Below are 63,162 nucleotides of genomic sequence, written 5' to 3'. Positions count from 1 at the left end.
CTCCATTTTCGCCTCTCTTCCGCTTCTTCCAATTTTGATTCAATTCAAAGGATCATGCAAACGCGCGCGCAAAATTACCTTTACTTTATATATATATATATATATCCAAAAAAATCAATATTATTCTTCTATTTAACCATTGCATTAATATGAAGGATAAAAATGAAAATTTTATTCATTAAACACGATTATTTTTTTTAAGAAGAAAGAGGTGGATTTTAGAAATTTAAAATTGAAAAAATAAAATAATTCGTAGAAGTTAAGAATTGAAAAACAATTATTTTTAAAAAAAATGTAAATGACATAATTGTAAAAAACATACGAGATATATATTTATAACTATTGTATAAAAAACAAGAAAAAAAATTATGTTTTAAAGAAATAAATATAAAAATTAAAAGATAAATATTTGTTATTAAAATAAATATTTATTATTATTAATTTGTAGAAGAGTATCAATCTTACGCCGCCACAAGAGGGATTTATTGCTAGTTGTATAGAAGAATAAAGTAAAAAAAATATAGTTTAAAATGTGTAATTATGCAAAGTTTCACACTACAGCTAGACTTTTTTTAGTGAAAAAAACAAGCTAGACTTTTTATAAAAATGTGTTATACTTTTTCATATGAAGGTCAACATTTAATTTCATCACATAATTATGAATATTTTTCTAGTGACATTTATTTGTGAAGGTGCTTTAAAAAATTATCTTCATATTCTTTCTTTTCTACATATCCATATTTATATTCTATATTTATATTCATTTATATCTATCTGTATAATACACAATTTAAGGATATTTTTATTTGGCACGTGCCTTTCTATATAAGCATTATAAGAACAGCGGCTCTGAAAGTATAGAAATCGGCATAATGATGAAAAGGTTTTACATTTGTGTACTTATCAATATCCATTAATCTCTTTATTTAAATAGACAAGAGGTTGCGTTCAAAATGTTTTTTTGCACTCATTCCCCCTCCTCTCTGGGCCGAGATTGAAATCGCCAATCAATACAAAAATGGTGTATAAAGCACCCTTCTAGATACCATAATAAAATTGGCAAAATATACCACCATAGAAACGAAAAATGGATTCCCTATCTTTATCGATGGATATTTTAGTGACTTTAGTGTATTTTAGAGTAAAATTAATAATTAAAATTAATTAATAAAAATTATTTAGAAGAGAGAAAATGATGATTAAAAGAAAGATAGATACAAAATCCCTAAACGTAAAGAGCTCAAAGGGAGAATCTCAACCATTTCCCTCCATTTTCGCCTCTCTTCCGCTTCTTCCAATTTTGATTCAATTCAAAGGATCATGCAAACGCGCGCGCAAAATTACCTTTACTTTATATATATATATATATATCCAAAAAAATCAATATTATTCTTCTATTTAACCATTGCATTAATATGAAGGATAAAAATGAAAATTTTATTCATTAAACACGATTATTTTTTTTAAGAAGAAAGAGGTGGATTTTAGAAATTTAAAATTGAAAAAATAAAATAATTCGTAGAAGTTAAGAATTGAAAAACAATTATTTTTAAAAAAAATGTAAATGACATAATTGTAAAAAACATACGAGATATATATTTATAACTATTGTATAAAAAACAAGAAAAAAAATTATGTTTTAAAGAAATAAATATAAAAATTAAAAGATAAATATTTGTTATTAAAATAAATATTTATTATTAATAAATTGAAGAAGAGTATCAATCTTACGCCGCCACAAGAGGGATTTATTGCTAGTTGTATAGAAGAATAAAGTAAAAAAAATATAGTTTAAAATGTGTAATTATGCAAAGTTTCACACTACAGCTAGACTTTTTTTAGTGAAAAAAACAAGCTAGACTTTTTATAAAAATGTGTTATACTTTTTCATATGAAGGTCAACATTTAATTTCATCACATAATTATGAATATTTTTCTAGTGACATTTATTTGTGAAGGTGCTTTAAAAAATTATCTTCATATTCTTTCTTTTCTACATATCCATATTTATATTCTATATTTATATTCATTTATATCTATCTGTATAATACACAATTTAAGGATATTTTTATTTGGCACGTGCCTTTCTATATAAGCATTATAAGAACAGCGGCTCTGAAAGTATAGAAATCGGCATAATGATGAAAAGGTTTTACATTTGTGTACTTATCAATATCCATTAATCTCTTTATTTAAATAGACAAGAGGTTGCGTTCAAAATGTTTTTTTGCACTCATTCCCCCTCCTCTCTGGGCCGAGATTGAAATCGCCAATCAATACAAAAATGGTGTATAAAGCACCCTTCTAGATACCATAATAAAATTGGCAAAATATACCACCATAGAAACGAAAAATGGATTCCCTATCTTTATCGATGGATATTTTAGTGACTTTAGTGTATTTTAGAGTAAAATTAATAATTAAAATTAATTAATAAAAATTATTTAGAAGAGAGAAAATGATGATTAAAAGAAAGATAGATACAAAATCCCTAAACGTAAAGAGCTCAAAGGGAGAATCTCAACCAGTTCAATATGTGAGTCACAAGTTCTATAGCATTTAATGTGACATAACATTATGAGTATTAACGACTAAACAGACCAATGTGTCACTAGACATCTCTGAGCACAGACAGGAAAATGTTCACTGTTCCTTTGCTCGCTTACGTGCCAGAAAACGTTCTTTGGCTGCAGCCACGGTATCTTGACTTCTTTTGTGATGTTCCGGATTCGGTTGAGAAGCTGATGGCTGCTCAACTGAATTCTTTTCATCAGAAGAAATTGCAAGGTTTGGCTTCATATCCAAGGGACTGGCAATTCTGTTAGACAGATCGGAAGTTTCACCCTGGTCGCCAATCTTTTTCCCTGAAGGCTCTACTGACGAACTTGCGTGAGCCAATGAACGTTGCTCTTCATCTGATGTATTAGCACGCTGGTGCTGATTTGATGCATCAGAACACGTTTCCTCAGGTGTCTCTGGAACTCTATTCTCAGCTTGACGGTCACGTTTTCTCGCTTGCGCATCTTTTGCACCATAAGCAATATTTTTATCAAGGTTTGTATAAAAATCAACCAAAAAGTCCTTCTTCTTTGTAACCTGTGCAAATAATTAAAAACGAATATGTCAGTAATTTTAAAAAAGAGGTTTAGGAAATAAAACATAAACAAGCACACCAAATTAATTCAAAAAAAAGAGGGAGGAGAAAGGAAAACTGTAGACTATTTTAAAATACATCATTGGTCAGGTAGACAACCAGAAGAGATATGAGAACAATGTAAAGTTTATGGATTAAAAAAGCAGGAACATACATCCTCTCTTTCCTCTTGAAGTTCCCGGAGACGTTCAAGTTCCATCTGTTTCTCTCGTTCGGCAAGCTTTCTTCTATATGCTTCAGTGATATATTTGTCTTTGTCAGCATAGAGATGGTCGTCTTGGCTTCTCTCTTTGGCAATCTTTTTCTCATATACAATCTCACGATACTGTTCTCGCTCTTTTGCTTTCTTAATCAGGTTTTGGATATATTTTGGCTGCATAAAAAATTAAAAGTTGATGAGTAACAATGTCATTTCGCAAATAACCCAAAATGAATGAATTTCAGCATTAGCCCTCAAGAAAGTAAGTAAAACAAAAATAAGTTAAACCAAACCATTGGAAAGGAATAGACACTTGACTGTTTTCACCAGTTTAACAATGTGTTGACTATTAAATCTTCCTAGGCTTTAAGAGACAAAGTTCATCCACGTCAAACACCAAGACCTGGATTAACACTAACAACAGTCTACAAAATGTCAAAATATATACTCTTGAAGGGGTGAAAATATAAATCTTAATATTTCACAATTTAAAATATGAAACATTGATGGAGGGGGCTTTGTGCCAGCTCTAACCTAATTATTTAGCATATTTTTATGACAAAACCCTACCCAAAAAAACAATAAAAATTGACTATTTATTTTCTTTTGGTCTTTGCTACTGCTAAGATATCTCCGGTTTGCTCTTTGCATTAGCATTGGTTTCACTTTTGGTAGTTTGAGTCATTGTTCACCTTGTATTGTCCAAGGAGTATTAGCCATTAGGTACCCTTCCTTATTAGCACTATTTGTGGCCATTGCCACACAAGGTATTTTCTAGTATGTTATTTGAAACCCAAAAAGGTTCAATTAATGTACCAACCCAGCTTGCAGGAATGTGTTTTTTCTGTCTCTTTTTTGTTTCTCTCCCTTGTCAATCTCTGAAATGATTTAGCATCTAGCTCTTAGCTTTACTGATTGAGTTATCACATGGATACCAATCTCATACCAGTGTCAGTTGCATTTTGTATATACACAAGTGCTTTTTGTTGTATAGAACATAGATTACCTATGAAATTTTGAGGACAGTTTAACGAAATATAATTTTAAATCAAAATGTATAGAACAGATTTTGAGAACAATGATGCAGTTTTTTAAGAAATTTAAATAAATGAAAACAATTTTTATCAAAAAAGAGAACAAGACAAAACAAAAAGAAAGATGTAATTAATTTTACTGGGATCATTCATGTAAGTATTTGAATGTGAACCTTCACATCACTAATCACATGAGTCATAATTATGATGAAAACTTGACATAGAGTCTCCTTTATGTGTCTCTACTGAGCAATAAACATAATAAAATGGTTGATTGAAATTTTAAAAGAATGCTAGGAACTGCAACCGTACCTTTCTCTCTTCACGATCTTGTATCAATGGACGAGTAATTTTCTCTTTCATTTTGTCATAGACTCCATCATAGTCAAATATGGTTGGATCTTCTTCCAATGCTTTCTTTTGCTGCTCCTCAACCTTAAAAAGGAAAAAAAACCAAACAGAACGCTATATCATAACCTGAACAAACAAATTCAACATTCTTAATAACAAGTAACGACCACCAAACAAGGAGAATAACGTCAACTTACGTCTTTGAGACTCTTACTCTTGCTAGCCTGGATCGCAATTTCTCTCTCGACATTATTATCATCATCTTCATCAAAGCCAAATGGAAGGGCAATGGAAGGCCTTGGTGGCTGCTTCTTCGGCTTTGCAGGCCTAAGGTTCAAGCCATACTTGCTCATTTGAATCGGCTTCTTCTTCACTGCATTTTGAACACAAAGTGAAACGTTAATTGCTTGTATCGTTCCAATTTGTATGAAAGTAGCTAGGATTAACCAATGGAAAAATCTATTTAGAGTAAAATGTCAAAGGAACACAACAATTAAAAATATTCCATCAGTGTGTAATGGTGAACACGTAAATTGCATAAAGTTGATAGTATAGGCAGCAAGGCTTTGAAACCTCAGGGAATTCAAGCAAGTTCAATAAACACAAATGCATAAACCTAGCTTAGAAATTAAACATTCGTAGATACACATACACTTAGAAATCGAGATATACTAAGAAACCCTAATTCAAGGAAAATTGAAATAAACCAAACCTAACAGCCTAAAATCCTAGAAACCACACAAAACGGAAAAGGATGATACAGATTGAAGTGGCAGACTCAAAGAATGAAGCGACATACCCGCGGTTTGGACACGGCAGCGATGGACGTGCAGACGCGGTGAGACTGCGACGGACGGGCTAACGACGATGCAGCGGCGAGAGGCGCTGAAAGAGAGGAGCGATTATCGTATGGGTTTAAAACGCAGACACGGTAATATTTTATTTATTTTTTCTTTTGTTTTTCGTATATTGGAAAAACATATGAATGAATCGCACCAATTGATGAAGTTATGAAAAATAAAATTAAAACAAAAAAATCATTTGACCAAAAAGATTAAAATAGAAAATCATATAATAAACTAATTTTTTTGACGTCTTTGTGTGATAATTTAAATTAAATGTGATAAACTCGTATTATTTGATGCATCGCCTTGGGTTGGGTTTGATTTGTTCATGCAAACCGAGTTGAACCGGTTGAATCTTAAAAAAGTAACTCAAACTCATCTAAATGCTCTCTTTTTGTCCCCACTGGTTTGAAATACGACGTCGTTGAGATACCCTTCCTTTCTTCTGGGCGCCATTTTGATCTTCCTTGTCTCACTCTCATTTCATCACATTCCCAACATTTCTATCTTTACAAAAACCCACTAACTTTCACTAAACCTATTTCTTCCAAAGTTTTCATCTTTCCCACCTTACCATGACCCTCCAACCCAAACCCGAACCCGGTTCACCACCGGGTTTCCATTTAACCAACAATAACACTAACTTCGAAGAAAAAACGATTCCAGAACTCGTTAATGTACTTCGTGCTGCGTTTAAAATGGAAGTTTATGACACAGTTGAAGCTGCTTTGGTGAGTAGGGATAACAAACTCCGAACTGAGATTCTTCAGCTTCTAGAGAAAGTTGAAATGGAGAGACTAACTAGGTTACAATGTGAAGAAGAGTTGAGAAAAAGAGACGAACTTTGTGAAAAAGGGAAAAGAGCTCAAGAAAGTTATGAAGCTTTGTTGAAGGAAGTTAAGGTAACTGGGTTAGTTGATAGAGAAACTATTGGAGAATTGAGAAAGAAGAATACTGAATTGGAATGTGAAGTTCAGAAATTGAAGGAGAAATTGGTTGGTGAAACCGATGCACTTGATGTCATAAGAAAAAAGAATGGTGAATTAGAGTATGAAATTTTGGAGTTGAGGACGTTAAAGGAAAAATGGGTAGATGATAGTAATGCTCTTGTTGAACTTAGAAGCAAGATTCATGTTTTGGAGAGTGATAAAATTGTTTTGGCTGGTCTTGGGATTAAAAATGGTGAATTGGAGGAAAAAGTGAACAAGAATTTGACAACTATAGGCAAGTTGAGGGATGAAAACAGCAAATTGGCAGATGAGAAGCGGAAGGTTGAGACATTACTTGAGTCTTTGAACACCAAGTTTAGAGGATTGCATGTTAGAGTTTCAAAATTGGAGGATGATTCAAAACTTTTGACGAGTGGAGATGTCTCTGTTGGTGTAAATAATGAGGGAGAGCCTTCTGCTGATCGCGTGGTGCGAAGAAATGAAGATTCTCACCACTCTCTTGGAGTTATTGCTTGTACTCAGCTGCATAGCAAAGGGAGCAAGGATGCTCAAGGTGCATTATCTGGTATGGAAATTATGCTTATGCATGCATCTTTTATTCATATAAAGATATGCATTTATGAATATTGAATTAGATACAATTGATTGGGTAAATGATTTGGTCAGGTTTCTAGGTAGCTTGGCCTAGGACCATGTTTTCCTGCATTATTAAAGCAAGATGTAGATGAGGACTGTGGTTGAGAACGATGTTTTATAACATCTTTGAACCGGCGAGGCTACTAGTGCTTGGTCCAACTTGTTCAACTGGTGATTGAACCAGATCATATTAAAATGCCATTAACGCGGCATCATAATTCGTAATGATAGTATTACATAATTAAGAACATAATTCACATAGCACAAGGATATTGTGGTCCTCTCTAGATGGAAGCTGAATTTTGACTTTTGAAGCTTCTTCCTTCCTCTTGGGTTCATCTTTATTCCGTGTTGGCCAGCTCAAGCAGGCTATTGGCTATCTGTTAGCCGAATCTTATTTTCCTACGGGAATGGGAGTAGAATTGACAGGAATTATGGAACAAATAAATCTTGGTTCTATGGAGGTTTTTACGTCGCCATAATGAATTAGTATGAGGGATATTGGCTTAGTTGCAGAACAGACATGCTGAGGAAGCTACTTGGGAAGATAAAATCATGAGGCAAAGCCCTTTTTACATTCTTGAGGACAGGGTTGTACTTCAGGAACCCTAATGTGTTAGTAAGCACAGACTAGGAGAGATTATCCTAGAGGACAGATTGTGACTAATTGTGGAACAAGCCAACAAGGGTTCAATTGTATACACGAGATCATGAAAGTGGTTGAGATGGCAGGGTCTAGCGGGAGTTAGTTATTCAGTAGCATCCAGAAGTAGTAGTGGAATGAGAATGGTTATGTAGGGGAGGTTAATTAGATTTTAGAGGGTGTGAATAGATGTAAGCCACATATAGAAATATGTCCTCTTTAGGAGTTTATCTCTAGGAAAGTAATAGCATATAGTAGCTATTTTCTATTTCCGCTTCTGAAACCATTTAGGCCCGTTTGATGAGCATGATAGGATACATACATGATATGATATAAAACTGGACAAGGATAGAATAAGATAGTGATAGGATAAACGTTATCATATCTTGTGTTTGATACACACATGATATCTAACATGATAACAATTTATCATATCTTGTGTTTGATACACACATGATATCTAACATGATAACAATTTATTTTATCATGTATTTAATACACATCTCATCGTGAAATGATATAATATATATGGTATTTAAATAAAAAAATTACCGTTGTAAACAATTACATATTAATTTAAAAAAAAAAATAATTTATTATATTTTAAATTAACAAAAAAATTAAATAAGTAATGAAATAGTTTTATATTTAAAACTTCCATTGACACTTCTAAATAAACAATTTAGATTTTAAAAAAAAAATCATGAGTAACCAAAAAATTCTATTTTATTTGTTAGAATGTAAATAAAGATATGATATATATTTTATGTAAATAATAAAAATATCCTTGTAAACAAATTATATTTATTTTAAAATTTCAATTAATTTTCTAGCATATAGTAGCTATTTTCTATTTCCGCTTCTGAAACCATTTAGGCCCGTTTGATGAGCATGATAGGATACATACATGATATGATATAAAACTGGACAAGGATAGAATAAGATAGTGATAGGATAAACGTTATCATATCTTGTGTTTGATACACACATGATATCTAACATGATAACAATTTATCATATCTTGTGTTTGATACACACATGATATCTAACATGATAACAATTTATCATATCTTGTGTTTGATACACACATGATATCTAACATGATAACAATTTATCATATCTTGTGTTTGATACACACATGATATCTAACATGATAACAATTTATCATATCTTGTGTTTGATACACACATGATATCTAACATGATAACAATTTATTTTATCATGTATTTAATACACATCTCATCGTGAAATGATATAATATATATGGTATTTAAATAAAAAAATTACCGTTGTAAACAATTACATATTAATTTAAAAAAAAAAATAATTTATTATATTTTAAATTAACAAAAAAATTAAATAAGTAATGAAATAGTTTTATATTTAAAACTTCCATTGACACTTCTAAATAAACAATTTAGATTTTAAAAAAAAAATCATGAGTAACCAAAAAATTCTATTTTATTTGTTAGAATGTAAATAAAGATATGATATATATTTTATGTAAATAATAAAAATATCCTTGTAAACAAATTATATTTATTTTAAAATTTCAATTAATTTTCATATTTTTATAATTTTGAATACTAATTTATTAAATTATATAAAAAGACAAAATTACCCTTGTGATAAAATCATAAAAAAAATTTAAATTAATTATTAATATTTTATTTTTAAATTTAATATCAAATTCTATTAATTATTTTTATATTTATATTTGATTAGATTTATATTTTTATATTTTATTATATTTCAATTTTATATTTTAAAATATATTTTATAAGGGTAATTGAATAAATTACTAATCTTATCTTATCCTTTTGGTTTCTAGCCTAACTCATATTCAGGATAAAAAATACAACTAGAGAGATAGGATAGAATAGAGTTCTAGATTAACTTATCATATCTTGCTGGTTCATCAGACACATTATATGATAACTTATTCCTATCTTGTACATCAAACGGGCCTTATATAGTTTAAACATTGATGCTTACTTAGAATAAGTATAATGTCCTATTTTATATTACTCATTGTTGGCTTCCTATTGTAGTAATATAATCAAACACTTGATATGGGATAGTTGAGTGACTGTAAACCTACATTTTTGCTTCTCATCACATCTTCCTTCAGAGAGTTTTTTGGAACATTTTCTGCAGGTGAGAAGTGTTGGAAGGTATACACAAGAAGGCCGAAGAAAGCTGTTAAGATGGCAGGGTCTAGTGCTAGTTGGTTATTCAATAGCATCCAGAAGGCATAGTGGAATTAGAAGGGTTATTTAGGGGAGGTTAATCAATAGAAATGTGTGTGATAATGATAATTCTCTTGTTCAGAAATAAGCTTAGGGAAGACATATGTACTCTTTTGGAGTTTCTTTCTTGGAAAATATATTAGTATATAACAGCCTTTTATGTTTATGTTCTTTTTTGTTCTTCTGAAACGAGTTATAGCTCTGTACCTGTGAATCTTACCTAGAATATAATAGAATATTATTGCTTTATATTCCTCATTGTTGGGTTCCTATTTTGAGAGATATGATCCAACACTGTTTGGCTTCTGAATCACATGTTCCTTCTGATAGCTTTTTTGAAACATTTTCTGCAGCCACGTCTTTTGCAGAGCTATCTGTGTTTTGCTTGTTCACATTTTCTTAAATGATTTTCGTTGTGGATCCTCTCACTTGGTGAAGAAGCAAAACAAACAAGGCCATCAGCAAAAACGGGACAGTTTTTGCTCTAATGTGAAAAGAAGTGGCTGTCATAGGTGTTGTTGAAAGAGGAAACGGGGCAAGTGATTCGGATGCAAAAAAGCACTCTGCTAAGATAACAGACGAAACAAACAAGGGTGGTGGTGGTGGCCATCTTGAGACTGTGTAAGGACAAGAAAAGTAGCTGGCAGGCGGGAGAAAGGCAACCCTAAAAGGGTCTAGCAAAATGGTGTCTTCGCCAAATTAAGGGATGAAATCCGGTGGATAAATCATAAAATATTTTAGGAATTTGTTATTGAACCTTTTATCCTAAAGTGTTTACTCTTGCTAAGAAGCCTCGGGTTGATTTATCTTTGTTAATTGCATCTAACAGGACACTTATTGTCTTCTTTATATGTTCAGCTCAAATCATAATTTGATTTGGAGAGTCTTTGCTGTGGCTATTCTATTCAGACTTGTGGAGCCTAATTTTTACCTTAAACTTTTAAGGTTTTCTTTTGATTTCTTCTCTTTTATATTTTTGTTCTCTTCGAAAACTTCAAATAATCCTTTATGTGGTTTCTTCTTCTTCCCTTGACGAAGTTTTCTTTCCAGAAAACAGAAATGAAAAACGAACAAAAGCAGGTAAGAAAACTCGTTTTGTTTCAGGTAGGTAAACATGATTGCAGGAGGCCTGCTATATATATTATCTGAAATTCTGAATTCAATGAAATCGTGTATAGTCAATCACTCAAAGAGCCAGAAGCTGGATTTTCCTTGAAAGATGAGGCTACTGTCAATATTTTCATTGGATTAAAGAATCTACCATTCCTTATTTTCCAAGCTTTTGATTTAGTATTATGACTATTATCGCGTTGGCAAATGTTATGTTATGTAAGCTTAAACATATCTCTTTTGTGCCAGTGCCAGCTAGTGGAAAGTCGAAATTGGAAAAGGATATTGAGATCATAAACCTTGATGATGACGATGATGATGATCGGTGTATATCTCAAGGAATGAATGGAAAGAAGTCTGTTTCTGGAATTTCCGTGAAGACCGAGTATTTGACTCCAAGTTCGTCAACAGCATTCCAGCCAAAAGACCGTTTGGCCAATGTAGTTGACATGGTTAAAAGAAGATTTCGTTTCATTGTCAGTGAATCCTCTAGCTCTACTTCTATTTCCTCCGATGATTCATCGTATCTCGAGAATCTTACATTAAGGTCCACGGGATCACGTGCAAAAAAGAAAAAAACATAGGCAGACAGTAAAGGATTGAGATATTAGCCACGGTAAACGGGCAATGGCATTATATATACAAATGTTATCCATGTCATTTTGTTAGGTTCTATTGAACAATTAACTGAGTCTTATGTTAGCTCTTTGTTTTTGAAATATACAAATGTAAGATTGTATAATACAGATATGGGAGCCATGGTACATTTGTATCTAGGTGAACTTTATTTTAGTAATAAAATTCAATGTTATCTACATTATGTTTGTTTCATTATGCCTATAGTGTATATATCATGAATGCATGAGTTATATATGAATATATTAAAACAATTGTATCTTTGTTTACTTGATATTCATCACAGTGATGAAGGTAAAGCATTGAAAGTTGATAACTCCAGTACCAAATGTCTGGAAAAATGGTTGAGCACTTTAAAAGTGGATGCGAACTAGGTCAAATTGATTTGAAATAAAATGAAAATGCTTAGTTTATATAAATCAAAATTGAGTTTATTCTCAAAAGCAAGTTTGATTGGAAATGATAATTGGTTCACTCAAAAGCAATTGATGGTTGTTTTGGATGAGTGTTTGTAAAGATGATTTTGATTTGACAATAGTTTTTATTAAAATTGAGTTTGAAGTGTGAAGTATTATGTTTGTTTTTATTTTTCTATTTTAGAAACAATTTTATAGTAAAATTATTGGTAATTTTTTTTTAACTCACTACAAAATCTCTAGTTTATAGTATCGAATGAGTTCAGTTTTGTCTCACTTTTTGGCTAGTAGATCTTTTGCTACCAAAAACTTGTCATGCTCTTATTCTAATAATTATTACTTAGTTTTTTTTTTTTAGCATTTCAATAGATGGCTTAATTTACAACTGCAGCTGATGCATCAGTTTCAACAACAAACTTTGATTAGCTCTAATAGATCTCATTCCATTTGTGTTGGAAATTTATTCCATTCCATCTAAAGGGACAGAAGAATTCACAGGCCTGCAAAGAGCACAATCAATCAGCACTAATTATTTATCTAGAAGTGAATTTAGTTTCTTAACTTATTTAGCTTACCCACCCACACGTTCTTATAAATTTATCCATTCTGCAGAAACCAATTTATCATTTAACACTTGAAAGCTTTAAGAATGAAGTAGAACTTAGAAGTGAGTTTCTCATTTTATAATAACAATGCACACATAATATATTTTATATATAATAAAATGTACATTATGAATATATATGTAAAATAGTACAACTAACTAAATAGCTGGTGTAAATTCACCTTCACACACTAGTTGTCCTCTATACAAACACACTTATTTAGTCATAGTGACTCCAATTTACAATCTTCACACAATAGCTTTCTCTTCACTTACATTTTCTCTATCTTTTTAAATAAAGTAAATCAATAACCATGATAACAAATCCAACTGCAGTCAATCCAGATCCCTTACAACATAAGTGTATCGAGAAATAGGAACTAAGATCAAATCAGTTTTCCTTCTTGATGAAGAGCTCAAAGCTTCAGTCATTTCTAGATTTTCTTCAGTTAATCCACTAGGAAGTTCCCAATTATAATGATAAAGAAGCTTTGCAAGACACAGTTCAATACTAGATACACCAAACAAAATACCAGGACAAATTCTCCTTCCAGCACCAAAAGGTATATATTCAATATTAGAACCTTTATAATCAATTTTACAATCCAAAAATCTCTCTGGAAGAAACCTCTCTGCTTCATTCCAATACTCAGGGTCTCTTCCAATTGCCCATGCATTTACTATCACTTTGTTTCCAGCTTGTATTGTGTAACCTTTAACCTCACAAGTTTCTCTGCATTCTCTTGGGAGAAGAAGAGGAAAAGGAGGGTGTAATCTTAGTGTTTCTTTGATGATTGCTTTTAGATATTTTAGTTCTTGAAGAGATGTTTCATCAATGTAACCTTTGTTACCAAAATGTTCTCTTACTTCTTTTTGAGCTTTGATCATTGTTGTTGGATTTTTCAGCATTTCTGAAATGGACCATTCTATGATTGCAGATGTTGTATCACTTCCAGCAACAAACATATCCTACAAAATTAAATTACCTTCTTAGTATGTGTTATATGTATCCATGCATGCATATCTAAGGCTTAAGAGGCAAATAAAACAAAAATAAATTTATTGTAAGCAATTATCTAGGAAAAGGCCTCTAAGCAATGAAAATCAATAACCATATATGAATTTAAATTAACCACTTGTTTTCTATTATTTTCTCATATAATATTAACATTTATACAGTGTGAAATAGTGAAATCACTACACTAAAAAAAAAAATTTGATGAAACCACAGCCGAATTAATGAGGCCTATTGAAAATTAACCAGGCTCAAAACCGAATATTCCTATTTACCAAGGATTGAAAGCAACAATTTTTTTTAGGAACTAAAAGAAAAATAAATGTAAATTACAGAAACTAAAAATTTATTTAAAAAAGTTAAGTTTTATATGATAAGTTTATAATTTTTTTACAAGTTTAATAAGTCTTATCCTAATGTTTTTTCATTAATTTATAGCATTTTTTATATGTTATTAATCATAAATATCATTTGAAGGGATCGGATAAATGTAAATTTAAGTGTTCAATGAGTTGAGTTCTAAAGTATTTTCTATTTTAGAGTACACCATCACTTCACCCTAAATTTTTTCATTAAAAGAAAGTAAAAATATTTTTGATTTATTACTTATTTTTATTTTCTCTCCCTTGTATCCTTACATGCTAATTAAGTTCTTCCTCCTATTGAATAAAACAAAAAATAAAAACATCTAAAAAAAAAAGTAATAGACAATATTTTTTCCAATAAAATAAATTAATTTTCAACATAATTAATTAAAAATATATAAAGTATAGTAATAATTATATATATATATATATATATATATATATATAAACACATAGAATTTATACAAAGAAGTCATACATTATTTTGTATTTTTCAGCTATATTAACTATTAATTTTATCAATTAGATTATCAGCCATACAATATTATCAAACTTGATTGTGTATAAATATATATTTTATACAGATATCCATGGAAATATGATAAAATCTTAAAATTGTATCGTAATAATACGTTTGAAAGGAAAACAAAAAATATATAATCCACTAACTTACCAAAATTACAGCTTTGATGTTGTCAATAGTCAAGGGATACTCAAGTGCCTCATCATGATCTTTAATCCTAAGAAGAACAGAGAGAAAACTCTCTATTGTTTCTCCATCATTACCTTTCTTTGTCACAGCCTCTTTGATGATATTTTCAATAATATTATCAAATTTTCTATGCAACTCCTCCAATTTAGGCTTCATTCCACTAATCAAATGTAACCATTTTTGTGAAGGAAACAAATCAATAACAACAAAACCTTCAGCAAGTGTGACAAGTTTCTTAATCAATGAAATAAATTCTTGTTGATCCTTGCATATTTTGCCAAAAGCTGACCTTGATGTAATTGTACTTGTCATGCAAGCAACTTTTTCACTAAGATTAATACATGATCCAATGTTATTAGAAATGTATGTTATTAAATTATGTACCTCTTGTTCTCTAATTGATTGGAATGATCTCACACGTTTTGTACAAAGAAGTTCTTGTGAGCATAATTTTCTTAATTGTTTCCAATAACTTCCATAAGGGGCAGTAGCTATGTCACTTGAACCATAACACATAATATCCGCACCAATTTGGTGTGGTCTTTGAGCAAAATTGGAATCATAAGTTTTCAAAATTTCTTTGGCAAATTCAGGGGAAGAAACCACTATGGTTGATACTTCACCTAATTTTAGGTGCATTAAAGGGCCATAAATTTTGGATAGTTGTCTTAAACTATGATGGGGTAGAGACCCTATAAGATGGTGTATGCTTCCTATGATTGGAAGTTTCCATGGTCCGGGTGGAAATTTTTTATGTGTTGTTTTTGTGACCCTTAATAATATTATTTTTCCAACTTTAATAATTTGTGTGAGGAACAAAATGAAACTTGTTGAAAATAAAATGAAGTGTAAGAATGATATGTTAGGATGCTCCATGGAGAAAATTAATGTATAGCTTATGTTATGTGATTCATTGCAGGCTATCTATCTATATATATGTATATTCGGAGAGAGAATAAAAAAGAATAAATGCATGGTACCTATAACTCTATAAGATGAATTATATATATAGATATAGATTATATACATTTGGCAAGAAATTATCGTCGACTTGTTATTTTTATACCAAAGATAGTTTCATACTTTAATTAAAGGTATATGCTGTATTCACGTATGTCCAAGTATTACTACAATACAAAACAAATACGTTACAAGTAATTATGTTAGATTGAAATTAATTATTGTTCTAATTTAAGTATGTAAGTTTCATAATATTTACTATTATAATCATTTTTTTAGTTTGATTAATATACAAGTTATCTTCTTTTTTTTTCCTTCATTTCATGACTTGATAGGAAGATTTTATATATTGTGTTAAATATTGTGTCAAGACTATATTTATTTTTTATTTAAAAGAGAAACTAATCGATTAAGTGAAAAATTTTAAACATGTAAATTCTAGAGATATCATAAAAAAAGATCTTATGAAATTCAATAGAAGAAAACTCTAAAATAATACAATTAAAAATATTTTAAAAAAAAACTATAATCAACGTGTCAATCACGCCATTATATTTATATTGATATTCAATTTATCAAAATCACATATTAAACCTTTAAAGTGTGTAGTTTTTTCAGATAATTTACTATAACTTTATCAATTTTATCACAAATATGTAAAGATGAATTTAATTAGCTCAAAAAGAATAAGACAAAATCTACTCATCACATCAAATTTTTCTTAAAACAAATCTGAATAAAACAATGTTGCATAGAGGAGCTCCCCAAAAGGGTGCAAATCCGAGTAGAAGCTGCATAATAAACACCTTTAGTTGTTAGTATATTCAATATTGCATAAAAACTTTCATTTGACGTAAGAGAAAAATGTGATGACATATAGAGTATTCTTGTTCTGTTTTTTCTTAATTAATTTGTATTTTAAATATAAAATAAAGTTCATATGTTCTATTCTATCTTGTTCAAATATGTTTCTGGTAAATCATTCTTGTGCAATTGAATATTTTTTCTTGGAAAAAAGTGAATATATGTATTTGCATCGTATCGGATCGCATGCAACTCATATTTTAAATTTTAATAAAATTAAAATCTCCTTGGGTTTTTTCTGAATAATATATGACTCTTAGCTTCTTACTATGGTAGTAATATACAAGTAGAGATCATCCTTATTCCTAAAAAAAATTAAAAAAATTCTATTACTAATATTTTGAGTATATAAAAGTCTAATTATACAATATAAATGACACAATTTTCAAAATTATGTATTTATACACTAAAAACTTTAATAATAAAAGAAATGTAAACGGTGAAAAATGAAGAAGAATTTAATTGGTATGTAGTGTTATTGGCGTGATGCCATTGTCGTGATATTGAGAGAAAATAGTTTAAAACGGCAAAAACTGAACTTGTATAATTGTAATGAAGTGAAAGTTTCAATATTTCATTTTCATCTCATCTGCATTACACTTGATGAGGCCGGCGACTCTAACAAACAAATATTGCAAATTCCATTTCAGATTAGCTACCATAAGTAGCACCTATATTAATATTATTTGTTCAATAATATTTGTACAAACTTAAGAAATCCTTATTTTAATATTTTTGGTAAAATTATTTGATGTGAATCAATGGCGTATATTTGATTTATTTTTACAAATTTGACTTGTAAAGTAAAATGTGTCGTTTTTTATAAAAATTTGTAGAATTTTATATTTGATCTACGTGACATTTAGATTTTTTTCAATACATTTCTTTAATATTATTGGACTTGATGCGTGTATATAAATAGTGAGTGGTTTGATTGAGTAAATATAATCTTAGGTTTTATATTAAACATAACTGGAGCTTACAACAATAACTTGTATAAAGTCTTATCTAATCAAAGAAGAATATATTGATTTAATTTGGTTCAATTAAGTTGACATTTTAAAAAATTAAGACACTTATTTTAATAATCTAATTTTTTTTAAACACTGGATTTTTTGTATTATAAAAACAATTATGTAATTTTTTTTTATGACATAGGAACATAAACTACAATGAAAAAACAATATATAAATAATTAAAAAAAAAAAATACAACTTAAATACAACACATTTTTATAACACTAGTGATATATTATGAAATAACTTATAAATCAATAACTTGAAATCATAGTCAACTAAATAGAGATTGATTTTATTTTGTTTGATTTAGTTTGGACTCACAAACACATAAAAAAAAAATATATCTAATCAAATTAATTAATTTCAATTTAATTTTTAAGTCTAACGAATTATTGATTTGATTTGTATATATATAAACGAATCTCACAATAAACACAATTATAATTTAGTTTATAAAAAAATTGTTAGGCACTTGCTAGTCCCCAAGCAACTCCACTACTGTTTAACATATCCTTATATCCTTTAACATAGTATTCTTCAAGTCTATAAGATTAGAAGTATATATTCAGAGTATATTGTTAAATTTTTATGTATCTGGAAGAATACATACAGATAATATAAATAAAAAGGAAAATAACTAAAATTCTAAAACAACTATGAGAATGAACTTGGAGTAGTATTATCTAGTCGGTCAATGATAAAGTACTCTTACAAAATAGTATAGAAGTGATTGATTAATGTATTAAGTAGAAAATTTAGTGATAGAGAGTAGAATAAAGAGACGAAATAGTTAACTATTTTCAAAAAATTTAATTTTGACTTGTCCAAAAGTATATATTCAAACAAATTTCGTCTAGAAGTATAAATCTTGATAGGGGTAATTTTTTATAAATAAAAAATACAAATGAGTTTTCAAAAAGAAATGGAGAAAAATAAGTTCTCATATATTTTTTGTTAGAAAATGACTTGGGCCAGCTATACAGAATTGAAGCCCACTCCTAATCGAAGAATTGTAAGTGGACTAAGTTGTTGAGCTGAATTGTCTTTAATTTTAAAAAAATAAAAAGCTTGAGTTTGGAATGTATCATAAAATTAAATTTAAGTCTTAAATATTTATCTAACTTTTTTTTTTATTGTTTAGTCATTGTTGGCTTTCATTTATCTAACTAATATGCATTGTTTAAGACGTGAGATGATTTTATTTAAAAATAATATATATATATATATATATATATATATATATATATATTCTCATTTTTGTACATATATTTGTTTTGATTTAAATATAATATTATTAATAAAGGTTGAATTTTTCAAGATTTCTATTACATAGTAAATTATAGTTCAATAGGGTCTCTTTAATTGAAGATAATTGGAGGAGAGAAGAAGGGAGAAGATTGAATATTTTAAATAATATTTATTTAATTCAATTTTTAAGATAATAAAATAGTAATATTTACTTTTTTAATTTTTTTTTTTACTTTCCTTTCATTTAGGGTGAAAAAATAGGCTAGGCTAAATTAGGCTATACTAGGAATGAGTTTGGTCTTTCAAAAAATTCAAAGCTTAAGTTTGGCCTGTCATAGACTTGTTTTTTATGCTTGAATCTAACCTTGATAGAAGTCTGTTAATCTACATTATTTCATTTTAACATTTTTAAATAAGTAATCAAACATATCTTTAAATAGATTAACGAGTTAATATGTCAATGAAATTAAGTTTTATTTTGATATTTAACATGACATTTTAAATAATATGGCTTTATATACATTATACTGAAATTATATTTTATAATAATATATTTAAATATGTCAAAAACTAAATGAGGTTAATATGCGTAAATTACTAAAAGTTGAATATATAATAAAAATATCAAAATTTAATATAATAATTGATATAGTAAAAAAATGTTATTTATATTTATCTAAATAAGTCGGTCTAATAGGTCTAAAAAACTTATTATGTGGCATGTAGACTTATCTTTTTGACTAAATATATTTTTGAGAAGTCTTGGTCTTATATGTTTAAGAAAAAAGTATGGTGTTGTCTGAGTCTAATGTAGTCTATGCCGTAGATCCCTGTCGGTCGATCGGTCTGAATTATTCTCATCCCTACTTTCATTGAGAAATTTGAAGAGAAGGTGTTCAACATAATTTATACCCAATTTAAAATATTTTATCATCCTCTTGAACCGGATTTATATTTAATGTGAATAATACTAAAGAAACTAAGGCACTCAATTATTTGCCTAGACTAAAAGATATATATTTGAATTTTATTTTTTTATAATATGAATTTCTTTTATTGATTTTATGGTTAACCGTTTATGACATAGGCTCATCTTTGAATAACAAGTTAATGGTTAAGAGATGTGAGATATAGAAATTGGGAGTGTGATAAGTCATGTTTAGAGACTTTTTTTTTTTTTTTTAATTTTCTAATTGAAACAAAACAAACAATTTTTTTAATTAAACCAGTGAAAAATGAAAATCATGATAAATCCAAATACAGCATCCCTCCAACAGTTTTTTTTTTCCTTGAATTGTTATTGGGATAGTAATTAGCTGTCTCACGTAATTCCCCCTAAATTGTTTTGTTAGTTTCCTTAAAGTACCATGTTTTCATTAAAAACAATAAAGAAGAGATTGAGATTATTTCCTCGTACTAATTTCCATGTACTAACTAGAAGACAATTAATAATCTTTTGTAATACTTCAACAAACATAACTTTGAATTTCTTATATATATTAAAAAGACAAATCAGGTTCTATTTGTGCTACCTCAATTTTTATGATCTTTTACAATTATGAACAACAATTCAATCTTCCATTTGAATTACTCTCTCCATTTCACAATAAGTTTTATTTTAGTAAAAAATAAAAATATCTCAAAATAATTGTTATTAACAATTTTTAATACAACTTTAATTATTTTTTCCTATCAATGATTACTATATCCACAACTTCCAAATCATTATTATATTTTTATATTGATTATGGTAAAAAATTCATTAATAGTTAAAATAGATAGTTTGTTAAAATAATTTATCTTTTTCTTCTAGACATTGCTAAAATGTTTCTATATATAAATATATTCATTTTGTCTTTTGATCTTTTAAGTGAAAGTAGTATAATTAATAAAAAGTATGTTTAGTAAAATAATAATAAATATATTTAGTAAATTGAAAAAAAAACTTATGATTAAGGACAATTATTTTTTCTAATAGGTATTTATAATTTAGGACGAGGGAATAAAATATGTTTCAAATTGCATGATTTTGGAGTTTGCTTTGGACCACAAAAGCACATAGCTAAATAAGTGGCAAGTCCAATGAGAAAGTGGTATTAAAATAGATCCAATAGCAAAGTTCCTCCATGAATTATTGACTGAGATATTTGATCATGATTTTGGAATTTTGATTTGAGAGGCTCCTACTAGGAGAAATTTTTTTTGGATAAAGACATATACTTAAAGTTTTTTTTGTGGTATTCATCAATAGTACACAAGGACTGAGTATTAGAGCATCTCCAAATAGATTGCATAGAAAATGGTGTAATAAAAGCAAAGTTGTTAATTAAAATTGCAAGTTATTTTATAGAATCGTATAATTTCACGAATTTATGTATTAATTTTTAGTTAACTCAAATTTTAGTAAATTCAAAAATGAAATATAATTTTTATGATTGGATTAGCAGTAAACTTAGGTATAAGTAATGAATTTTTAATATATTTTATGATATTTTTTCATCTTAGTTTCATATTCGGTTCTTTTTCTTTTTTATTAGTTTAATTTTGTTCATGTCAATTTTTTTTATAATTGAGTTGAAATTTTAAATTATTGACACAATTATTGTATTATATAATTAGGTGTATATGTTGTAATTGTATATATTATTTTTAATATTATTTTAATGTGAGGTAATTTTGTGTGAGTTTTCAATTCGATTTAACATACACAAAATGAATTAACTTAAACTCTTAATTTTAGTAATTTTGATATAAAATGTATTGTTAACATTCAACTTAATCTCTTAGTCGATGTTAAAAGCATATTTAATTTATTTTAATGAAGAAATTATAAAAAGTCATTATGCATCGTAAAAAATATTACCACATACATTTCCTCTAATTTGAGTTAAGCTCTCTATCCATTTTTATTAATTTAAAATTATCAAATTCTCATAATCTATTAAAAAAAATATTAATTTGAAATGATTGATTGTTTTAAATGTTTTTTATTTCAGTAAAATTTATCTATTAAAATATTTAAATTTGTTTAAAATATAAATTTTTCTTCTCTTGAAACCCTAATCTCACAATCTACAAATTCTTAAAATTTAATCAAAATTTTGAATTTTAAACTTTTGGTTTTATACAAATCCATAGAGACTAAAATCTCTTGAAAAAAATAGGACTAAAATCTCACATATCTCAAACTATAAAGGCAAAAATTGTAATTTTAAATGATACACAGTGACTTTTTGTATTGTTTGGGCTGTAAATATAGAGACATTGTGTTAAGCTTGACTTAGGCCAAAACAATTGTTGGTTAATTATTCTTATAAAAAAAATTAAAAAATGTTGGGTCATTGATAGGAATAGATCCAATGGTTTAGGAGTGGGTTGCTGCCCTCCCTCTATACAAATTTACTAATATATTAATTGGACTATATTATTTTTTAAATACCATATATATTAATAATTTTCTATAATATTTATTAATAAAAAAATTCGACCCCATTTGATTGACTTATAAATTTGTCTCATTGACATGAAACTCTCGTAATTCTATCTCTAGAAGATGGTAACAGGGACATACAAGGAAGGTTGTTGTGTTTGAATCCAATTTCTAAGTAAAGTTGCTCTAAGTGTATTTGTTGGTAAATTGGGTCATTGTTTAATTAAGTTTCAATAAAAAATTAAATGTTTAAACAGATACTCCTCTTTTATTTAATTACTCAATCTGTCCCATTCATATTTATAGGAAAAACTGTCAAAAAATGTTATTTTTGAATTTTAATGTAAATTTCTAATTATACAATATAATTAGTATTATTATGTACATAACTTTCAAATTATTGTTTTTTATTTTATGCTTATAGTAATGGTAATATATCATTGTTAATAAAACTAATTTAGTAAAATTATCAGTTACTTTTTTTTCATTTATCATTTTTTAGTTTGTATAAAATTATTAAATAAAATAATTATCGGGGAGTATTATTTGATGATGATGATAATAATAATAATAATAATAATAATAATAATAATAATAATAATAATAATAATAATAATAATAATAATAATAATAATAATAATAATAATAACAAAAATAATGTGTATAGATTCGAAGTCGCAAACACACGTGACTCTGCTGAATTAAAGGCATATATTAATAAATGTTCCAAGCAAATTTGTTAAAGAATTAATTATAGAAATTAATATTGGATTAAAAATATATTGAAAGTTGTATTTTTAAATTTTTTAAAGTCAATATTTATGGTTTTTAGTGCAAAATTTAATTTTAAATTTCTTCACAATTGTTTTTAAAACACTTGTTAACTCCTCAATATTAATTTTCATGCATAATTTTCTGCGCAAGCCCCTCTAATTACACTTCTAACTTACACACTAATACTACAATATAGAGAAAAAAAACAACAATAAAATATAATTTTTATAGTTTAGATTTCAAGTTATCAAACTTCAGTGTCGGCTATTGGATTATAATCCAATCTAATAGTACATAATCCTTAATTGGTGAGGGGTTAATTTTTTTATTTTATAATATAACAAAGTGATGGTGTTTTTTTTTTTAAATACATATATTTTTCGTTTATATAAAATTATGACAATTTAGATTTAGTTTTTAAATTTTATTTATTTATTTTTAGTCTCTATTTTAATTTTATAAAGATTAAAATATCAGTTTTTCTTAAAATAAAAAAATCAAAATCGAGACTAAAAATAAATAAAAAAAGATTATGAACTAAAAATTTAAAATTAAAACTCTAATTTTAAGATTAAAACATAATCAATCTGACATTTAAATTAATATAAGTTGAATTTGATAATTTGTTTTGTGTGAGAATTTGATTAGTTTGATTGGATCAATTTAGATTTAAATGAAAAATTAATTAATTTGAACTGAATTATTAAAATTTATTGAATCATTGATTTGTTATTGTGTAGGTGACTACTAGCATAGTAGGTCTGATCTCATGTTAACATTAATTAGTAATTGAACAGACACTGAAATTATGAATGTCATGTAAGTCAAGTGTGTGATAGTGTTGTTGCATATTTAATTGTTGGAGGAGACAACGGGTTTACGTTGTATAGGATGTTCAAAATTCTAAAACGATTTCACTTTCACGTCACATTCAACAGAACATGACACGTACTCATACTAGATTACTAATCCATGATAATGCATTTCGTTACTGTTTTTACGTTGGGTGATTAGGAACATTTTTTTTCGATAGACAAATAATGTTACCAGTAGATTATAGATTTTATGTTAGACGGATGTTAATATAATAAGTGAAATATTATCATACTCAACTAAGATTAATCACTTCAATACATTTTTAAAATATCGATGAAAGCTATGTTGTTAATCAAGACGTATATGTGCACCCTACTAACGATTAACAAATACCTAGTGTACTAATATTTTGATAAATATTGAAATTGTATATGCTTTTAGAGAAATAGGATATCAATACTATAAGCTTTTGAGAGAATAACCAATACTAAACAACCGAGAATTATACTATAACTTATTAGTTATAAGTTATAGATATGCTATAATATAGAGTTTTATCCTTGTTAAACACACTTTTACAACAACAAAAAATATTGAATAAAAGAATAATAAAAAATTGTATCTTTTAGACTCCTCTTAAAGTAAACCATTAATCTTACTCCATTTTAAGAATACAATCATATATTAACTAAATTGTCATTATTGTTACTAGTGGAAGGATAGAATATTGATGTGTTTATGTATCTGTCTTTTTTTTATTTTCTTTTCTTTTCTATTTTCTTTCATATATAGGTTTTATTAAATTTTAAACTATAATATATGTTTTTATTTTAATTCATGTGTTTTAGTTTTATTATTTATATATGTTATGTAAATTTTTATGCCAATATTCATGTTATATATTTCCAAGTTTCAATTTTGAATTATTTGTCGTTAAAAAGTTTCTTATAATTATAGTGTGAATTTAAGTTTAAATTGATAAAAAAAAAAGTAATTATTTCATAATGAAATATAAGTAAAAATAGTAGTTAAAAAATTAATATATTTAATTATTCCTTTTGTGTGTATTTCTTTTAAGAGTAGTAATTATTAAAGGTAAATTCAATTAGAAAAAATATATGACCAAAATTAGGAGTTTTCTTTTTATAAGAGTATACTTTTTTTGAAGAATTTTTATAAGTAGTATATGACTGATGAATTATTAATATCATACCTTAGTCCATAGATTGTTATTTTTTGATTAAATAGGTTGTTCTTAGGTTGAAATATAAACATCATCAATAAATAGTGATAGTAATTGAAAATGAAATGGAGTAATTAAACATTTTAATAATTATTACGGCAAGTATTTCAAAAGTCAGTCAAAATAAAAAATTATTACGGCAAGTCTTTCAAAAATTAATTATAAATGCAAATTAATTTTTTTTAAATGTCCCGTAAATAGCGCTTATACAATAGTTGTATCAACATTTAATATACTTAGCCGCGAATTCTCTATAATTAATTAATGTACATTGGGCCGGTATCACTTTATAAGAAAAAAAAAAGCATTTGATGGAAAAAATTGAACGTCAATGCTAATAAGTATTTTCTTAGACATTTGTTAGTGGTCAAAATTTAGAATCAAAGTAACAAAATTGCATTAAAAATTGAATTTTTGATTTTTTTTTAATATAAAATTTAATAAATTTTTCGGTGGATTATTTTCATAAATCATCGATCAGTATTTAAAAATTTAAACGACGATTCACAACACGATTCAGAAATTATAACTTACAACTCTGGTTATCTTTGTGAATAAAAAATTAATTGATATCAATTAAATAGAAAATATATAATTATTTTTCCATATTTTTATGGAATTAAAATTATTTAAATTGATATTAAAATTATTTCAAAGTGTGTAGATGATAAATAGTATAGTAATTAATGGAGACATTAATTGCCTTGTTAGCAACACCGAAAATTAAAATATACATCTGTCTTAAATAACAGAATCTCTAGATTGAAGCAAACTCATGTTTCTCACTTTCTTGTTATTCATTCAAAATCAAATTACAACTATTTTTTTACACACAAATTTGATCAAATCCATATGATATTTCACATTTATTAAAATCACTAATCCCCATCAATCATTTTGAGTTTTCGTCTCTTCATTTCAGTGAAAAAACCACAAACTCTCTGTCACAGTCTCTGTCTCTTTCTAACTTCCTCTTGGTTGTTTTGTCTCTTCTTTTTTTTTTTTTTTTTTTTTTTTTTTTTTTTTTTTTTTTTTTTTTTCCTATTTTTTTTTTTTTTTTTTTTTTTTTTTTTTTTTTTCTCTTTATTATTTTCGTAGTTTCTTCCTTAGTATATTCCGTCGTCCACTATACTCAATTCTTGGCCACCACGTTAACCCTATTCCCAAGGAACCTCAATTTTTCCTTTGACCCTCTTTACAATTTTGACTTCAATACTTCATTACTCACACAACTTTTCCACCCTTTATTTATAAACCTCAAAAATTTCATCTTTCAAACTATCTCGTTAAACCCTTTTCTTCACTGAACCTCACCAATAAGCTTTTGCCAAAAAAAATACATTTTTGTTTTACTATGTTGTTTGTTTTGTCTTCTATTTCACTCACGAACTTTTCTACTGATTTTCTTCTAAAACCCATTTTCCTTCATGGGTTATCTAGTATTCTCCATCTAGTGTTGCTTGTTGGGGTTTTGGTTTCATGTGTTTGGAAAAAAATCACAACTTGTGTTGTGAATGAGTCTGAGAAAAAATATAGTAATACTTTGTTTAAAGTGACAAAGTTTTGTTCTTTTGGTTTTTCTTCTTTCAATTTTGTTCTGTTTCTGTTTAATTGCTTCTACTGGTATACTAGTGGTTGGCCAGAAGAAAAAGTTGTTACCCTTTTTGATTTAGCTGTCAAAACAGTTGCTTGGTGTGTTGTTTGTGTTTGTTTCCACAAAGGGTTCTTCTTTTTCTTGAGTTCATGTCAAAGAAGAAGGTTTCCATTTTTCTTCAGAGCTTGGTGTGTTTTCTATCTCTTTGTTTCATGTTATTGCTTTGTGGTGGACATTGTTGTTCTTTATGAATTTCATGTTGCTTTAACTGCTCAATGCATGGTTTCTGATGTGGTATCTGTTTGTGTGAGTTTGTTCTTCTGTTATGTGGGATATTTTGTGAAAAGTAGGAGTGAAGAAGGTGATAGAACTCTTCAAGAGCCTCTTTTGAATGGTGGTTCACATGTTGGTAATGGTGATGATAAAGTTAATGCTTTGGATTTAAAAGAGACCAAAGGAAGTGACACTGTTACCCCTTTCTCAAATGCTGGAATTTTGAGCCTTCTTACCTTCGCTTGGGTGGGGCCCCTTATAGCAGTTGGCAATAAGAAAACCTTGGACCTTGAGGATGTTCCTCAGTTGGATAGTGGAGATAGTGTGTTTGGAGCTTTTCCAACTTTTAGAGACAAACTTGATGCTGATTGTGGTGCAATCAATAGAGTAACCACACTTAAGTTGGTGAAGTCATTAATAATCTCAGGGTGGAAAGAAATTCTTTTCACTGCTTTTCTTGCATTGATAAACACTTTTGCTTCTTATGTTGGTCCTTATCTTATTGATTCTTTCGTTCAATACCTTGATGGACAAAGGCTATATGAGAATCAAGGCTATGCCTTGGTTTCTGCATTCTTCTTTGCAAAGCTTGTAGAGTGTTTTACACAAAGACATTGGTTCTTTAGGTTGCAGCAACTCGGACTTCGAATTCGAGCACTGCTCGTGACTATGATATATAATAAAGCCTTAACACTTTCATGTCAATCAAGGCAGGGCCACACTTCTGGTGAAATAATCAATTTCATGACTGTTGATGCTGAAAGAGTTGGTGTTTTCAGTTGGTACATGCATGATTTATGGTTAGTAGTTTTGCAAGTTACATTGGCCTTGTTGATTTTGTATAAAAACCTTGGTGTTGCTTCAGTTGCTGCTTTTGCTGCAACTATCATTGTTATGTTGGCAAATGTTCCATTAGGATCATTGCAAGAGAAGTTTCAAAGTAAGTTGATGGAGTCAAAGGATACCAGAATGAAAACAACATCTGAAATTTTAAGGAACATGAGGATCCTCAAACTACAAGGATGGGAAATGAAGTTTCTATCTAAAATAACTGAGCTCAGGAACAATGAGCAAAACTGGTTGAAGAAATTTCTTTATACTTCAGCCATGACTACATTTGTCTTTTGGGGTGCACCTACATTTGTTTCTGTGGCTACTTTTGGCACTTGCATGCTTATAGGGATTCCTCTTGAATCAGGGAAGATTCTGTCAGCACTTGCAACATTCAGGATTCTTCAAGAGCCTATTTATAATCTTCCTGATGTTATTTCAATGATAGCACAAACTAAAGTTTCTCTTGATAGGATCGCATCGTACCTTCGTCTCAATGACTTGCAGTCCGATGTTGTAGAGAATCTTCCTCCCGGTAGTTCCGATACAGCAATCGAAGTGGTCGATGGAAACTTTTCTTGGGATTTATCTTCTACTAATCCAACTTTGCAGAACATAAATGTAAGAGTTTCTCATGGCATGAAGGTTGCTGTTTGTGGTACTGTTGGATCAGGGAAATCTACTCTACTTTCTTGTGTATTAGGAGAAGTACCAAAGATATCAGGTATCCTTAAGGTTTGTGGAACAAAGGCTTATGTTGCTCAATCACCATGGATTCAAAGTGGAAAGATAGAGGATAATATATTGTTTGGTAAGGACATGGATAGGGAAAGGTATGAGAAGGTTCTTGAAGCATGTTCCTTAAAGAAGGATCTAGAGATTTTGTCATTTGGTGATCAAACAGTTATAGGAGAGCGTGGAATAAATTTGAGTGGTGGACAGAAACAAAGAATACAAATTGCACGCGCTCTTTACCAAGATGCTGATATGTATCTATTTGATGATCCTTTTAGTGCTGTTGATGCTCATACAGGCTCTCACCTTTTCAAGGTAAATAACACATTTTCATTCTTTTGTTTATTATGTACAATATAAACTAGGCTATTTATTTATTTTTGCATGCTGCAAAATCAATGTTGTCCAATCGTGGCTATAGCAACACTATAGCACTACAACATAAAAGAATTTGAATACATCTTTATTGTTTTGCTATAGTGGCGCTATAGCATTGCAGCGTAGTGGAATTTGAACAAACTGCTATCTACTTCAATCTATGATTGACAACATTGTACAAAATACAAATAATTTTCAAACTCTTTTGAAATGTAGCTATTCCAACTGCATTACACTTGTATAATTATTATTTTAGTATAAGTGAAATGGTCTGTTTTAATTATGTGACAGGAATGCTTGCTGGGTTATTTAAGTTCAAAAACAGTTGTTTATATTACTCATCAAGTGGAGTTCTTACCTACTGCTGACCTTATATTGGTGAGTATTTATTTATCATAATTCTATTGTCATATCATTTATTTAAAAGGAGGAATTTTATTATAACCTTTTTATTTGACAATTGTTGTGTAGGTCATGAAAGATGGAAAAATTACTCAAAGTGGAAAGTATGCCGATCTGCTTAACATTGGGACTGATTTTATGGAACTTGTTGGTGCACATAGAGAAGCTTTGTCTACACTTGAAACATTGGATGGAGGAAAAGAATCTAATGAAATAAATACATTGGAACAAGATGTAAGCATCTCTGTCAGTGTCGCTCATGATGTCAAAGAAAAGGAGACAATCAAAGATGAGCAAAATGATAAAGGTGAACCGAAAGGCCAACTTGTTCAAGAAGAAGAAAGGGAGAAAGGTAAAGTTGGTTTTTCAGTGTATTGGAAGTATATCACAACTGCATATGGAGGAGCTCTTGTACCGTTCATATTACTGGCTCAGATTCTTTTTCAATTTCTTCAAATTGGAAGCAACTATTGGATGGCTTGGGCTACTCCCATTTCAGCAGATGTGGAAGCACCTGTTGAAGGCACAACTCTTATAGAAGTCTATGTTGCTTTGGCCATTGGAAGTGCTTTATGCATTCTTGTTAGAGCATTGTTACTTGTTACAGCTGGTTATAAGACAGCTACTATACTCTTCAATAAAATGCACTTGTCTATTTTTCGTGCTCCGATGTCATTTTTTGATTCTACTCCAAGCGGTCGAATCCTTAACCGAGTATGTCATATCGATACCCTTGATTATTTCCATTTGTTTCCCATTTGATTTCCAGAGATATGATTTTTGCATCTTAAATTGCTCTAGACGTCCCTTACATTTTGTTAGTTGTTTTAAAAAACTATGCAATACTTTGTCATCGCTTGTTTTTTTATCTCTTTCTTCTGCTTCGCTATCTTGCAGGCTTCTACAGACCAAAGTGCAGTGGATACAGACATTCCTTATCAAATTGGTTCATTTGCCTTCTCCTTGATCCAACTTTTCGGAATCATAGTAGTGATGTCCCAGGTTGCATGGCAAGTGTTCATTGTTTTTATACCCGTGATAGCCATCAGCATTTGGTATCAGGTATTATTTTGAACCATCAATCATGTCTAGGCTTTTGATAACAAGTTGGCCCATTTTTTGTGCAAATTTGATTCCAGTGTATAATATTATATGGCGATGCTTGACAACTTTGGAACTTGTAATCTGCAGCGATTTTACTTACCATCAGCACGTGAACTATCACGTTTGGTTGGAGTGTGCAAAGCTCCAATCATTCAACACTTTGCAGAAACAATTTCTGGTACTACAACCATTAGAAGCTTTGGTCAACAGTCGAGATTTCATGAAACGAATATGAAACTGACCGATGGGTATTCTCGTCCAAAGTTCAATATTGCTGCTGCTATGGAATGGTTATGCATCCGCTTAGATATGCTGTCTTCCATCACATTTGCCTTTTCCTTGATATTCTTGATATCTATTCCACAGGGAATCATAAATCCAGGTGCATAATTTGAATCTGTGGTATCATATATGAATCAAAATTTACTCTTCTTATTATGAAATAAGGAGTTGAGCATAATTGTTTCCATTTTGTGTCATTTTTTCTGATTTTTGAAGGCATTGCTGGTCTAGCTGTTACCTATGGTCTAAATTTAAACATGATACAAGCTTGGGTGATATGGAATCTTTGCAACTTGGAGAACAAAATTATATCGGTAGAAAGGATGCTTCAGTATACAAACATTCCTAGTGAGCCTCCTCTAGTTTTAGAAGAAGAAAATAGACCAGATCCTTCTTGGCCATCATACGGCGAGGTTGATGTACGGAACTTGCAGGTATAGGACTTTTTTCTTCCTGTCGTTGCCTTTTGTTTATGTCTTTGGTTTTGTTTTCTTTCATTTTGTGGTCAATTGATTTATGAAACTCATGTTAATGTTTTCTTTTCGTAAATGGTTAGAAAAGTTGTGATTTGGATATAACATACTTGTTAGCATAGTTTTCTTTACTAGATGTTTGTGTTCTGTTTCACCATTTGTAATGACTTGTTTTCTGTGATGAAGGTTCGATATGCTCCTCATCTTCCGCTCGTGTTGCGTGGCCTGACATGCACATTTCGTGGAGGATTGAGAACTGGCATTGTTGGTAGAACAGGTAGCGGCAAATCAACTCTTATACAAACACTATTTCGACTTGTTGAACCTACTGCCGGGGAAGTTATCATAGACGGCATCAACATATCTACAATTGGGTTGCATGATTTGAGGTCTAGACTAAGCATTATTCCCCAGGATCCGACAATGTTTGAGGGGACTGTGAGAAGTAATCTCGATCCTCTGGAAGAGTACACCGATGAACAAATATGGGAGGTGGGTTGGTGTTTTATATTTGTTGGGAAAAAATGAAATGACAATGACACTTAGTGTTCTGTTCAAAATGTTCGACATGTAATTGTTCTTCAAATACTGATTTACATTCTCTAAATTTAAAATAGGCCTTGGATAAGTGTCAACTGGGAGATGAAGTTAGAAAGAAAGAAGGAAAGCTCGATTCTGCAGGTTTGTCTTCTAATCAATGTTTTCAATCATGGATCATGAAAAATAGCAGTTTGTTTAAATTTTGTTACACTACAGTGCCACTATAGTTGCGCTAAATAGTGTATTGCAGAATCATAGTTATTTGTATAAATTTGGCTACACTATAGTGGCTATAGCTATAGCCACTATTTGACAACAATGCTTCTAATTTTGTTGAACACAAATTAATAGTGCTTGTACTCTTGAACTTATTTCTAATGTGGAAGTTGATGCTTTTATAGTTAGTGAGAATGGTGATAATTGGAGCATGGGTCAGAGGCAGTTGGTTTGTCTTGGTAGGGTTCTTCTTAAGAAGAGCAAGATTTTGGTGCTTGATGAAGCCACTGCATCAGTTGACACAGCTACAGATAATTTAATTCAGCAAACTCTTAAGCAGCATTTCTCCGACTCTACCGTCATTACCATCGCACATCGAATAACTTCTGTTCTTGACAGTGATATGGTTCTACTTCTTAGTCAAGGTCAGTAACAAAAACTATTATTCGTAGTTTAAAATTTGATATCTTTTGTTCTTTTGGTGTTTCGTTTTTGAATTTAGATTGCCTGCAATCAGCAATACCATAACCAGTACATTGGTGACTGTTGAATCGAAATTAAACAGCCCAAATTTTGAACTCAGTATTTTTAGTATATTATTTTATAAAAATTAAAATATGCATTGAAATCTGGACCGTCCGATCTCAATTTCGTTTTCTAATCTTGTTGTGTATTGGTGTAGGGCGTATTGAGGAGTATGACTCTCCAACCACATTGCTAGAGGATAAGTCATCATCTTTTGCTAAGCTTGTTGCAGAGTATACCATGAGGTCCAACTCCAGTTTTGAGAAATCTGTTCATCAATGATTGAAGTCCACTGAAATATATTTTTTTTGATGATGATGAAAATCTGGGGGTGGGGTGGGGATACCAGTATCTTATTAATGGTTTTTTGATAGATAAATGTAATATATAATAATAAGGTTTTGGATTTCCAGTTTCACCTTTTCTTCCCAAGGCTGAAGTAAATTATTAGAGGGAAGAATTATAAAATGAAAGAAAATCTAGTTACTTTCAATGCATTAATTTAATGTGAATAGTAACTACATTATTATTTTTACAATGCATCTATGCAAGTGCAATTATATTCATATTAAAAGCAAAATTGACAGACATACTAGGACGTTTTTTTTATTTTTTTATCTTAATCTTTTTGACCAAAGATTGAACACTAACTTGCATATAAAAGTAGTATATCAATCTCATGACAACTTAAGCCTTTCTAGTTGTATGAATTTTAGAAGTTGAAATCATTTTTGAATATTCTTTACAAGTTGACAATCAAATAAACAAATATAACTAATCATTGTATAAATACAACAAAATCAAGCACAAAATTATACACCACCAATCTACATTGCTTGTCAAATTTAATTATCCCAAATCTTTAAGATTTAATTAAATTGACAAATACTGATATTATTAAGTTGAATATATCAACTTAAGCCTTTTTAGTTGTATGAATTTTAGAGCTACTTGTTCCTCCATTTACTATTAAACAAATTAATTCAATTTCACCGGAACCCGCAAAACCAAAATCCACTCCAATCAATGCACAAGAACTGACTCACCAAAAACCTCTTGACCGATATGTTAACACCAGAGTGCTATTCCACCATGACTCTTGCATTATGCTACATGAAACAAAGAATCTACACACAAATTGTGATTCCCATAAAAAATATCATTCAAAGGAAACTCTGATAGTCAGGGGTTCTAAGAGGAATAAAACCAAACCTAATTTGTACCAAAACCAATCCTACCATATACATGGTTTGCTGAACAATCTGAATTATTCCTATCATATTTCGTATCACTCTATTATTCATGTAGAGACGGCCATACAAATGCAGTCACAGTAATGAGTATATAGGCAACAAATAATTTGAAGGACAAAATAGTATCTTATTACAAGTAAGCAAGAAAAGTTGAAAAATGTTGCCAAAGATTAAGAAGCTCAAACTCTAATATTGTTAGAAACCATTACCTCATGGTTACTAAGGAATAACTTTCTTGCTCTTTGAAAATTACATGCTAAATATGAAGGCAATATGTTGAAGGAAGAGTGAATGTATGGCAAAGATAAGGATAAACGCGGATAATTGAGAGAGAAAAAAAGTGTGACTACTAAACTAAAAAGGGTGTTTTGAAGATTCTTTTAAAGAAACAACAAACTTTTAAAAAGGGTCATGTCTACCAGTTCCAGTAATCAGAATTTAAACAACATCGATAAAATGCTATGAAGAAACTGATAAACAATAAGATGTGGAAAAAAATTAACTTGTAAACCAATTTCAATAGCCTCCACACCTTCGTATTCTGTTCCAAAAAAGGAATTAATGATATACCAACTGTAGTTTTAAATCAAATTTATATCTAGAAAGGCAGACATGTTACAATTTCAAGATGTACAATGGGAAACATCAATATAACTACACAACAGCTTCAAGTTTTTCCAAATATTCGTCATTTTATTGGTATATGGAAGATACAAACAGCACAATCAGTTATGTCATTTTCTTTATACGAGCTCCTCCAAACACAAATTCGGAAGATGTAAATTCTCTTTGCTAAATTTACACACCAAAGAATGGATTATGCTTTCTTTGAGTCTATATCCTTCTCTAAACATTAAATCTAAAACAACCAAAATATCATCTAACCTATCTTCTTGTAATAGACTGTCAATCAGGTGCTCAAAGGTCTGCTCTTTGGGTTTCAGCTTCCAACTCAACATGTTCAGCAACCACTCCATACCTTGTACAAAATTTCCTTCTTTACACAACCCAATTATAATATAATCATGTGTACCAGCAATTGGTTCCAAATGCCTATCATGCATATCTTTCAACAACCTCATCGCACCCTCAGTGTCTCCGACTTCACAAAGTCTTTTAATGAGAGGAGTAAATGAAGAAACTGATGGTTCTAAACCCTTTACAAGAAGTTCATTTAACAGATCAGTAGCCTTAACTAGCTTGCCTTTCTGGCAAAGACCTTTGATTAGAGAGTTGTAAATGATCAAATCACAAGCAACACCCTTTTCAGACATTTCACGAAACAAACTCAGAGCTTCATCGGTCCTTCCATGCAAGCACAGACCCGAAATCATTGTGGTATAGCTAACCGCATTTTCTGAATAACCTCTACCACACATATCCTCATAGAGCTTCCTTGCCTCAACAAGATCACCAATCTTAAAATAACCATATACCATTACATTATAAGTATATTCATTTGGCACAAGTCCTTTTTGAATCATCTCAAACCACAACTTCCTGGCCTCACCAAGCAACCCAATATCACAAAGACCTTTGATCACTGTTGTGTACATAACTCTGTCTGGAAAATACCCTCTATCCTTGAGATCATTAAAAACCCTAAACCCCTCAGCATTTTTCCTCTTGAAGAGTCCATTAATAACTTCTTGATAAGTATAGATGTCCGGATTACATTTCATGGCAATCATAATATGAAGGATTTCAGAAACTCTAGTATATTGTCTCTCCTTACAAAAACCAGCTATAAGTGAATTAAAAACAGTATTATCAGGACACAAGCCCTTGTCAAGAACCTGTCTAAGAAGTTCATACCCATTAAAAACTTTGTTCTCAGCACAAAATGCCTTTATAAGATACCCAACAGTTTCAACATCAATGCTAGCTACAATACCAGATTCAAGCATACGTTCATACAATGTCCAAACCAAATCAGTCCTACCAACTTTTAAACAAGCCAATAGAGACGCATTAAAAGTTGAAACGGATGGTAAAAATCCAACCTTTTTCAAAGTAACAAACACATCAAGTGCATCCTCCACCATTCCACCATTGATGAGACATCGAATGTAAGACTCCAAAGAAGCAGGCTTTGGAGTGAAACCAGGGTAATCAAGCAATGATTTTGCGGCTTTGCAGGCTTCAGCATCCACAAGAGCATCAAAGAGAACATTGCAGGAAGATTGATCCGGTGAGAAACTACAATGAGAAGAGAGCCAGTGAAGGAAACGAAGGGAGAGGAAAGAGTTATTTTGGTGATTGAGATAAAGGAGGAAGAAATTGGGATCGGAGAAATTGAAAGATGGGTATTGTGAAAGAAGGGTGTTCTCCCAACGCGGTTTAGTTCGAGTGATCTTGCAGATTTCATCAACAATATCAGTAAGTTTTTGGTCTTTAGGAAGTTGGGTTTGAGTGGGAGAAGGATAATCTCCTTGTTTGGTTTCTGTGGTGAGGCTTCGAAAACGAGAACTTGCAACGAGATGAGAATGAGGAGAAGTTTGGAGGAGAAATGTACCACTTCTCCTCACTGACATTTTCATAGGATTTCTGAGTGAAACTAGAAAATATCAATGCCACCTCTATGTGTTTGCTTTTGCAGCTTCAGATCCCATTGTTTCTCTACAAAAATGAAAATGAATTAGTTTTAACCTCTTTATCCAAACAGGGTCTTAATAAATCTCTATAATTCCAAACACAAATTCTACCACCCTCAATCTCATGTAGACAAGGTTTTCTAACACTATATGATACACACATCCATGAAGATTTTTCCTAGTTACACCCCTAAAATATCCTCGCACCCACAACCAAAAAAAATAACTTTTTGTATAAACTGATTTCACATATGTTTGTAACTAAGTTCACAAATGCTAATTATGTGTAGTGGATAATTTCGAGTGTAACCAGAAAAAATCAGGCATGAATTACACATTACACCCTCCAATCAAACCACAATAAAAAAATAACAAAACATATAAGTGCATTTCCTCACAGTGGCGGAGCTTGACCAAAAAGGTTGGGGTGGCCAACATAAAAAAACTAAAACATCTTATATGCAACAAAAAAACTAAAACATAAAACAAACACTTTATATGGACAAAAAAACTCAAAAAAACTAAAACATAAAACAAACGTCTTATATGCAACAAAAAAACTAAAACACTTTATATGGACAAAAAAACTCAAACAAAAATGCAACAAAACTCAAACATCTTATATGCAACAAAAAAACTCAAATACTTTATATAGACATAAAATCAAACACCTTATGTGCGACAAAAAACTCAAACACTTTATATTGATATAAAATCAAACACCTTATGCGCAACACAAAAACTCAAACAAAAATGCAACAAAACTCAAACATCTTATATGCAATAAAAAAACTCAAACACTTTATATAGACATAATATCAAACACCTTATGTGCGACAAAAAACTCAAAAACTTTATATTGATATAAAATCAAACACCTTATGTGCAACACAAAAACTCTAAAGAAAAATCAGGTCTAATTGAAGCTCCAAATTAAAATTCCAAACTCTAAATCAAAGCTTCAAACTCAACACTAACAATATAAGCTTTAAATTTCATGCTTTCATAAATCAAATCTAACAAAAATCAACGCTACCTAACAAAAATCAGCAATAACAAAATAGAAATTCGAACCTTTTGAACAAAGCAGCAACGCGATCTGGAGAGTTGCGGCGAACAGAGAGGCGAGAGCGACGAACGGCCACGGAGGCAGAGGCGGCCGCGGGCCCGCAGCGAGCACAGGAGTGATTCGTGATTCGTTTGTCGGAAGCGTTTCGTTTGTCTGACAGAGGAAGAGCGATTCGTTTGGTTCTTAACCAACCATGATTTAATCAAATTCATAATTTTCTCAAGGTGTGTTTTACGTTAACAAACATATGAAAAACATAATTTTTTTTCCATAAATAAAATGGCTATGAAATAACCAAAGAAATAGACACAGCAGAAGTTACAAACTCCATCAAATATCAGAAATCTTAAATTGAAAAAATAAAAGCGAAAGGCAAAAGAACAAAGCAAAAAGCATGAGAAAATAAAAGATGCTAGATGTTATGAGAATTTAACAGAACCAGCGTTGATGAGAAAATAAAAGAATAAAGTAAGATATATTGAAAGAGAGTTTGTGGAAACCGTGAGTTGGTGGCGCGGCTAGGGTCCGATTGGGATTGTCGGAGCAGCGACGGCGGAGACTGATATGTGAGATGGGAAATCTGAAAACAAAATATTTATATTTTTGACGTAGGAAATATCAAATATAAAAAATGTCAAGTGATATATTTTTTAGAATAACTAATAATAATGATTAAATATATTTAATTTTCCAAACCAATCAAATAACTTTATTTTTTTTAAAGTCATATTAAATTTTGTAATTTATATTATTTTTATTAATAAGACATACAACGAGACAAACATCTCACAATACAATATATTATTTGGACCAAAATTTACATCCAACTATTAAATATATTATGAGTTAGTGTCTTTCCTATGTTACGATCTTTGAAAAAAGAAAAAAAATATTAATAAAAAATCAAAATCATGTATTTATATAGTGTTTGGTGTTGGAATTTATGTTCAAAAATTATTTCTATGAATAGTAATTATAAGAATAGACCATCTCATATACAATTTACAAATAAAAGAGTCACGTTGATATCTTTGTTTCAATTATAAAATATTATATGTTAATTGTTCTCTTTAGATTAAATATACTCCTGATAATTGCATTAAACATAGTGAAGTTGGTTGGAGTTATAAAACGATTTGATGGTGTCAAAGAGTTGAAGATAATAAGTTTTTTTTTTTTATTTTTTTTTTTATCAACCACAGTTAATTGTGGTTAATTAAAAAAATTAAAGTTAGTTAATTTAGATTATTTGAACACTAATAAATCATTTATATTTTCTTATTGCATTTATTTATACCATTTCATTGAAAAAAATTTCTTTAAATATAAGTATTATTTCAAATTACCTGGTGCATTTATTTATTAAAATATGTATGTTACTATAATTATTAATTTGTCTTGAAAAATAGAAAGTAAAATTTTACATGTTAATTTATAAATATTATTTTAAAAACATTAATATATAAAATAGACACACTAAATTTATTATTACTTTTTTTAATATATATTTATAAAAAAAAAGCAACAATACTCGTAAAAATGGATGGAAGAACAACTATTATCTTCATCTTTATATAAAAGACTTTTGTAAAACTAATTTATTATTTTATATAAAATATTCTTTAAATTATAAAAAATATTGATTAATTTTATCACAAAGATACCTTAATTAAATAAAAAAATTTAAAATACTAACTACTTATTTCTTTTATTAATTAAAGAACAATTTTAAAAATATAATTAATAAATTTAATGTAAAAACTATATATAAAATACTTCACATGTTAATTTATAAATATTATTTTAAAAACATTAATATATAAAATAGACACACTAAATTTATTATTACTTTTTTTAATATATATTTATAAAAAAAAAGCAACAATACTCGTAAAAATGGATGGAAGAACAACTATTATCTTCATCTTTATATAAAAGACTTTTGTAAAACTAATTTATTATTTTATATAAAATATTCTTTAAATTATAAAAAATATTGATTAATTTTATCACAAAGATACCTTAATTAAATAAAAAAATTTAAAATACTAACTACTTATTTCTTTTATTAATTAAAGAACAATTTTAAAAATATAATTAATAAATTTAATGTAAAAACTATATATAAAATACTTCACACTAAAAAAATATATTTTTGACAAAATATATTAAATTATTATTAAGTTATAGGAAAATATTAAATTAAATTTTAATTTTTTTTATTAAATTAGTTATTTATGTTTGCATAAGTTATGGTATAAAATTATTTTTAATTTGAAATTCATTTCAATCATTTTCAATTAGAAATTTTTAAAATAATACTATAACATTTGTTATCGATAATATAAATAATAAAATGATAATCCTATACTTTATTTTACTCAAATTATTTCTGTTTAATTAAATTTTTAAAATTTGATGGATAGTTTGTGTTTCAAAATTACATGTATTTATTAAAAAATTAAGATAATTTAATATAAACATCTACGTATGCGTGAGAAAGTGATGTATTTTTTCCTCGAACAGAAAGACAGAGAGCATCTGACAACCAAAGCAAATGGTGTGGTCCGTCGAAGTCCAACTCTGCTATGCGCCTCAAACACACTAAATCCCTCACTCTCTCAAACCCTAATTTCCCAATTGCGCTTTTTACTTCCAAATACCTAAATATCATACAATTCATTTCTTGTAAATATACCATTTTTTCTTTGCTTTTCACCTTCCTCGATTGCCTCGCTTAACCATTTCCTTACGGACTCAGCAAATTACAAGTTACAACTCTCTTGCATCAAAATTCAATTTTGAGTTTCTGGGTTGTTATGCTTTTAGTTTCTTAGTAATGGCTCTCGAATCTTGGGTTTTGGGTCACCGGATTTTCAATTCGGGTTCCAAATTGTTGTATCCTACTTATGAGAATCGAACAAAGAGAATGCCAATCAAGGTTTCAAATTGCCCTTTTCCTATTGTGTCCAACTGTGTTGGTCCTTTCACGTCTACAAGCTTCAATCTTTCAAGTCATGGAGAAAATGTTAAGTTATTTAGTGGAACTCGGTTGAAGGTGAAGTGTGTTGGTAGTGATGGTGATTGTTTGAGAGAGAAAAATGCTGTTTCCAATGCAAATTTGAAGTTCATAAATGAATTTTTGGTGAAGAGAGGAATCATTTTGGCTGCAACTGTTTGTGGAGTGTTGGTGTTTGGATGTCCAAGAGTTTTGGCTATTGAAGGTGTGGTGAATGCTGGATATGGTGTTATTGGACAGAGTATACTTTTGCTTAAGAGTACTTGGCCTACTGTGTTGCAAATTCTTCGTTTATTTAAGGAGCAAGGGTTGTTGTTGGCTTTGCTTTTGGCTCTTTCGGCTTTTTTCTCTTTGGCTGAGACATCAATTACCACACTTTGGCCTTGGAAGGTATCATGCTTATTCACTTCTTTTATGAGTGAGTGGTTATTTTTGTGTATAAGTTCTATAAAAGTAGGAGAGTTATGCCTAGAAAAGTAGGAACTTGTTCTTTTTAAATCAATATTAGGGAACGGAATCTTTTGGACATATTAAGTTAGTAAGTTCAGCAATATATTTAATAGAACATTATCTGACATATTTTGTCTTATATACATATGTTTGTGCCAATGTCTTGCTTTAGTAACGTTGATCATGTCACCACTGAAGGTGAATGCTAGTTGAAATCTAACAAAATATCATAATTTGATTTTAATATTGGTGTGACTGCAGAGTCACTAATTGCTAAAATAGTTCCTCTTACAGTTAAGCTTGCAGAAACTCACCTATTTGTTTGCTTGGAAATTAAATGTCACTTATTGAAGCATCAATTGCTATATTATAGTTATTTTTCCTTTGAGAAATTATTTTGGTTCTTTTGATATTTATGCATTTCTGTACATTTGTTATGCAATTCTCTATGATTGACTATAAGTTAAAACTTTGATGTTAAATTACTCTTGTGACAATTTTTAAGGTTCGTGAGTTGGCTGAAAAAGAGTCCGAAAACGGCGTCTTCAGACTACTCCGAAGTGATGTGACTCGATTCCTCACAACCATACTTATTGGCACAACGTATTCTTCTTTAATTGGCCTTTTAATTGAAAAATGTCATTTTATTCAACTTTATTATAGTAATTTCTCATGTAAAAAATTTGATCTATGCAGTGTGGTAAATATCGCGGCTACTGCTCTAGTCACAGAAGCTGCTACTGCAACATTTGGTGAAGCTGGTGTTAGTGCAGCAACAGGAGTGATGACTGTATGTTTTGATTTTGTTGTTTGGATAATATTTCTAGGATATCAAAACATGCTTAAATGATTGACACATATATTTGATTATCCAAAACTCAGATTCACTACTAGGCCACTTGATTGTTATTCATTTGGAACCTTGAATCTTTCAGTATTTCAACATGCTGCCGTAAAACTTGCAAACTCCTGATGTGACGGGAACAACAATTTGACATATAAAGCTTGCTACTTGCTAGCTTTATCACCAATTTGTCAAAAAGGTGCCCGAGCTAATCTTTGAGTAGATAGAAAAAGGGGGGAGGTGATATGATCTGTTATTTGTCTCTTTGACTCTTCCCGAGTATTGGGTTTCTAGGCTATTTCGTTGTCCTCATCCAAAACATACAAGTACAACATATATAACTGTATTCTTCTTTTTCCCACTCCCTTCTTTACCTCCTTCTCTTGGTGCATGTATGCCATCCTTTTGAGGTGAAAATAAGTTTTTTCCTAGTTTCAGCCACATGATGTTCCCCCTGGTTTGTTTTGTTTAAATTTTTAATAGAAGGTATGCACTGTATGATGCAAAGTGTTTACAGATTAGTTGTATTTATTTATCCTCATAATTGTCATGGATGCTTCAGCTTCTATTTATTTGTTGTCTCTGATATTGAACTACATCTGGTAACTAAACCGAAATTCTTATTCTTAATTCATAACTTTGTGTTTCTTCTCACGTCTTGTAACTTGTAAGAATAAGAATAATATATGTGAGCAAGTTTGAATGCATGTCATAGAATAGAATTGTTTCTCATAAAATCTGATTTCTCTCCTCTTTGTAAAACAAGGTTGCCATTTTGCTTCTCACTGAAATCACTCCAAAAAGCATTGCGGTTCATAATGCCACAGAGGTGGCTCGGTTTGTGGTAAGTTATAAATTCATTGCCTTTTGCTTTTTGATATTTGCAAACAGAAATTGCCGATTAAGCATTTTTATTTGTTTTTCACTATTCACACCTTGATATTTCTGCTTCAACTTTGTTTGATGACGAATATTAATTCTAATGCCTCTAGGTCAGACCTGTGGCATGGCTTTCTCTGATATTGTATCCCGTAGGAAGAATTGTTACTTATCTTTCAATGGGGATGCTGAAATTGCTTGGCTTAAAAGGAAGAAGGTGTGCCGAAAAGACAGTCGGAGATTAATCTGCTCTTCTTTTATATTTATCTATTGTTTTCACTTCTTAATATGTGTTGTGGAATCTAATTCTTGTTTGTGATGTAAATGTTAGTCCCTTCATCGCAGAGTTGAAGTTTTTCTTTTTTTCACCCATTCACTATGATAACTCTGCGTTTTCTAAGGTTGCTATAGTCTAAAAGTATGACAAAGATGTTAAATGGTCTAAAAGTATGAAAAAGTGAAGTTACTTTATTGATTATAAGGGTTTTATTGTGGTAGCTGCTAGATGGTTAGTAACCGTTTTAGGGTTTGTAAGTGGTCAAATCACATGGCATAAGGCAGCCAACATATATATATAATATTTATATATTTCGAACCCTGGTTTGAAAAAGTAAACATGGTTTGCGACTGTCATGTGTTAAGCTCGTAGCATACATGCTAAACCATTAATAGAGACGTGGATTTAAATAATCTCAATAACACGATTCATTACTGATTATTGTCTTTTGATTCATATCACCTTGTGAAAAAAGGCTTTTGTTGTTGTTGTTTCATAATTGTATTGTGAATATATTGATAATACTCATCTGGGAAGTTGCATCCATTTGTTGAAAAAATGATCTTGGGACATTCTCATTCATTTCTTTTGTTAAGTTCAACACTAAAGCCATTATATATCATACCAGCGAGCCATATGTAACTGAAGAGGAGCTAAAACTGATGCTAAGGGGTGCAGAGTTAAGTGGGGCAATAGAAGAGGAAGAGCAGGTAATGAATATTGGTTTTAATTCTAATATCATTGTATATTTGTTTTCAAAATGTTCATCCCTTTCTCTCCTTTATTGAACATAAAATTTTATAAATATGTTCCATATAAAAAATTGTCTCTACATTATTGTTTTTAAAAAATGGGATCCAAAATTTTATAAAAAAAGCACGAGTACATTTTCATTTTTGCGTGTGGAAATGTGCCCTTTTTTATGAATAACATGTTTAACGTTATTCTTTACAATAAGTAAAAAAGTCATTTGATTGTTTTTGAGTGTTCAATCTGTTTTCATTTGTTTGTTTTCTGACAAATTTCTTGAATATATATTGTAGGATATGATTGAAAATGTGTTGGAGATAAAAGACACACATGTCAGAGAGGTTATGACACCGCTAGTTGACGTTGTTGCAATTGATGCTAGTTCAAGCCTTGTTGATTTTCATCACTTGTGGGTCACACATCAATACTCAAGGTATTTAAATTTAAAGGTTTCCCAGTTCAAATTCTGTGATATTTTTTTCCCAGTTTGCTAAACTGTATCATGACATGTTACCTACCTAGGGTACCTGTTTTTGAGCAACGTGTTGATAATATAATGGGTATAGCATATGCGATGGATCTGCTGGATTATGTTCAAAAGGTTGGAAGATTTTACTCCTATTATTGGCTATGAGTTATAAGTGCTTTACCTATTAATCCAATCTCATAGTTTGCAGAATTATAATCTGTTTGATTTTGAAGGGTGATACTCTTGAAAGTACTACAGTTGGAGATATGGCTCACAAGCCTGCATTTTTTGTACCTGGTAACTTAACTTTATCTTAATGTCACCTTTATTTGTGTAAATATTTCTATAGATTGTATTTTATGATTGACTGCTAAATTTTAAAGATATGACGATTTTCTCCATACAGCGAAATTTGTTTGGGATGCAAACACATTTATATCTATTTAACTTGGTGCAGAAGATTGGATGAATAAATTCTTATTATTGCCTTTGCAGATTCAATGTCTGTTTGGAATCTTCTTAGAGAATTTCGAATCAGGAAAGTTCACATGGCTGTCGTTCTAAATGAGTATGGTGGAACTATTGGAGTATGTGCTTGCCATACCAGAATACAACCAATTCAGATAATTTTATTTGACATAAATATGAATATATGAATCTTTCGATTTCTGATTCGATTAAGATGTAGAAACTGTGCTAATTATAACCATAGAAACAAAAAAAGCTTATTAAAGATATCAATTAGAACATACGAACACTATGAGTGTATGTTTCTTTCAACCTCTTTCTTAGGTTAATTAGTGTGAAATCAACATTGAAATTATACCAGTCATCAGGAACAATTTCAAGAATATTCATAAGTTTTCCGACAAATATTAGCTTCAATTATTGTGGATACATATCTAGGTATTAGGGTGCTACAGTTGATTAGATTGTAACTGATCTTTCTGATTATTCTGAAGTCCATTCTGTGATCTGCTGATGAGGTCTAACAATTTTGACTAGATGATTGTTTTTTGAATCAATGAGTCTAGATGTCTTACATATTTTGTCATTTAACAGCTTGTAACTCTTGAAGATGTTGTTGAAGAAATTGTTGGTGAAATCTTTGATGAAAATGATTCAAAGGTAAATCTAAATGCCTCTACTTAATCTTTACATAAATTTAGAAAGTAGACCATGTATTGAATCTTTATTAGTTATTTTCAACCCAAAAATATGCTGATTCTCTTTACGGTCATTTATTTTTTCAACAATAGTTCTGTGATAATTTTTTTGTCCTGACTGCATGATGTTGTATCAATAATGAAAGAAAAGGTTGGACATGATCTCCATGGTTCTGTGACTGCATGATGTTTGTATCTAACATAGTTCTGTGACATGATATCCGTAACGAAAGAATAGGTCGGACTATTGAGATGAAATCTATGTTTATTTGAGGTGGGATAGACATAGCATATGCTGTTATTTCAGAACTAGCGGCAATCTTGATTGATAAAAAATTCAAAAAGAATAAAATGAAATACATTTTGTTGTGTATATTTGCTTTTGGTTTTTGGTGACTACAACTATTTGCTGCTTCGACGTGCCAAATTTTCATTTAAGAAATTTTTACATTATTTTGTTGCGATTCTACAGGAGGAAATACAAAAGAAAACTGGCTACATTGTAATGCGAGCCGAGGGTGTGTTTGACGTGGATGCTAACACGTCCATTGATCAACTCTCTGAAGATTTGAACATCAAGATGCCAGAGGTTTGCCACTTTTTTTATTTAAAATGCATGCATTTTACATATTGGTCTTACGCAGCACAAGCAAACACATTTCTTATGCTACCTTGTTTTCTACACAAGTTTGGACTAAACCATGGAATATGAACTGTGTGCTATATATTGCAAATATTTATGCTGTTAACAAGAGTTGGCTTTCTTGAAATTAACTATGCTTACTACTCATATTTCCAAATATGTATAAGATTCACAGGCCTCGTAATACGGTAGTTACTTCTATTATTTCAGGGTCACCAATATGAGACGGTATCTGGCTTTGTATGTGAAGCCTTTGGATACATTCCGAGGACAGGTGAGAGCATCAAGATAGTAGTTGAAAGGGACGATGAAGATGATGACAATGACACCAATGGTGACCACCAGGAGCCGAAAGAGAAGAAACATATTTTCAAACTTGAGGTAATCACTTTGTAAACAACTTTTTCTTCTTCCTCTTTGCGAATCTGTGTAAAGTAGCAAAACTGAATCTAGAGCTTCTCCTTGTCTTTGATGCAGATTCTAGCAGGAAATGCCAGAAAGGTGAGTGCTGTTCGGTTTGAAAGACTAAATAATGGCGCAGAAGCAGAAGTGTTGGAGACTAAAGAAGTAACTCGAATGTTCCCAAAAATTGTGAAAAGAAAATGGAACAATGGCGAGGACTCTGAGGATGATGGAGAATATGATGGATATGCTTTTGGAAAGAGACCACAGGAAGACATTTCTAATGAATATGTAGTTGATCAGGAAAATTCTCATAGAAATTATTAAGTTATTTTCTTCATTTTTTATATGTTTTTATCTCTAGTTTGCAAGCTTTTGTGCCATTTTTGTATTAGATGGAAAACTTGAGATACGTGTACAAAATGAGAGCCAATGTTAAAAAAAAAAAATGGGAACCAATTAGTTAACATGTAGAACCTTTGTAAGACAAAATAGAGGGTTCTATGCCAAAGAAAGTCTTTTTTAAGGCTTGACAAGTCCTAATAAAGATGGCATATTTTCTATTATCTATCATGATACTTTCCTACAAGAAATAAACAACATGAACATTTGGATGAAGAAACTGTGTAAAATGCACTTGTGTTTTTGGTATTGTATTCCATAGAATCTACTGTTGTGATGAAGGACACAATAGTGGTTGATTCAATGACATCATTAAACAAAAAAAGCATGAACAATTTTAATTTTACTCTCTCTCTCTCACTCTCTCTCTCTCATCACACTATCTATCCTCTGTTATTTAATCTTTCCATTTTTTGTGTGGATAGAAAATCCCACATGTACCAAAAGAATAACCTCACTTCAAGTTGTAGCTTGATAAAATCAAAGTCAATTCGCATCAAGTTGCAAGAATGTTTAGTTATAAGTTGATCCAAGCACACTATCTGCCCTTAGTTCATATTTGTATTTAGGAGACATGTGCACAATGAGTTTTGCTTCTAATTTTTCCTAAACTATTAAATATTGAACAAAAATAAAGTATCATGTCAAACCACCATTCCAATTAATATAACCATTTTTGTTGTAAGTGCACGAAAAATGTTATGAAAATAAAATATTATGATTATAACTGTTTTAACTTATTTTAATTTAGTCACACACACAAAAAAAAAAAAAAAAAAAAAAAAAAAAAAAAAAAAAAAAAAAAAAAAAAAAAAAAAAAAAAAAAAAAAAAAAAAAAAACTTATTGTAATGAGCTTCTTATATCATTGCATTTGCCGCGCAAAAAGAAAAAAAAGCTCATTTTTTTATAATAAGAAAAAAAAATCATTTTAAAATTTGATATTTAGTTATGCAAAGTGCTATGAAAATGACAATCAGTTAATTGTGCATTTCTAAAAAAATTAAAATATTATTTTTATGTGAATTTGGAGAAACACACCTTTACTTATTACATATATATAAAATAAAATATATCTAGAAATGAAATGGTACAAAAAATTGATGGAAACATTTCTGTTTGGGATAATTATAAAAATAAACACTCACCTATTTTTAATAATACTTTACATTCACCTTTCTACATATGAATATTAGAAGATTGGAATGACCATAAGCCATAATTAATCAAGTTTGAATTAAAGCTATTCATTCATGATTCATCCTTGGCCACACTAACAAGTCTAGCATACCCTGTAACTTTCTCCCTCAAACATTGAGTCACCCTTGCTGCATCAACATCTTCTCCTTTAATCACCACTCTATCTCTTCCTTCCCTTTCCAAAGTAACTGTTTCAACACCTATCATACACAAACAATATTAACATTTTTCAATCAAAATAAAGTGAAACATTTTTTCATTTATATAATACATGATTTTCTTTTTCAATCAAAATCATTTCATATTATTTTATATGATCAACACATACCATCAGCAGTGGTGCATATGGCTAATATTTTCTTCTTGCATTTTGCACAATGGAGTGGTACCTCAATCACAATCTTTTGCTGCACCATTCATAAGTAAAACATGTCTCATAATTAAGTAATAAAAACCATATATATATATGCATATAAATATAATTATGGAATTGTAGGAAACTCGAGTTTTTGAAGCTAGCTTCCTTGAGAGAAAAAGAAAAGAAAGAAACCGAAATTCAATTAAGGAAATCACTTACCTTCATAATCTCCACCAAATGAAATTAACCAGCTTAATTTTTTTATTTTTTTTTTATCTTTTGAAACCAGCTTAATTAAGTCTACAAGAAACTTCTTGAAGAAGAATTAACCATCACCTCATATTATATATAGTTAACAACATTTATGTGTCACTATAGCTATAGTTTATTAAATTCAAATAATTAACTAGCAAAGCAAACGTATGCAATTAAGTTAACTAAGTAAGAATAATTTAAATTTTAACACGTAATTAACGATCCCTTTTTCATGGATTCAACACGGTTGTCATATCTTCTTTTTTCGATGACAACTAAACTAAGTCAGCTGCTTATGTTAAAAGTCAATATTTGTTTTGATTAAAAAAGTCAATAATGTCTTGTATGAAAGGAATATGGGGATGCTTGCATCTAGAATGTCTAAAGTCAAAATCTCTTGTTCTTAAAAACAAAATCCTTAGTTTGATTTATCAATTAAAGGTAACTATTCGATCAACATTGAATTGTTTAAATTTAAAATCGATATCTTAAATTATAAAATAAAAATAAAATCTGATATTAATTGGACCGTCATAGAAATCCTTAACATAATGTAGTAAATACAAGAAGGCTGGTTTTAGTAAATCAATTTCCGAGGGTGCATGTGTATATATATGTTTTAATTCAATTTTTAGTAATTTTAAACAAAATAATTATACTTCCTCTGTTACGTTAATCCTTCCAATTCCATTATCAACCTCCAATTCATCACCCAAATATAAAGTTGTCAATTTTCATTACTCTACAAAAAACAACAATCAACCAACAAATTAAAATTGAAAGTATTAAATAATAAAAATAAAATAGAATTCAATAAATAAATAAAAAACTACCTCTCAATTTTTGTATTTAATTCAAAACTTCCTCTTAGAATTTTCAAGTGTGTTAATAACAAATATTCTTACTTGTGAATAATATTTGGTTAGTCATGACCATTTAGACACACACACAAAAAAAATATTATTTATTTATTTTAAAAAAATTATAAAGATATAATTAAAAAATTTACAAAAGACAAAAATCAAATCAAATTTTGTCTATATTCAAAATGCACCTATATATTGATTAATACTTTAAGTCCTAGGTTTTATAAAATTATATTAAGTCTAAAGTTAGTTTCTTTTTTATGACGTTATTGCTTAACTCATTTTCCATCAAATGGATGATGTCATTACCGAGTCCTACGCGCTTACCATGTTATGACATTGTCACGACCATGCACTCCTCTTTGCCAGATCTTCCATCTATGGACCAACACAACATATAATTTATTATAGGTTTTAAAAATTTAATATTAATATGAAACTTTAAGAATAGTTAACGACATTATTAAAATGTTGAATTTTATGGTTAAAAAGATAATATAATTGATGTTACTTAGACGATTTAAATTTTAAAAAAATATTTTTATTTTTTTTTATTTTTATTAGATAAACATCAATTAAGTCATTTTTTCAATCGTATAAGAATAAGAATATCAATAAATATATATTCTTAAATGATAATGGTTATTTTTGTACAAAATTTAACCAATTTTTAAATATTAATCAAAGTGAGATCACTTATCAAAGTACAACTTAAAATTCCCTCATGTATAACTAACTAATATTAATATTATAAGACGTAGAATATTGTCTAAATCCTGTTTTACCAAACAAAAAATATTATTAAAATGGAGAGTTGCTTTTTTAAATATATATAATTTTTTTATTTTTGTACACTTTAAAAAAATACATATAATAAGAAAGTTAAAATATGAAATCAGGATGCAATGCAAGTGTTACATAAAGAAAATCAAGATGCAAATATAATATATCGTAAGTTCAAGTATGAGTAGTTAAGTCTCATATTGACTAAAAATGTGATAAATATTGGATATATAAGAGTGGTGATTTATATATAAGATTAGAAATAGGTTTGATCACTTATGTGCTCCTTTGGACTTCCAAATAAGTGATACTGATTTCGTAACAAACATATGCATAATAAAATTCATAAATTTAATATATATTTTGATTTAAATTATGTTTTCTAATAATTTTATTTTATATTTATAAATTTCACGAGTCTAAGTTGCACAACCGAGTAATTCAATTTAATTCGGTTCGACCATGACTCCCTAACTCTGTGACTTTGTCGAGTTGATGTCCGAACCGATTTTTAAAATATTACTCTAAAGTGAGCAATTAACTTTAGAGAATAAAATAGTAATCTCAACTATTCATCATCAAATGAATGATTTTTGCTTTGTGAATATACATGACAAATCATGAATGATTATAATATCAACCAGATTTCACCAACTTATCAATTTAGAAGAATCAAATTCATCATAAAATATCATTTTTGTTGAAAAAATTTATAAACTAAATTGGTGAATGAAAAATATATTTAATAATTAAATAAATTAACTAGAAATATAATTAAATTTACATACTTTTATAATTTTAATACATTTAAAATTATTATAAATATGATTCAAATATTCAAAGACCAAAATAATAATTTATTTTATTTAATATATATACGATGTTGTCTATTCAAAAAAAGTATGTAACAAAATGGAGTCAAATTTCTCCTCTGTTTATAATCTTAAACATACTTCTAGATACCCAATTCCCTTTCTTCTAGAAACAAAAAGGTTAAAAAAATCTTTTTCGCTTATTTTGATGAAAAATAAATTATTTGAATATTTTATTATTTTGATAGAAACCAATTGTCTTATTTTATTATTTTTGTCCTATATTTGAGTACATATGAAAAGCATACATCTTTTCAAGTTATGGTAATTAAAAAAATTATCAATAAATAAAAATTCCTTTACAAATAATAAAACTATAATATATTGTTTTTTGGGTCTTATAAAACTATAATATATTAGTATTCAACATGTAATTAAGTTTTAGTAAAAAAAAAAAAAACATGTATATAAGTAAGATATAATATTCAATAGAGCACATACATGCATTTAGTTCATACTCATTACTCAAGATTTAACATTATTCTGGACTGACAAAATATTCGAATTAATAGAGATCACTTCCACTCTACATTGGCCACAAAGCTTTGTGTTTGTCGTGATTTGTTCCATTCACTTTACACCAATGAGGTAAGCTTTTTTATTTATTTTTATTTTTTTAAATAGACTTAACATTTGTATGTAAATGCATAGATTAAATTCTTCAAATGTTTTGAGGTTGCTTCATTTTCATACCTGTTATTAAGTTGGAAAATATTCGATCATCTCATCAAAGCACATATTTTTCCCCCCTTTATTTCTAACAAGTTCTTTGAAATATGTCATATAATAAATATAAATATATTTTTGAACAAATATTTAAATTTGAATTCGTTAAAGTAAATCAATTGTATGCATATATTTAGTTAAATTACACTATAATTAGATCTTGAACAAGTGTATATGAGAAGTAATATTTTTTAGTATTTTAAAACAAATATATATAGGAAAATATGAATTTATATTTGTATTATATTTAAAATTGAAAAAATAATTTATTTTGGGTTTAATTATGTTTTTTTGTCTTTGCAAATATGGTTCATTTTAATTTTAGTTCTTATAATTTTTTTTGTTTGATTTATGCCCTTGCAAATTCTAATAAGTTTTAAAAAGTGTTTTATGATTTTTTTTTTTAATAAAAAAATAATGACATGACTAATTTTAGATGAAGTGTCACTCATCCAAAATTAGTTATGTTATCATTTTTGTACTAAAAAAATTTATAAATGACATTTTTAAAATTTGTTAGAATTAAATGTATAAATCAAATAAAAAGAATTATAAGAATTAAAATTAAAATAAAATATATTTACAAAGACATAAAACATAAAAGTATAAATATAGAATAAAATTTTTATAATAATTTTTTTTATATATAAATAAATCACAATTATGGAATCGATGGAATAGATGAAATAAAAAATTGTGGCTTATAATACACACGATACGAAGTTTAAATTTATTGTTAAAAGTTTTAACACAAAATTTCAAAGTCATTAATCAATACAAAAAAATAAGAATAATCAATATTCATTAATTTCTAAAAGACTAAATAATAATAAATCCAATAATTATAACTAAGCATTTTGCATTTAATTTTGAATGTGTACCAAAACTTAATTGTACACATGTTACAAAACCAACCACTCGTCGGTCATTACTACATGCAACACGACTATAAATAAATTCAATTTGATATTCCAATTTAAATATCATATTAAAAGTTAGAAAAAATCTAGATGTTAAAAAACATTTTATCATCAATTTAGATGATTTTTTTTTAATGTCAAATTAGATAGATTCGTTGACGAAACTATAAATATGACTTAAAAAATAATAAAATAATAATGAGTACACTTAGAAGATTGGTTAAGAGAATAAGTATAAAAATATTATATTAAAGAATGATATATTCAACTTTTCTCATGCCATCTACTTATACCACAAACCAAATTATTAATTTCTATATTTATTATTAAATATATCTACTATTTTCAAGAAGATGAAAAAACTATAACTATTTAATTATATTTTTAATTTATTAAATGAATATGAATTTTTTTGTTTCAATGACTTACCAACTTTTATACATAAAAATATATCACTTTATTATTGCAATTATTAAAATATCTATGTAATATGTAGTGAGATGTGATTATACACATAAATTTTTTTACATAGTGCATGTAGAAATCAAATCTTGCTAATAATTAGAATTAGAATTTGAATTTGAAAATGCTGAATGTAATTAACTCCCATAAAAAGAATCTATGCAAAAAGAATCTATGAAGAAAAAAAATTAGCAATATAAATTTGGATGTTGGGGGGCTTCCAAAAATACCACTATCATGGTCTTTTATATTTTATTTTCTAAAGATGTTGGCATGGGATTATCCTATTCTTTGTGTGGTTGTGTTCCCTCCAAAACAAATTGAAACCTTCCAACATAATAGCCTCTTTCCAAGGTGCACATTTTCCCTCCCTTGGTCCCCACTGTTACATGATTTGAGTTCCTAAATCTCAAGGATCATATCCTATGGTCGATATTCATCAAGGCCCCATATCTTTTTTTACTTTTTTTTTTCTATAAATTTTACTCAGTTACTTTTTTTAATAATATATATTCAGTTCCTTTTCTTTAAATTGTCATTTTTCAAAAACAAATTATCATTTTTTGTTAAAATCATAATTTTATATTGATTTTTCTTTTGCTAATCATTTCGACATTAATTTTTTTTTTTTCATAATAAAATTTCAGGCTATTTTCATATTAGTTTGTTATTATATACAAATATTTGATAAATAATCACTATATAATTTTTATTCACTTATTTTATTTTTAAAAAAATTGACGATGATTTCTTTATAATAAAAAATTTAGAATAAAAGAATACACTTATATCAACTTTGCCTAAAAAAATTACAATCAGAATATATTTAGAATATAATTTAAATATAACCTATCAATTGAGTAAGTTTATTTTTCACTGGAAAACTGATTTTTCATATAAATTTTCCATTCCACTTTACCTTTAAATAATATTTTAACAAATTTTTTGGTCACATTAATAAAAAGAAAATACCAATTTATTTATTTTTAACCTCAACAACATGGTTCAGTCAAAAATAACTTAAATCGACATACCTAAAAAACCACACACGACTTGGCAACATTGATGTGGCAATAGAAGAGGTTTTTTTTAAGGAGGTGTCACTTGAAGAGTTGAACCCCTAAATATAGGCACTTTTGGTTTTTCGGAAATTTTTTTAATCATTATTACTAAAAATTAGAAAATATAGTACAATTCTTGAAGATTAAATGAAACTTTTACTTAGAGCAACTCCAACGTACTTTCGGCGCGAACTCATGTAAAATTCAGTTTTGAGCGAATTTGCCTATTAAATTAATATAACGAATAACGAATATGTCTGATATAAAAATTCATTCGAGTCACATGAAATTCAATTTTTGACGAGTCAACGGTTAGAGTTGTGTTAAACTGGCCTAACAGGTACGTCTATTGTAAAAAAAAACCAAAATAATTTATATAAAAATTACAAAAACAACTAATATAATTATAAAATAAAATAAAATTTTCATTCTAAATTTCAACTAATCTTTAATTTTTAAAAATATAAATCAAAATTTGATATTTTTCTCCAATGTATTTTTATGAATTTAAAAATTAAAATTGAGATATTATACTTTTTATTTATTTATTAAAATTTTAAATTTCGGTCTTTTCAGTCCAAGATCCATAGTTATTTACATTTTATGCAAAATTATCACCTTCTTATATTTAAAACTCTCAATTACCATCACCACTAACCAATCTCAATATTATTTATTCTTATCATTTTTAATTATTTATGTCATATATTTAACATTTACTTATTTATTATTATTATAAAAATTTAAATTTAATTTTATTTTAAATTTAAATTCAATTTTATTTTAAATTTAAATTTAAATTAAAATAATATATAATAATATTAAATAAAATATTTAAATTAATATCTTATATAATAATAAAATTAATTATAATTAAAGTATTAATATATAAATTAAAATTATGAAATCTAATATACTCCTCAAATGAATGAAGTGTTGGTTTAAAAGATACGTTGCACAGTGACTCTATTTTGACTATGTTTGAGTTCACCCAAAAAATAAGGGTGGTTTTTTAGAGGCAGTTCTAAATTTCCATTCAGTTATGAAATTTGATTGAGTCAAGCAAACTATGTTGCCACAAATCTCTGACCATTTGACAGGTAAGCGTGATTTTTCAAAAAGTTTGAAACTTTATATAAAAACTGAATTATATATATATATATGTAACACTATTCAGTGTAGTACTACTTAAGTGTTTGAGTTTAAGAGAGATACAGAGAGTGAGAACCTTCTATAACTCTCTTGAACCACTATCCTCTTTTTATTTTCTTTTCTCTTTAATGGGTATGTATGTAACTTTCATGGTGTGTTTTATTTTTTAAGTGTTCTTTTTTCTTTTATTCGCTTTGAATTGTTGTTTTTGATAAAGGGTGATTTTTTAAATAAATCAATTCTACTTAATGTTGCAAAAAAATTGTTCCTTTATTAAATTTTAATCTTGAAATGCTAATGCTGGTTTTTGTTTGTTTGTTTGTTTGTAACATTTTTGTTTTACGTTGTTTGCTTTTTGGAAATTTTCATGTTGTTGTTGTGATGATTTGATTAGAAGTGTGTGATTTTCTGTTTCCACGTTAGTGCCATTTGCTTCTCTGCATTAAAAATGCTTCCTTTTTGAGTTAAGAAAGAGAAAATTGAGGAAAATATTTTTCAAAATGATCATATAAGAATCTGTCTCTCTAGGTTAATTATAACTATTTGGGGTAACATGTTGTCGTTTTCTTTAATTTTTATTTTTTTTTGCAGAAAACATCACTTTTATTTTGTATTTGTTCAATTTCTTCCTCAGAATCTGTGTTTTTTTTTTGTTTAGTCAATTTTTATGGTATATAGTATGTCTGCAATTTTCAGTTCATTAACACTAGTCTCTTTTGTTTTTGAATTCCAAATATTTTTTTATGTTAAATGCTTCCTCAATAATATTCACTAAGTTTATGTTAACATTTTTTCAGTGACAAAAGGATAAGAACAATGGATATTTCAGACTACACAAGAATTGTTTATGATAGAATTCAGAAATTTGAGCCTGAGAATGCTGCTAAGATAATTGGATATATTCTTATGCAAGAACATGGTGACCAAGAACTGGCTAGATTAGCTTCTTGTACTGACCATATCTTCTATGAAGTAGTATCTAAAGCCAAAACTGAGATTCATATGATGGCTGTTAAATCATTGATGACTCCGATTTCGCCACCGCCACTGCCACCACCACCACCACCACCACCTAATGTTATTACCCCTCAACAACAAGGTTATAGGTATTTACCACCACCACCAGGCTTTCCGGTTCGAAATTCCATTTGGGGTAGACAACCTGGTAACCATGTAGATCAAGAATATATGAGAGAAATCATTAGACCAAAACAATTGTTGTGTTTGGAGAGTAGTCATTTAGATCATGTAAATACCAGAAATTGTGGAGGTATTGTTGTCAATGATTACAATGGCTTAGATGCTTCTTCTTCTTCTTCTGTCGATTTGGGTGGAAATTCTAGCAGCAGAAGGTTAGATGAAATTCAACCCAAGAACTGTCACTATTTCAGAAAAGGTTTTTGTAAGCATGGAAGTAACTGTAGATACATTCATTGTCAAGTTCCTCATGAGAGCTTCCCTCATGATAGTGCTAATAATAATAATAATAGTAATAATAATAATAATAATGAGGAAAAAGTGTTATTAGCACAGATAGAGTCTGAAATTATTGAGCTTCTTAAGCAGAGAAGAGGCAATCCTATATCAATTGCTTCTTTGCCATCAGCTTACTATGATAAATATAAAAAGCGACTCGAAGCTCATGGTTATTTAACTGAGAGCAAGAGACATGGTAAGTCTGGCTACAGTTTGACAAAGCTTCTTGTGCAACTTAATAGTATTCGGCTGATCGACAGGTTAATTTTAATTTTATAAATCATTTCCATGAATATATATTTATAATTTTATTTTTCTGCAATACACTATTTAGTACAAAATGTTTTTCACAATCTGTGATTGACAAAACTTATCCAGGCCTCATGGGCAGCATTCTGTGATTCTGGCTGAAGATGCTCCAAAATACATTCAAAAGGGAGATTCTGTTCAAAATATTAGTGCCTCGCGGCAAATATATTTGACTTTTCCAGCTGACAGCACTTTCACTGAAGAGGATGTCGCAAAATACTTCAAGTAAATTTACATTTTTGGCGCGACTATGCAACATTCACACTTTTTTTGCTGCTAATTATTCGTGTTAGCAAATTGTTTTTACATATTTTGCCTTTGCAGCACAATTGGATTTGTTGAAGATGTTAGGATTCCATGCCAGGAGAAAAGGATGTTTGGTTTTGTAACATTTGCTGATCCCAAAACCGTTAGAATGATTTTGGATAACGGAAATCCTCATTATGTTTGTGGGTCTCGGGTGCTTGTGAAACCTTATAGGGAGAGGGCAAGAGTTGAAAGGTGAATTACTTTGCTTCTTTTTTCGATTATAAGGTTTTGTTTTCGAGTTCTATAGCTTCAAATTCTCATTATTTACTGTTATTTGATGCTTTGTTATCAATTTGAACAATTTATATGTCATGCTTATGAGTATTTTCTTTGAATCTTTTATGTTATTTAGTTATGTATATATAGAACTCTGTTATTTACATATATATAATTTTCAAAATTCATATTAGCATACCAAAGGCTTAAGCCTAAAACATGTGAAGTTATGGTTACTATATAGTTATTTGATAATCCAAAACTAGTCTTTTCAATACACTCACAGAGATATATGATATTTTGAACCAACTCTTATAATGAATGTCTTATTTCATAATAACTTGGGCGTGTATTTCAATTAGTTGCAGGAGGCACCAAGATATACTAGATATATTAGACCAACTTGATAATGGTCGAAATAACTCAGAAAACATGAACTATGAATGCGACAGAGGTACATATTTTGAATTATTTTTGTAATTTTCTTATGGAAAAAGCTATTGTTCAACTCATCTAATGCAAAATTTTATGCAGTTTCAAGAAATAATGGAAACCATCAATATCAAAGGAGACAGTTGATTGAAGAAGAGGAGGAGCAAGTCTTAGAGTTGGAAAGGAGACGTCTTGCGCAACTGCATTTTAGCCAAACTCGAAGACCGCTTCCTTTGCCGATTTCACCTCCTTTGCCGCTTTCACCTCGTTTGCCCGTCTCATCTCCTTCGTCCGTTTACTCTAATTTTGGCTTCTCCATAGATTTGTGCCTAGATGAGTTAAAAGATGAGTTGAAAGCTCAAAATGGTAATTGATAATGCAGATTTCAATTTTGGTTTGTTATTATTCTATATGTTTTATGCATATAATTATTTGTTATACTATTTGAAACTGTTTTTTGGACACAGATCATTTCAAATTCAATTCACAGCCTGTATTAACTGTTGCATTGGATAACAATGTCAAAAACACAGATAAAGATTCTTCTGAAGGGACTAGGTATATAGAATTTTTCCTATGTTTGTTCACAATTTCACATGAAATGATTACATTATTTAGAATTCATATTTTATAAGTTATGATATTTATTTATTTATGTTTGTAATTTTATGCAGCAATGAAGGATTTCATCTCCCTGATAGTCCATTTTCATTTCCAACAATTGAAAGTGATATATTTAAGAAGTGATTAGAAACACTTTGTAATGTAGTTATATACATGTTGAAGAGGTGGAACTACTTCTGATACATGTAAAACAAGTTTTTTATTTTTAGTTAGTTTCTTGTTTTTAGTTATAGGTAGATTACAAAAAGTTTTATTTTGGAGCATTATTATATAGTTGAGAGTTTTTTGTTAGTTTATATTTTATTTTTGAAGGGAGAATATTTTAGAATATATGGTTATGAGTTACTTAATTCATTTCTATTCTTTTTTCTAATTTGCTGTCTCTTTCTCATCTCAAAAGGAGTTGAATCCAATCAACATATTATAATTTGGAGGATTTAATCCAATTTAAATCCAACCGTCTATGCTAATCCAATGATTAAAAATATACATTTGAGATCATTTTTAATCCACAGCTATAAAAAAAATACAGACTTATTTAATTTCAAATATCACATAAAAACGTCTATCGTTCCTAGAATTATATGTTCAAAATTATAACACTAAAAATGTACTTATTATTATTATTCAAACACTAAATTGCAATAAGGTTTAAATTTGGTTTTACAAAAAATCTTTAAAATAATAAACGCCACCAAATCATCATTATTATTATTTTATAATTTTTACAAACATTACTCAATTTCTAAGTAGGAAAGAAATAGTAATACATACTGCAGGTTTTAGAACTATCACTTATTGGCATGTTGCAGGTTTTAGAGCAAGAATAATATTCTATCTCCTATATACTCATAATACAATAGGGGTTATAACTTATAATTTATCATCTCATCTATAAATTCATTTATACAGTAATTAATAACCCAATAATCTAATACAATACAACACATTTTGCAAAACATGTGAATTTTACTCACCTTAGAGGATATAGCAGTGTCTCTTTATCTTTGAGTTGATATACTTATTCTGAATGATATGATTTGTCTTTCTACTCTTTTGATACATATACTATAATAATAAGTGAGCTAACCACTTTTCCTTAATTTTTGTTTTATAACAAAAAATAAAGGAAATTATAACCGTAAATTTTGACTACAAGATATGTGTTCCATTCTAGTACTCCACTACCAAATCTATAGCTTACGTTTTTTTTTTTCTCCAAGCAAAGTGGTTGACTTGGTTAGTATCAATTCAAGTTGCAACATTATGTTTTTGTTAGTCCAAAATTGTATTATTTAATATTTTAATTCTTAGTCTCTCGCACTAGGGGTAGGCTAGGTACATCCGTCGAAAACATATATGAAAAATCTTTAACCACTAGCAAATCTTATATCTTGGCATCCCCTATCTCCATCATTAAGAGTGATCGACCAAGATTTCACGTGCAGCTAGAAATTTTGAAAGCCTTGAGTCGAGGAAAATTACAATCTTACGACCAAAATCTAACAAAATATAATGGTATATCCATCCCGAGGATAACATCAAGGATCTTAAGAGGCAAACAAATGAGATTCACAATAAACTTCCTATCCAACACAACTACAAGATAGTACATACAAGTTGCATTGGTAGTTAAAGTCTCATCAGCATCAATAATAACAGACAAATCAAACAATAAAGTTCTGACATGAAACTTCAATAGGTTCACACAACCCATAGAAATAAATGAATGTGTTGCCTTAAGATCAAGAAGAACGGGTTGGATGTGACTTAAGATTTCACACCTCCTTGAAAGGATTCATTTGGACAAGAGACCCGTCGACCATTCATACTATAGACTCGCTCTTGAGCTATTGGACATATGACTTTAGTTGCATCCACTAAAGCATCATCCTTTGATGCCCGACAGTCCTTGACAAGGTGTCCTGGTTTCTGACAATTGTAACATAGATTACTCTTTTCATTACACTTATCAACGATATCAATATGACTTAGTTCTCATTGTCTTTCCTCTATCTCTCGAGTCTGGAATTGTAGGACAATATTGTCCTTGGTTAGCTACTTGAGAACGATGATACAACTTTTTCTCGAGTTGACCTTGACTACGATTTTGGTTGGAATCATTTGTTTCTCAGAGGCGTGACATAATCTTGAATTTCATATCTTAGCCCATTTTAGAAGCGGTGACACATAAAGTCTTCATCAACGGTCTGAAGGAAAAATTTGAAATATCATGACAATGATTCAAATTTCGCCGAATATTCTCCTACGATCATACCACCTTGACAAATTTACAGACAATCATCACCTAACATTTTTCTAGTGCTAAATGAAAAATACTTGATAAAGCTATTTTTATATAATTTTAAGAGAGTATTGACCCTCTATTTTAAACCTATTTGTTTTATTTTCTATATGTTAATGAGTAATTAAGCTCCTTTCTAGAGTCTATGGTGAATCTTGTGATTAAAATGCCTTTTTACTGTGTCTTAGTTTTAATTCTAGTTTATTTTTTTATGCCTTAATCAATCAATGGACTAGTAGCCAACTACAATTAATTGATAGATCTTTAGAATAATTAAGATTAAGATTTGAAATGATGAAACATAGATATTAATTCAATCACTCAACCTCTTGGTTCTTTATGCTTTCTTTTAATTATATTTTTTGTATGATCAATCAAAGGATTATTTTAGGGAAACAAATATTACATTGAATGACAAATATTTGTTAATAGTTTTAAAGATGGATTGATAATTGAGAAAATAAATTAGAATTTATATCCAACTAGGACTAGGGATATTGATATTATAAGTAAAACCATGACCATACGTTTACTTTCCATTAATTTGAAGTTGTGTTGTTGTATACTCTCGTTATAATTTTACGAGATGGATTATGCTATCTTTACGTTTTCATTATCGCGAACCAACAATAATTTTTATTAGTCTAAATACAATAAAATATTGATTAATTTTATACTTGTTAAATTAATCTAAGTGGATACAATAATCTTATATACTATTACTTGACAAACTCGTATACTTGCGGAACTTTGTGCAACAAATTTTTGGTGTCGTTGCCAAAAATTAATTTAACAATGTTAAGCGAATTTTTTTTATTACTCTAAACATTTTTTTATTTAGTTTAATTTTAATTATTTTATTAAAAAAATTGTTTGTTTTAATTTTTGTTGTTATTATTATTATTAATATACTTAATTATTTTAAATATGTTATTTTTATTTGTTATTATTATTATTTCAATTTTGTTTTGCACTTTAGTTTATTAAAAAAAGTATTTATTTATTTAATTGTTATTAATTTTATTAGAATTTTTTTTGTTACTTGTGCATGCTCACCCACTTCTCAAAGCATGTTTGCAGTTGATTTTTGTTTTTGTAGAATAAAAAACATGGTCAAGAGAAAAACTGTCAGAAACTACATATTGGGTAATTAAGAACAAATCAAACTTAAGAGAAAAACGTGTGAATATATATTAGAGGCTAAATTAGAAGATCTTAGAAGACATTTAACACATTTCTTCCTCCTCGTTGTCAATATTGTGACTTGATGGGGGCATGATAGTAAAGACTTTCCAATTAGAAATTATTGTAATTACTATGAGATCTGCCTTGAGATCAATATAATTCCTACTCCTTCAAATGTAACACATGCTTACATAGCACCTTGCATGCAACTGCAAAGTCTAAAACAGGAAAATGAGCTAGATATCGATAATACAACTTTGATGCAAAATATTCATGTGTTATCTCTAAGGCCTCAATATGCATCGTCCACTCAAATTAAACCTAAGCCGGATGAAGCCAAAATTATCACAGTCACAATTGATGAAGAACTTGAATACGATAAAATCTTGATTAGTTTGGTAGTTATTAAATTAATATATGTGAATTTGATAATCTTATATACTACTACTTAACAAACTTGTACACTTGAATTTTATGCAATAATACTTATCCAGAAATTTCATCTAAAAATATTCTCAATTAATCTCTTCTTGAGCAGCTTCCATTATCAATTTGGTGTTCATCCACCAATACTCATCATCACCAAGTAATAGATAAGGGACATAACTCACTTTCACCAAGGGTGGATACTGAATCATTTCAAAGATCTTTTCTATTTTCTATATCTATTTGTCGATTTTTTCGGGGTCAACATTTCCATAGAACTTGGGAGGGTCGTGTCTCTAGAAATATGCCAAACCTCTAGGTTCCGTGACTCTTTCTTCCCTTTCATCTCTTTGCAAGTCACGTTCATTCTGAGCAGCGATAGCA

The 63,162-nt window shown here is 29.0% G+C and overlaps 9 protein-coding genes across 13 annotated transcripts in view; 4 read left to right on the top strand and 5 right to left on the bottom strand.

Annotated features, from left to right (window-relative positions):
• Positions 1 to 1,272, bottom strand: part of LOC101504128 (meiotic recombination protein SPO11-1) — a 5,043-nt gene extending 3,771 nt beyond the window's left edge. Inside the window, exon 1 of the mRNA XM_004491602.3 lies at positions 1,260 to 1,272. Within this exon, the coding sequence (XP_004491659.1) occupies positions 1,260 to 1,272 (13 nt within the window). The remainder of the gene's footprint in view (positions 1 to 1,259) is intronic.
• Positions 1,273 to 2,440: 1,168 nt separating this feature from the next.
• LOC101507249 (uncharacterized) lies at positions 2,441 to 5,679 on the bottom strand. The gene is made up of 5 exons (XM_004491435.4): positions 5,538 to 5,679; positions 4,936 to 5,111; positions 4,700 to 4,822; positions 3,309 to 3,527; positions 2,441 to 3,096 (listed from the first exon to the last, which is right to left on the bottom strand). The coding sequence occupies exons 2-5, from the start codon at positions 5,089 to 5,091 to the stop codon at positions 2,644 to 2,646; spliced, it is 951 nt and encodes a 316-aa protein (XP_004491492.1). The 5' UTR covers positions 5,092 to 5,111; positions 5,538 to 5,679; the 3' UTR covers positions 2,441 to 2,643.
• A 479-nt stretch (positions 5,680 to 6,158) lies between these two features.
• LOC101507781 (uncharacterized) lies at positions 6,159 to 11,988 on the top strand. Of its 3 annotated transcripts, none has more exons than XM_027332041.2 (2): positions 6,159 to 7,098; positions 11,427 to 11,988. In XM_027332041.2, the coding sequence occupies exons 1-2, from the start codon at positions 6,159 to 6,161 to the stop codon at positions 11,753 to 11,755; spliced, it is 1,269 nt and encodes a 422-aa protein (XP_027187842.1). In that variant the 3' UTR covers positions 11,756 to 11,988. The 3 variants fall into 3 exon arrangements, with proteins under 3 accessions (XP_027187842.1, XP_004491494.1, XP_004491496.1); XM_004491437.4 differs by having other exon boundaries at positions 11,421 to 11,988; XM_004491439.3 differs by lacking the exon at positions 11,427 to 11,988 and adding an exon at positions 9,970 to 10,319.
• An 858-nt stretch (positions 11,989 to 12,846) lies between these two features.
• On the bottom strand, positions 12,847 to 15,832 carry LOC101506922 (premnaspirodiene oxygenase-like). Its single transcript, XM_004491434.4, has 2 exons — positions 14,881 to 15,832; positions 12,847 to 13,796 (listed from the first exon to the last, which is right to left on the bottom strand). The coding sequence occupies exons 1-2, from the start codon at positions 15,793 to 15,795 to the stop codon at positions 13,164 to 13,166; spliced, it is 1,548 nt and encodes a 515-aa protein (XP_004491491.1). The 5' UTR covers positions 15,796 to 15,832; the 3' UTR covers positions 12,847 to 13,163.
• Positions 15,833 to 26,397: 10,565 nt separating this feature from the next.
• On the top strand, positions 26,398 to 33,164 carry LOC101506588 (ABC transporter C family member 3-like). The gene is made up of 10 exons (XM_004491433.4): positions 26,398 to 29,021; positions 29,376 to 29,462; positions 29,556 to 30,200; positions 30,384 to 30,548; positions 30,678 to 30,972; positions 31,089 to 31,306; positions 31,532 to 31,837; positions 31,963 to 32,026; positions 32,287 to 32,526; positions 32,784 to 33,164. Exons 1-10 carry the CDS (start codon positions 26,628 to 26,630, stop codon positions 32,906 to 32,908), a joined length of 4,539 nt encoding a protein of 1,512 aa, XP_004491490.1. The 5' UTR covers positions 26,398 to 26,627; the 3' UTR covers positions 32,909 to 33,164.
• Positions 33,165 to 34,515: 1,351 nt separating this feature from the next.
• On the bottom strand, positions 34,516 to 38,179 carry LOC101506059 (uncharacterized). Its single transcript, XM_004491432.4, has 3 exons — positions 38,043 to 38,179; positions 37,548 to 37,695; positions 34,516 to 36,498 (listed from the first exon to the last, which is right to left on the bottom strand). The coding sequence occupies exon 3, from the start codon at positions 36,417 to 36,419 to the stop codon at positions 34,623 to 34,625; it is 1,797 nt and encodes a 598-aa protein (XP_004491489.1). The 5' UTR covers positions 36,420 to 36,498; positions 37,548 to 37,695; positions 38,043 to 38,179; the 3' UTR covers positions 34,516 to 34,622.
• A 1,866-nt stretch (positions 38,180 to 40,045) lies between these two features.
• On the top strand, positions 40,046 to 47,007 carry LOC101505735 (putative DUF21 domain-containing protein At3g13070, chloroplastic). Its single transcript, XM_004491430.4, has 14 exons — positions 40,046 to 40,951; positions 41,517 to 41,614; positions 41,708 to 41,801; positions 42,622 to 42,699; positions 42,848 to 42,951; positions 43,640 to 43,721; positions 44,055 to 44,194; positions 44,284 to 44,362; positions 44,464 to 44,527; positions 44,726 to 44,817; positions 45,293 to 45,358; positions 45,869 to 45,985; positions 46,250 to 46,420; positions 46,517 to 47,007. The coding sequence occupies exons 1-14, from the start codon at positions 40,382 to 40,384 to the stop codon at positions 46,766 to 46,768; spliced, it is 2,007 nt and encodes a 668-aa protein (XP_004491487.1). The 5' UTR covers positions 40,046 to 40,381; the 3' UTR covers positions 46,769 to 47,007.
• Positions 47,008 to 47,807: 800 nt separating this feature from the next.
• On the bottom strand, positions 47,808 to 48,772 carry LOC101505188 (heavy metal-associated isoprenylated plant protein 47-like). Its single transcript, XM_004491429.4, has 3 exons — positions 48,619 to 48,772; positions 48,370 to 48,448; positions 47,808 to 48,241 (listed from the first exon to the last, which is right to left on the bottom strand). The coding sequence occupies exons 1-3, from the start codon at positions 48,622 to 48,624 to the stop codon at positions 48,093 to 48,095; spliced, it is 234 nt and encodes a 77-aa protein (XP_004491486.1). The 5' UTR covers positions 48,625 to 48,772; the 3' UTR covers positions 47,808 to 48,092.
• Positions 48,773 to 55,284: 6,512 nt separating this feature from the next.
• Positions 55,285 to 59,216, top strand: LOC101504012 (zinc finger CCCH domain-containing protein 18-like). 3 transcript variants are annotated; one of them, XM_004491427.3, is made up of 8 exons: positions 55,285 to 55,444; positions 56,294 to 57,232; positions 57,351 to 57,506; positions 57,606 to 57,782; positions 58,175 to 58,260; positions 58,341 to 58,604; positions 58,706 to 58,796; positions 58,913 to 59,216. In XM_004491427.3, the coding sequence occupies exons 2-8, from the start codon at positions 56,313 to 56,315 to the stop codon at positions 58,983 to 58,985; spliced, it is 1,767 nt and encodes a 588-aa protein (XP_004491484.1). In that variant the 5' UTR covers positions 55,285 to 55,444; positions 56,294 to 56,312; the 3' UTR covers positions 58,986 to 59,216. The 3 variants fall into 3 exon arrangements, with proteins under 3 accessions (XP_004491484.1, XP_004491480.1, XP_004491481.1); XM_004491423.3 differs by having other exon boundaries at positions 58,169 to 58,260; XM_004491424.4 differs by lacking the exon at positions 55,285 to 55,444 and adding an exon at positions 55,494 to 55,628 and having other exon boundaries at positions 58,169 to 58,260.
• The last annotated feature ends 3,946 nt before the right edge of the window (positions 59,217 to 63,162 follow it).

This window comes from Cicer arietinum, chromosome 2 (genome assembly GCF_000331145.2).
Source record: "Cicer arietinum cultivar CDC Frontier isolate Library 1 chromosome 2, Cicar.CDCFrontier_v2.0, whole genome shotgun sequence".
In the NCBI taxonomy this organism is placed as follows: Eukaryota; Viridiplantae; Streptophyta; class Magnoliopsida; order Fabales; family Fabaceae; genus Cicer; species Cicer arietinum.
Note: the sequence above shows the minus strand (reverse complement) of the source record. Positions and strands in the feature narration are given on the sequence as shown.

What these genes read in the sequence shown, in the direction of transcription:
- LOC101506059 (XM_004491432.4), bottom strand. Translation starts at nt 36,419, where the DNA reads ATGAAAATGTCAGTGAGGAGAAGTGGTACATTTCTCCTCCAAACTTCT.
- LOC101506588 (XM_004491433.4), top strand. Translation starts at nt 26,628, where the DNA reads ATGTTGTTTGTTTTGTCTTCTATTTCACTCACGAACTTTTCTACTGAT. An exon ending in TTGATGTACGGAACTTGCAG is followed by an intron (nt 31,307 to 31,531) that starts GTATAGGACTTT and finishes TCTGTGATGAAG; the next exon opens with GTTCGATATGCTCCTCATCT. An exon ending in AGGAAAGCTCGATTCTGCAG is followed by an intron (nt 32,027 to 32,286) that starts GTTTGTCTTCTA and finishes ATGCTTTTATAG; the next exon opens with TTAGTGAGAATGGTGATAAT.
- LOC101507781 (XM_004491437.4), top strand. Translation starts at nt 6,159, where the DNA reads ATGACCCTCCAACCCAAACCCGAACCCGGTTCACCACCGGGTTTCCAT. An exon ending in TGCTCAAGGTGCATTATCTG is followed by an intron (nt 7,099 to 11,420) that starts GTATGGAAATTA and finishes CTTTTGTGCCAG; the next exon opens with TGCCAGCTAGTGGAAAGTCG.
- LOC101506922 (XM_004491434.4), bottom strand. Translation starts at nt 15,795, where the DNA reads ATGGAGCATCCTAACATATCATTCTTACACTTCATTTTATTTTCAACA. An exon ending in ACATCAAAGCTGTAATTTTG is followed by an intron (nt 13,797 to 14,880) that starts GTAAGTTAGTGG and finishes TTAATTTTGTAG; the next exon opens with GATATGTTTGTTGCTGGAAG.
- LOC101505735 (XM_004491430.4), top strand. Translation starts at nt 40,382, where the DNA reads ATGGCTCTCGAATCTTGGGTTTTGGGTCACCGGATTTTCAATTCGGGT. An exon ending in CAGAGGTGGCTCGGTTTGTG is followed by an intron (nt 42,700 to 42,847) that starts GTAAGTTATAAA and finishes TAATGCCTCTAG; the next exon opens with GTCAGACCTGTGGCATGGCT. An exon ending in AACATATTTTCAAACTTGAG is followed by an intron (nt 46,421 to 46,516) that starts GTAATCACTTTG and finishes TCTTTGATGCAG; the next exon opens with ATTCTAGCAGGAAATGCCAG.
- LOC101505188 (XM_004491429.4), bottom strand. An exon ending in CATATGCACCACTGCTGATG is followed by an intron (nt 48,242 to 48,369) that starts GTATGTGTTGAT and finishes TGTGTATGATAG; the next exon opens with GTGTTGAAACAGTTACTTTG.
- LOC101504012 (XM_004491423.3), top strand. Translation starts at nt 56,313, where the DNA reads ATGGATATTTCAGACTACACAAGAATTGTTTATGATAGAATTCAGAAA. An exon ending in TGAGTTGAAAGCTCAAAATG is followed by an intron (nt 58,605 to 58,705) that starts GTAATTGATAAT and finishes TTTTGGACACAG; the next exon opens with ATCATTTCAAATTCAATTCA. An exon ending in GATTCTTCTGAAGGGACTAG is followed by an intron (nt 58,797 to 58,912) that starts GTATATAGAATT and finishes AATTTTATGCAG; the next exon opens with CAATGAAGGATTTCATCTCC.
- LOC101507249 (XM_004491435.4), bottom strand. Translation starts at nt 5,091, where the DNA reads ATGAGCAAGTATGGCTTGAACCTTAGGCCTGCAAAGCCGAAGAAGCAG. An exon ending in AGAGTAAGAGTCTCAAAGAC is followed by an intron (nt 4,823 to 4,935) that starts GTAAGTTGACGT and finishes TTCCTTTTTAAG; the next exon opens with GTTGAGGAGCAGCAAAAGAA. An exon ending in TTCAAGAGGAAAGAGAGGAT is followed by an intron (nt 3,097 to 3,308) that starts GTATGTTCCTGC and finishes TTATTTGCACAG; the next exon opens with GTTACAAAGAAGAAGGACTT.